The sequence below is a fragment of the Cupressus sempervirens genome, chromosome 8 (genome assembly GCF_028749045.1).
Source record: "Cupressus sempervirens isolate cs-2001-9-10 chromosome 8, ASM2874904v1, whole genome shotgun sequence".
Lineage (NCBI taxonomy): Eukaryota > Viridiplantae > Streptophyta > Pinopsida > Cupressales > Cupressaceae > Cupressus > Cupressus sempervirens.
The window spans coordinates 718,480,400-718,552,488 of record NC_143125.1 but is presented as its reverse complement, the minus strand read 5'-3'; the positions used below and the strand labels follow the sequence as shown (position 1 = coordinate 718,552,488).

General features: G+C 35.7%; 1 pseudogene; it reads right to left on the bottom strand.

Annotated features, from left to right (window-relative positions):
- Positions 1 to 26,627: 26,627 nt before the first annotated feature.
- LOC149544451 (phosphatidylinositol 4-kinase gamma 4 pseudogene) lies at positions 26,628 to 28,006 on the bottom strand (annotated as a pseudogene).
- Between the last annotated feature and the right edge of the window lie 44,083 nt (positions 28,007 to 72,089).

Sequence of the window (72,089 nt, the reverse complement as noted above, 5' to 3'; positions counted from 1 at the left end):
TTCATAAAGGAGCAATCAACTTTTCCTTGCATAGGTGAGGCATCTTTAAATTGGTCCTCCTTGTATGATTGTCCTGCTATAGGCTCTTGGATGGTCAAAGCCAAATAGGATTCAACCTTTTGACACATGCAATAGGCATAGGAGTAGTTACAGGAGGGACAAAAATCTTGATCTTGGGCTATGTTGTTTTGGGGGACTATGGCCCTACTTTGGTTTACATTTTAGGTTGAAGCATGGCTATTCTGCCTATTCTGATCATAAGAATTGTTCCCATAATTATGATTTGGAGGCCTACCAATGTTTAGAGTTTGATGTTGCAATTGATGAACCTTACTACCTTGAGCTTGCTATCTCTCCAAAGTCACCACCTTGTTGCTCACTGTGTGCATTATAGAGAATCTATCCTCTAGCTTCTTCTCTTGGCCTTGCAATCTTTTATCTACATTCTCTATGTTTAGCATCATAGATTGCATCATCTCCTTTATTTTATCTATTCCATTTGAAGATGTAGAATCTTGAGGGACTAGAGCAAGGGATTGTGATGTGGAAGTTGTGGGAAGAGGAGCCATTGTTGGTTGGTGATTTGGAACATTAGGAAAGAAAGTCATAGAAGGCCTTGGAGCTAGCTTACCTCCTTGTATTAGGATATTTTTTGACTTTAATTTCTATGTCATAAGAATTAGGCAAGGTATCACCTCCCATAGTTTGGATTGTAGTGGCAATGTCGCTGTTCAAAGCTTTGAGGTAATGCAAGAAGGCATTACTAGGGGTAGGATTTACTGAAGTAGGTATTCTATCCAATGTCTTTTGAAATCTATAGTTGAAATTATTCATACATTCATGGGGGTCTCTTTTTATAGTAGTCAACTATTCTAAAAGTTACAAATGGTTAGTTTTGTCCTCAAAGTGTTTGCACAATCCTGCTCCTAATCCATCCCAATTTGTTACAGAACCATGAGCCAAACCTCTATACCATTGTAGTTCTTTTCCTTTCAAGGATGGGGCTAGAAGTCTAACTACAACATCATCCTTTGTAATACCATGGATATTACAGACATTTGCAACTTGTTGAATGTGTTTTGAGGGAGAGATAGAAGTTTCACTAGTAAACTCTGGTATACTTTTGAGTGTAGCTATTGGTATGTCATGTCTTTAGGCCAATAGAAGAGGACTTCCACCATTAAAGGTGGCAAAAGCATGAGCCCTAGGCTATGCCACATAGACAAGTGATCTATTGATATGTGCTAATGGTGATCTAGGCTGCAATCTAATAGCAGGAGGAGTAGAGATATATCTTGTAGGTGTATTTATTGCTATTGCACTCCTAACTGGTGATAAAGATACTCTAGTCTTCCTTCTTCTAGGATTTGAAAATGAAAGCTCTTGGTACTAAAATTTACCTCTAGAAGATTCCCTTGTTTCAACTTTGGGCATGAATTATTGCAAATTTGGTCTAGAACCAGATGTATTTGAAGCTCAGAGTCCCCAAGTACTTGAATAATGAGCCTCTTGAAGGCTTGAATACTGAAGCCAATACTATCTCCTTGGTATTAATCTTGAAATCATCCTTTTGACACTAGTAGACTTGAAATTTTTTGAATAGAGTCCCACTGGGCGAGCCAAAAATTGTTCTCACAGAGGTTTGCCCCCTTGTCCAAAGTTTTTACCTAAGGATAGCCTTGTGAAACATGGAAACAACCTCCAAGTTGTGAGATTTGAACTTTGAGGTTGAGTCTCCAGAGAAGGCCGACTTCCTTTACTATCAGGGTGCACCTAACTACTCTTGGAGAGGAAATGGGAGAAGGAATGCATGAAAGCAAATCTAACTACTCTAACGTAAGGGGGTGATGCACCAAAATAGAGTGTTCAAACCATTCTCTGCCCATACATGCACTATTGAACCATCATGACACCAAAATATATACACATCCAGACTTGCTTTAATCTAACAATTACATGCAGATTAGAAAACCCAAATGAATGACACAAGGAAAGAGACGATTCACTTATTTACTATTCATAGGTCAAAAGAGATATAATCATACAAGATTTCCAATCTCTACAATGCACCAATGAGAGGCAAATAGTTCTTGCACTTTACTTCAATGGCTAAAAGAGATAAGGTAGAATGTCATACAATTTAGAGGCAAAGGGAATTTATAGTGAAATTGCAGAGAAATACCAGAGAAGTTAGGGAAGAGTCGATAGAACCAAAATGTACAAAAATTGCCTTTATAGCTTAGGTATAATTGAGATATTCTCTAACTAAAGTTACTCTACAACCACTACCATTAATTATCGATAAGGATCTAGAGAAAATATAATTTGGATATAGATTCAGATACAATGAAACTTGATTTTTTTGAAACAGGGCCCTGACAGAAATGATGCCATTAAATCATTCTAACAAAGTAGATGGATAAACTGAGGTGGTGGAGTGTTCTCCTTTGTTCACTGAGTTTAGCATTCATTAGGGAGTGGTTTGCATTGATCAAAGGTATTAGATTGTGCAACAATACTCAATCTCCTTCATTTTTGGTTCATGAATCGGCAAAGTCAGTGTCAACCAAACTGTGCCACCAAGATGAGCGACGTGGGCCAATAGCCTTTCAATTTTGTGCCACCTAGCAAGGTCTTCCCAAGTTTGACCATATCTAATTGACTAACCTTGCCACATCCTCATAACCCTGACTGTGGCGGTCTCCCAACTACCAGCCTCTAACTTTTAATTCCTTAGTTGGGCCTACTAGGACACGTGTCACTGAATCACTATCTCACTATACATAAAATGTGAGCACCTTTCCATAGCAAGATATAAATGATCATAGATATGAGACCAAATCAAAGGTAGAGAAACTATACAAAGTACCCTAAAGAAGTGGTGGGTGCCATACTCACTATGTCGTATAGACTAAAGAACTTGCAACTTTCCATAGCGAGATAGTGAGGATTGTTGATTCTGCATTGATCATGTGGAAGAAATTTGTTGCATTACTAAAGAGAAATATGCTGGGCCCCTTGTCACTATGTCACTTTTTGTAACCCTCATGCAACTCACCATAGCGAGATAGTGATGATCGTAGATTCAAGATTGATCTGATAATCATAATTTTTAATATGTTTTATAAATGGGCGTGGGTTCGGGACATTGATGACATAGAAATAATATGCACTTTTGGCAACAAACCAAAACCTTACTTTCATCCTAGTCACCTTTCCACATTATTTGAGGTCCCACCATGTGTTTATTTACTGGTTGGGCGCTATGTCACTAATGACGAGAAGCACAATTTTCTCGATAGCAATATAGAAACCTCTGGTGCCATCACTTTCTTGGTGTATACATGTATCCCACTAGATTCCATCATGTGCCAAAACTTTATAATTGATATCTAACAGAGCATTGTCTAGAACCCATCTTCTAAAAAAAGTTGTCGCAGGATTACTTTCCATCAAGGCGCTATGTCACTAATGGAAAGAAACACAAATTTCCTGATAGTGACATGGTTGTTAGGATAAACCATAGACAAAAATAAAAAAAAACTACATGCAAATATAACCAATAATAGAAAATAGTAGAACACACAGAAATGAACACAAGGCACCAAGATTTAACATGGTTCACCCAATTCCTGGGCTACGTCCACCAAACAACAAGTCCGATCTTATTACAATCCAGTGATTACAACCTGATTACAATCCGTAATCCCTTACAGATCAATACCGCCACAAGAACCAATTTCATATCACCACATATGAAAAATACCCAGCCCTAAGCCCTTTTTATACAAGTATTAAACCGCTTTAGGGTTATAACATGTCGGCCATATGTTGGCCATAATATGTCGGCTACCATGTCAGCTACTTCCCAAAATTTTTTTTTTTGGGCCGATGCCCCGAACCCCACTATTTATGAAGTATGTACAGTACTTTCCTGATCAGTCACCACAATCTAACAATGGTGAGCTCTAGTGGGTCATCGAAATTGACACCAAACTTCATTCTTCAGTACTGCAACAAAATTTTTATGGTCACTATCTCGCTATGGAAAACAACCTCACAACTTTTCATAGCGAATACCTCAAATCCTTAGATCTTAACAAGATCCAATGACGGGGAAAGTTGCAAGCTAGTGGAAAGAAATATCATAAGGTTTAATCATTTTATTTTTTATTTCCAAGGTATTTAAATAATACTAAAGACGGGGAGTGACTATTGGGTAAGTTCAAGTATTTAAATTCAAATTTTGACAGGGGGCAAAAATAGGTAACAAAAACATGTAATGTCTTCTATATAAACCTCTACAAATATTAAATGTTATTTTCATGTTAGTTTGAAAATGGTTTACCTCATAGTTTGTATCATTTCTAAGTTGTATGCAAACTCTATGTAAGAATTTTCCTTAGGGAAAAATGACACCAAGTTCAAGAAGCTTAAGAACTTAGCTTAATATGGACCAACAATGTATGATCATAATAATAATTATGAGAATGAATATCATATGAAAACACACTAGAAGTGCCTATATAATAAGGCATCTAGAATGACTAGGAGTCAGCAAAGTGATAAGTCTCACAACTAAGCACATGTCTACCAAGAGTAGATTATCCTCCATTGAGCAAAGGAGTTTGTGTGATGATGAGAGGATAAGCTTACATAGGTGTATCTCACAAAAATATGTTGTAGACACCATGTTCTCAATTAGAGTGCAAACAACTATGTTGTCTACATGACAAATTAGTTGAATATGCAAACTCCTATGTTGTCAACAAGACAACTCATATGACTACGCATGCTCCTAAGTGTTTACATGAAAAACTAACATAATAATTCATTAACCTAAGTAAAATTAAGTAAAGTGTAAATAGTAATTAATTATTTACTCTAACACCCCCCCTTAAGTGCAACTTAGGGGAATGCACTTAAGCTTACAAAAGCTATGATGAAATGCATGATGGGTCTTAGCTACTAGACCATGTTAGGTACCCATGTACAAATGCAAAGCTCTACATCAAATGATATGCAATGAAGTCTCTCTAAAAATGGAGAAAGAGGGAAAACCTCATGGGAAAAACCCTCCCCCAAAAAGAGAGATAAGTACAATAAAGAAGATGCATGTATGGATGTAGTAATCAAGACCCCCCCATTAGATCATGCATATACAATAGAGAATCCCTCCATAAGAAGGAAATATAGAGAAATGAAATTCCCCCCTTAGTGAAAGATCTCCTTATGATGAGTACTTAAAGATAAAAGAAAATCCAATGCCAACAAACAAAATATCTCCCTTTAGAAAGAAGATACACCAAGTATAGGTGCAAGTATACTTCCCCTTGTGAATAGGAAGATGTACAAAGAGAAGCAATTTAGCATCCCTTTAATGATGAATGCACACCCATGAAAGAAGCTCCTTAATGAATGAAGAAGTTGCACCATGAAAGCTAAATGAAGTTCCTCCTTGTAGGAAGATGTAGTGCCATAGGTGTAGTAGAGAATGCTCCCTAACTAGTAGGAAGAGTTCTCAGAAGATATGATGTCTAAGGAAACTAGAATATAATCTCCAAAGACTAATATGTGTCTCCTTTGAATTAAAAGAGTCCTTCTCCATCTGTTGAAAAGAAGTGTCCACAATAATTGGAGTGATTGGAGGTAGAATGTCCTTTGGGAATGGAGGGAGTTGTGGATTTCCATATGCTTCCCAAAGTCACATCCAAAGGTCATAAGGTTCAGTTACCTTTCTAAGGACAACAAAACAATCCAAACTAATATTTATAAAAATAGCTTGAAGAATTATGCTAATAGGTGACTGAGCAGTGTAAGAGGGTAGTTCTTTGGAACATAGATAAGGAAATACTTCCACATGTTCTTGTAGATGATCAATCATCAAAGCACTCCATTTCTGATAATTCCTTTTTGTTAACTCCAATTTTAAATAAAAAAAACACTTGTGACATGAATCTATGAGATCAATAAATATATGCACCCCCAAAATACAAAAACAATCAAAGAAACCCCACCAAAATGTATGGTTTGACACTTTATATGTAGTGTGATTACAATAGCCACTTGCTAATTTAGGCCTACGTGGACATTTGATTTTTCTATTTACAACCTCCTCTTGGAGTTCAAATATGGTACTTAGCAATGAAGCTTAGATATACAATAATTTTGAAGTTTGATCAAAGAAATACAATGCAAAAAAGGACCTATTTCTAAAAGTGGTATTTTTGTCCACACAAGCCTATGATCTAATTGCAAATCTCAAAAGTAGACAAAAAATTATGCACTTTAAAAAAAATGGAACCTTATAATATGTCTAGATGAGTCCATATAGAGCATTTGAAGTTTCAATATATAGGATTGGATAGGTATAGCCACAAAAAAAAAAAATTCTAACAAACCTATGCACCAAAACTAGAAAATAATAGTACCACTGAAAGTTTAGGAAATTCTAGCCAAAAAAAAAAAATTGCACCTGATTTGGAGTTCGGATGATTGAGATATGGCATCCTGAAGTTGGACTATCAAATCAAAATTGCATATGGTGAGGGGTCTATGCTAACATGTTAGAAACTATGAGGTTAAATTTTCTTTCGTAATGGTTGTTGCAATAGTGAAATTTGGCCTCTGGTGATAGTCAAACAACCATGAATTTTAAGCTCATGAAATGATGACGTGAGAAAAAAATAAGCCAGTTCAATGATGTGGTAGTCTGTATGAATGACGTGGTGGATAACTATGTAGGGGTTACTGACGTATCATGATCACTTTAGTGGCTGAGGTGGTAGTGATGTTTTGATAATGTGGATCTATGTTTGATGCTGATGTGGCAAATCTGTGTGTTAGGTTGAGCTAGCATTACTAGAAAATAGAGGTCATTAGTAGAGTTTGGGTAGCACCAGAAGCTTGTCACTGGTGGGAGTGAGGTCACCAAAAAGTAGAGGTCTTCGATGTTTTTTTGGCGAGGGCTAGTAGAGAAAATGGTGGGTAGGAAGTAGAGAATGTCACTGGTACTAGTCGGAAGGTGATTGCTGATGTGAGGTTGGGGGAGTGACCGACTGATGATGTGGGGTTTTAATCCCACATGCATCGAGCTACATAGGTAGAAGGAATTTAAATGCCGAAGTGTACAAAGTATGTAACAACTCAAGGCTACCAGTATATGGTGAAGCTAGTTTCCATGTGATGTGCCCATCATGATTTGCATGAAGCTGGTTGGTTTATTTTGCTAGGTATATGCCAAGGAATATGGAATATTCTAGATGTGGGTTCTAGGAATTGATTTCCTGATTCGCCTACAATAAATGCTCCTCTACAAGCCTGATGGCCAATTTTTTTTGGAAATAATTGCAGATCCAAAAAATTGTAGAGATGAAAATAAAAAATAAAAATCTAAAAATTGAATGCACAAATTTGAAAAGATCATACTAATTCCACAAATTGGGTCTTTGGGTTTTGGTTTGCAAGAAAAATGTGCCTCAAATTTGACTAATGCCTAGGGTAGCCAAATTTACAGTCAAAATTCACTGAATTGACACTTTGAACACAATGGTAAGGTTCGCTTTGGCTCTAGATGCTCCCAATAGCTATAGATACTCTGGATCTGAATCATGGTCCTCTGAGAGGTGAAGCAAAAATGGTCTCCAATGGCTATGAAATGAAGCTCCCTCGGCTCTAATACCATGTAAGAACTTGCCTTAGGGAACAATGACACCAAGATCAAGAAGCTCAAGAACTTAGCACAATATGGACCAACAATGTATGATCATAATAACAACAATGAGAATGAATATCATATGAATACACATTAGAAGTGCTTTTATATAAAGGCATCTAGAATGACTAGGAGTTAGGAAAGTGATAAGCTTCACAACTAAGCACATGTCCACCAAGAGTGGATTATCCTCCATTTAATATAGGAGTTTGTGCAATGATGAGAGGATAAGATTACATAGGTGTATCTCATAAAAATATTTTCTAAACACCATGTTCTCAGTTAGAGTGCAAACAACTGTGTTGTCTACATGACAACTCAGTTGAATATGCAAACTCCTATGCTGTTAGCAAGACAACTCATATGACTACGCATACTCCTAGTTGTCTACATGACAACTAATATAATAATGCATTAACCTAAGTAAACTCAAGTAAAGTGTATATAGTAATTAATTATTTACACTAACACTCTGTAATGCTCGAGACCTACTATCTACAATACTCAACATACTATTGATGCATGGTATGCATTGTGCTCGACACTTACTATATAACTCAACACCTATATGCTTGAACTACTCAGTAGGTGTTGAAATTGAATTGCATTGAAAATAATCGATCACCATATACTTTCTCCACTCATATAGAGCTTGATATATAAAAACTTATATGCAAGACTCAACATATATAGAGTAGCTTAGTCGTAGTTGTATAAGAGCAATGTTAGTATGCTAATAGAAACCAAACTTAAATAAAGCTTCTACAAACTAAAAAAAATTCATAAAATTCAAGATAGACTAAGATGAGCTCTTAATTGAGAATATGAGCCATTAATGGGCTCTCTCAATGAGAATCTCTCTTGGTGAGTAGCTTTGTCTAAATAGATAGGATGTATGCTCAAGCTTTATGCTTCAAAAAGGGCTTCAAACGAAGTTGGAATTTGGGTGTGAGCGTATGGTTTTGATGTAAAATGGCTTCTTAAAATGGCATTATGACTTTACTTCATGGATTCTGTTGTTTTGAAAAAGGGAAGGATCCAATTTATAGGAAAGAGGCTTGAGGGATTGAGGGCTAATATGCAAGGATGGGAAAAAGCTCATGGAGGGCTCAGATTGTGTGAGAGGAGAGCACACGGATTGTGCTTCCTTACAGCCAATCAGGGAGTGACACATGTCACAGGGTGAGAGGATGGAGGAAAGGGGAAGGATGAGTCAACAAAGGAGGCTCAAGGGATAAAATCTTCATAAAGACCCTCATAATGGCTTGTAAGAGCAATAAAAGGGCTTGGAAGAGTCATTTATGGCCTAGTGGGCTTCATAAAGTTTTATGGTTGGGATATTTTGAAGGAGATGAGAGGAATTTCGACTTGGGCTTGATTAGGAAGGTTTTAACCTTGCTTAGGATTGTGCAAATGATGAGAGGATGGATTAGGATGGTTTAGGATTAGCTTAGGGATAGGCAAGTGGATGGCATTTAGTGAGGGTGGGTGAAGGAGGAGATATTTGTTAACTTTGGCTTGGGTTAGTAAGTCTTAACCCATGTTTAGAGAATGTGACAAGATTAGGAGGGGATTACGATTAGGTTTAAAGACATCTTCTAGAAGAGTCTAGACTTTGGATGAGGATAAAGACTTTCTAGAATAGTCTAGAACTTCCTAGGATGAGGATGAAGACTTTCTAGAAGAGTCTAGAACTTCTTAAGATGAGGATAAATTAGATTTCTAGAAAATAAATAAAGTTTTATTTATTTCAAGGGTTTGGGTTGAGGAGATATTTATTAAAACTTTTTTAATAAACATGAGGATTAATATTTAATCTTAATTAAATATTTTGAGTTGGGATTAGGGGTAGGAAATGATGGTATTAGCCTTTAATCAAAATTAAAGAAGGATTAGAAGATTTTGGACGAGGTTAGTGGTCTTAAGGAAATTGGCCAAGTTTTGGGCAAAAAATAATTTTTTTATTTATTTTGGGTTTTTTGGTCAATTTATTAATTAAATAATTAATAAATAAGGAAATAATGTTTAAATAAGATTTAAACATTTTTGGGAGGGATTCCTTAATTAAATATTTTTAATTAAGATAAAGGGATTTAATGGCATAAAAATAAATTAATTGATTAAATAAATAATGAATTAATAAATGATGATGTCATCAAGAATTTTTCAGAAAATAAAAATACTTTATTTTCTAAAGGTTTTTAGGTGTCTACAGTAGTGATGATCGTCTGACTCTGCTTAGTAAATGTCTAAGTGTTTGACACTAATAGACAACAATAAATTAAGTTTTCAAAATTAGTTTTTGTATTAATTTCAATTAATTTAATTTATTATTTTCTTCATATTTATTATTTAATTTAATTTAATTCACTTACTAGATTTGATTTAATTTACATATTTGATTTAATTTAATTGTATTAAAGAATTATTAAATATATTAAAAATATTAAATAGTTAAATTAATTAATATGTTTCATCCTTTCACTTAATCTAGATTTAGCAACATGCTTGAATGCAACTATTTCATCTTAAGATTTTCTAGTTTTATAGAAAGTAGAATATAACAAGTTTCTTAACTTGATAACTTTTTCTTAATTATCTATGATCTATACTATTCTTTATGTAGGTGAATTTGGAAGTATTTTTTATGCAGGTGATTTGACACTCTCTATTTCATGCTTTTGTATAATGGGGAATAAAGCAGAAAGAGAAAATAAGATATGGTCGAATAAAAGATAACCAAAAGAAAGGATAGACAAAACGTAACATACAGCCACCAATTGAAAATCCATTAATTGAATTTTAAAATCATGTTGAAGTACCATAAAGGAGTAGGAAATATAGAAATGTTTCATTAGGGTAAGAAAATTTGATTGATATGGATGAAGAATGTCTTTTTAGAGAAATTAGTTCATCTGAACACATGATGCCATAAAGTACAATCAAGCCACACTTGAAAAATATGTGGGAGCAATTTTTTTTTAAATTAATTGATTGGTAAACCACAATTATTTGTCAAATTATTTAGGAAAAGAGAAATGAGTCATTTTCTAGAGTTATTGGGCATGAATAATAAAGAAAAAGTCTAAAGATTATGTAAAGGACAAAATGTGATAGATACATTAAATGATGTTGATAACAAAAGTTCAGTAGCTAACTTACGTGCTCCACATAGAGAGAATTAATGACTATGATTACTAAAAAGGATTTTTCATAGAAAAGGAAAGTATGAGCGATTTATGAATTATTGAATCTATCTAGAAGAATTATTCAAAGATATATAAAAAGGTAAAATTTCCTAGAGGAGAACATTGAAAGGAATGAAAAATAATAATTAGCAAGTTATATATTACATTTTCTTCAATATTTTACTATACATAGTGCATGGTAAAAAAATGTTCAACATATAAAGTTAACTTCTATTATATTAGTTTATAATACATATTATAATACTAACATATTATATAGTACATAATTAAAATGTAATAATTGTATTATATATCTATCTTTCTAGCTTTAATTTCTTATATATATTCATTATTATAATATTTAATGACTCTTTCTATTACAATACATTCTAATAGCAAGTACATGCCACTATCTGACACTTGTTATTATTAGCCCATATAGGTAACTAATGCATTAATTTGATGGCAGAAACAAAATTTAAAAATCACACACACACACACACACACACACACACACACACACACACACACACACACACACACACACACACACACACACACACACACACACACACACACACACACACACACACACACACGCAGACATGCACGCATGCAATTGAATTATGTCAATGAAATTTCTAATTTTTCATAGGTCAAAAGCTCTATATTTTAATTGAAAAAAATAAAAAACAAGATAAGAACATATTTAATGCTTCCATCGTGAATTCAATGATGTGTTCTTTTGTCAATGCTTGGTTATAGACTATTTAATTACATTTTTAGATTTTAAATATAATTTTTTATTTATTTTTAAAAGTATCAATCAATTAATCTATCTATCTATCTATCTTGTAAAGAGAAAAAGAGAATACAATTATATTTTTAAAATATTCTTTGTAATTATTAGATTTTTTAATAATTGATAAAAAAATTCTATCGTGTGGATATTAATTTATTATGTTAAAATGTTAAGAAAAAATAGTGCAATATTACTATTTTTAGCATCGATGTTTACAAATGAACATATTTTGTGAGTAACATTTTCAAAGTATGAAATGTGAGAAATTTTAAAGATGTTTTATATTACTATCATCAAACATAATTTTCTATCAAAAATAAATAATAGCATGTCAATTTTTTTTTACATCTAGGATTTCTGAGATGTTCCTAAAGTTTTATATTGTTGGATTTTTTAGTGTAGAAAGGAAGAAAATTAATGGACATAATAGATAATAGTTTGTCTAACTAAAAGTTTTCATTTTAGTGCGTAGTTTTGGTTATTTTTCTCATTATTAATATGTTAGAATTTGACATCATTTTTCATTCAAAATTTTAATTGTCAATGTGTTTCAATTTATTATAACTATTTTAATGTTAATTTTATTTTAAAAAACTTTATACATATACATATCTAAAGAAAATGACATAATCTCTCTAATTTATACAAGGCTTACTCCTTAGACACTCTCTCCCCTACAAATTAAACTCTCTAATTAGTGCAATTATGAATGCCATGTTCAATAATGTAGTGGAAAATATTAAATATTTTGATCCATTAATGTGTTGATTATTGACATTTATAAGGGTTCAAGATCACTAAAAGATAGAACATATGTCACCAAAAGACAAAAATGAGATTATGCATGTTGGTTAAACTATCTCTATATGTTGTTAAACTAGTACCATTAGTCAAAAAGTCTTACCACATATAGATCCAACATACTATTTCTCATTGCATGGTTGTCATGTGTAGTTACAAGTTGATATATAACTCTCCACCATGGATGTCATAGTTAACTTATTTTTGGTACATTTATGACATACCCATTATACACATAGGTGTGTTGCTAGTTTGCTTCTTACTTCACAATCTTGGAGTTTGCCAATTTTACTAGGTAGGAAAATTATATGTGAAATTTTCACTATAAAACAAAACAATCACATTCTCTTTTCCATCGCAATTTCACCTTGCTAATATAATTTTATTTTATTTTCCAAGAAATGAATTTATGAATTTTATTATTTCAAAATAGCTTGATGGTAAATTTAGAATTTGATTTTAGATACATTTTTGTTTCTTATGCCTATGTTTGTCCATATGAATTAAAATCTTCCTAAATAAGTTTTCCTAATTAGAATATGAATAATTTGTTCTTAACACCTCAGTAACTATGCTTAAACCACACAAAAATAATCTTTGATTTTGAAAAAAGGTAGGGACTCAAGCTCTATTAGAGCTCTTTTTATTATTTAGTCATTAGAGAGATCCTTGACTTGTTAGAAATAGATAATACTGAGAGGGGGGATTGAATCAATATTTTCAATCTTTTTTCCCACAACTAGATATTATTGATTACTTTACCACATGCATAAGAATTCAAACCAATAATGCTGAATAGTATAAACAACCATACACAAAGAGAGATCATAACACCATATTTTGTTAACTAGGGAAATATTGGCCAAGGGAAAACCCTAGTGGGGATGAAACCCACTAGATGATTCACTATATAAAGAATCCAGTTAAGGATATTGACATTGTTAAGAGTCTATGAAGAATGTATAGTATCTCAAGTCCCTGTGAGGAGACTAGGCCTTATTAGAAGCCTCAGCCCTATTAGGAGTTGCTTCAACCTTGTTAGGAGTTTGTGGATCATATACAAACTTGTGCAAGAAGAGCCCACTGCCCTAACATGCAACTATACAATGAGATCTTCAACAAATAAGTATACATACAATTCTGAGATACTTGTTGTACTTCACAAATATTCTAATTGATAATTCTTCATACAAGAGTTACTACAGACAACTTAATCTACATCATATCTAGCATAAAAATGCTTCACATCATATATAACAATGTCGCATTCACTTGTTACTCACATTTCAAAAAGATCAAATCAACTTCGCAATCACTGATCACACATCATTATCATCATGTACTTATTCACTATTAACTTTGCAAATGAAGTTCTTTACTTATACCAACATATTGATAAAATTTTCCTTAGTTGGTACACATAATCATCATTAGAGTCGGCTCATAAAGAAATAATAATAAAAATAATAAATCAAGTCGTTTAACATAATTTTTTGACATGCTCTATTCTACATTGTATCATCATTGCGTTACTAATTCCTTCATAAATTAAACTCGATTTATTGTAAGGACATGTGCAGTGGTATATGTCACCATCATGATGTCCTGCATCTCTAATTAACTATGCAAGAAAATATTCTATTATCATCAAAAGTAGTATGCTGTTGTAACACTGTCTAATAGTTAGACAATTTTCCTTACAAATGAGCAAGATTGATATACAAAAAAAAAATGTTGCCATAAATGAAAACCATAACTTACCTTATTTGATTGATTGGACATATTGCCAATAATTTTTGATAGGGGGATTTGGGTAACTCACTATAGGTAAGCATGAACTATAGGAATTCATTTCTTGAATTGATTGTGGGATGAGTGGGATGACCTATATATTTTATGGGCAACAACTATAGTTGGAGCTACCCGGTGAGAAGTTAGGAAGTCCCATTATTTAGCATTAATGGCAACATTTTTGGAAAATTGGCTAAGTCCTAAGTATGCTATCATACCAATAAAAAAAAATAACCATAACATAATTAAAAAAAATTGTATTCATGTTAAAATGGTTACATCCCTTATAACTTCCTATTACAACTTATTGCTCCCCCTTAAAATTATAATTAATTACAAATTTCCATATATCTCCCCCTTTGACATCAATGACAAAGGTATCAAAATGAGACTATCAAAATCTGGTAGCTACATCAAAACTTGGAAAAGTAATCACTAAAGTTGGTTTTGAACTATGCAAAATGTTTCTTCCAACTTTCTTTTAGTGCATCAGATACACTAATAAGCACACATAGAGCATATGTTGCCAACTCTGTTTCATCCAAGTCTATAACCACAAACTTTTCATAAGAAGATTTTGTTGACAAACATTCCTCTAAGTGTTCTCTTAGGAGAGTGAATCTTTTAAGAGCTTTATCCTTTTCTACTTGTAAGTCTCTGATACTAACATGAAGTATTTGTATTGAGGGCTCAATGGTATCCATATTCTAATTTTTCTTCAAAAAGTTGTTAGTAACTATTTGAAGCTCAGTTACCTTTCCTTTGATTTGATCATCAAATTCTTGAAGATAATTTTATGCCAAGTTACACTTAGCATAAGCATGTTTTCCTTCCTCTATGCATTGTATCAATGCTTTAATACATATATTCAAAGTTTCTATATCATTTCTCATATTAGTGCACATGGTATTTAGAAGTTTACCATCATGCTTTGTTTGTGCTTGAATTGTAGCCACATTTGTGAGTGTTGTGAACTCATCATCAAAAGCTTAAATCACAAAATTGATGCGCACTATTGAATATCTGCAGGGGTATAAATAGGGCTTACTACTTTATCTATTCTATTCAAAACTATGGTCAAAGTATTCTCAATTGGCTTGACTAATTTATTCTTCTCAAGAAATTTTCTCAAAGAAGACAAGAGACTTTGTGCTTCATCTTCTTCATCTGATTTTGCTACAACTACTGCTTGAGTAGGTGGTGTGGATGGTGTTACTAGTATAGGTGTCAAGGGTACATTTGAAGTAGCTAATTCACTACTAGACTCAATTTTCTTTGCAAAAGGTGCTTCTTCTTCCTTTGGCTCCTAATCCTTTACTTTTGCATCATCTAATGAGCTGCTATAATCTACAATATTACCAACAATGCTAGTACCAAAATCCTTTAATGGATCCTCTATTTTGTCAACTACCACCTTAGTGTTATCTATTTGCATAGATTCATTGCCAATAGTAAGATGTGGTGAAGAACTTGGTGTAGCTACTGGTTCAAAACTGTGAGGAGGACTACATGTTGTAGGACTAGTTTCTTTTGTCTGCACACACTTCTCAAGTGTTTGGCTTGCCTCCGCTGGCTACACACTTTGTTTGGGCATCTAGCTTGCCCCCTCTATCTATGTAATTTCTCTAGGCATATGGCTTGCCTCATTTACCTACACACATATCTTAGGCATAGTAGACATGTATGAAACTATAGCCTCTTGAGTTTCCTTATTAACTTCTTCATAATTTTCTCCCATGAGGAGAATGAATTTCTTCTTATGTCTCAGCAATGGTGTTATACCTTTCAAAATTTCTATTATTTCTTCCTCATTATTTATAGAACATAACTTTCTCACCATATTCATTCTTATTTGTTTGTCTTCTTCTATGACTCTACTCTTTCTATTTCTTAATCTATTATACAAGTCTTCGGGTATTCGACCTCTTATAATATCAAATCTCTTATCTTTAAGAATCATGTTTCTAACTACAACATTTTCTAACTATCTTCTATCCATATTATTATAAAAATCATTGCATTTATTCAACTATACAAAATTATTATCATTAATGATTTGCATTTTTAGATTTTCTACCTTTGGCTTCCATGCTTTTCGCTCTGCTGATGTCTTTGCTTCTTGATTCGTTGGCTCAACTAGTCTGTCACCAATTTTTTCTTCTAACTCAAATGAGATAATATGGAAGGTTCTCTTTTTGCTTGGACCTCTTGTAGTCTATTTCTTTCTTCTTTTAGGAGGATTTTTGGTCCTTTTAGTCCTTGTAGGCTTCCTTGGAGCTAATGTTTCTTTAGACTTCACTGGGCTCCTTGGGGGTTGCTAATACGCAACTACTACATAAGGTACATTAGGTGTCTACACACTTGTTTGAGCAACTGTGACCTCTTCAATAGGTCTTGCTTCTACAATAAGTGTAGGGGTCAAAAGCTCAAATTGACCACTGGCGTTCATGTTAGATTATGGTGACTGATCAGGAAAGTACTGTACATACTTCATAAATAGTGGGGTAAAAAATTTTTTTGGGCCGTGGCCGACATGGTAGCCAACATATTATGGACGACATATGGCTGACATTTTATAACCCTAAAGAAGTTTAATAATTGTATAAAAGGGTTTAGGGTTAGGTATTTTCATTATGTTGTGATGCGAAATTGGTTCTTATGGCGGTATTGAGCTGTAAGGGATTACGGCTTGTAATAACTGGATTGTAATAAGATCAAACTTGCTATTTGGTGGATGTAGCCTAGGGATTGGGTGAACCACGTTAAATCTTGGTGCCTTGTGTTCATTTCTGTGTGATCTATTATTTTCTGTTATTGGTTATATTTGCATGTAGTTTTTTATTTTTTGTCTGTGGTTAATCCTAACAAGTGGTATCAGAGCGAGGTTGTCTTTCAGTTATCCTCTACAGGAAAGTCTCACGGTTAAGTGGGAGTCTCACAGTTGAGTTAGAGCGATGGCAGATGAGGGTAAGCTGAGGTTTGATAGGTTTAATAGGTAGAACTTCCAGTTATGGAAGATGCAAATGGAAGACTATCTATATCAGAAGGATTTATGGAAGCTATTGGAAGGCAAAGCCAAGAATCAGGGAACTATGTCAGAGGCTGAATGGGATCTTTTGGACAAAAAGGCACTTGGAAGCATTAAGTTATGCTTGGCACCATCGGTGGCATTTAATATTACAAAAGAAAAGATGATAGAAGATTTGATGAAAACCCTAGCGACATTGTATGAAAAGCCCTTCGCTTCAAACAAGGTATTTCTCATGAAGCGTTTATTTAATATCAAAATGGCAGAAGGTGGATCTGTTGCAGATCATTTAAATGAGTTTAATACTATTACTAATCAGTTATCTTCTATGGGTATCAATTTTGACGAAGAAATTAGGGCTCTCTTGATTTTGTGTTCTTTGCCTGAAAGTTAGAATGGCTTGATAATGGGGGTGAGTAATTATGTTCCAGGATCTAGTACCCTAAAATATGATGATGTGATCGGTGTTGTTTTGAGTGAGGAAACTCATAGGAAATCCTCAGGTGGATCAGCATCAGGAAGTGCTTTGAATGCACAAAGCAGGGGCAGAACGAGTGAAAGATGAAGTAACTCTGGAAATCATGGGAAATCAAGAGGAAAGGCAAAGGGGAGGAGGTCTCAATCGAGAGGACCAAATGATTGCTGGTACTATGGGAAACCAGGGCACAAAAAGAAAGATTGCTGGAATCGAAAGAAAAATGAAGGAGATAAATCAGATGGAGACAAGGAGGCAAATGTGGTAAGTAAAAAATCCGAAGAGGATGCTTTGCTTCTATCTTTAGAGAGTGTTGATGATTCATGGGTTTTAGATTCTAGTGCTTCATTTCATGCTACACCTCATAGAAGTTATTTCATTGATTATGTCCAAGGGTATTTTGGGCTTGTTTATTTGGAGGACAATGAATCCTGTCAGATTGTTGGAAAGGGAAAAATTAAGATTAAGTTACAGAATGGGAATCATCGGCTACTACATGAGGTAAGACATGTTCCAAAACTAAGTAGAAATTTAATTTCAGCAAGGAAACTCAGTGATGAGGGTTGTGTAGTTACTTTTAATGATAAAAATTGGAAGGTTTCAAAAGGTTCCCTTGGAGTAGAAAAAGGTGTGAAATTAGGCACCTTATATCTTTGTACAGGTCATATTGTTCCTTCTACTTTGATTGTTTCAGAAAAAAATGAATGTTCAGGAACAATTGCTACAGTTGAGTAGGGAGAACAAATAGCTCTTGTAGATTTTGATACATCGTTGTGGCGCAATAGACTTGGGCACATGAGTGAGAAAGGTATGAAAGTACTTCATTCAAAGAAAGTTTTACCAAGTCTAAAATGTGTAAATATGGATTTCTGTGAAAGTTGTGTGTATGGAAAACAAAAGAGAGTGAGTTTTGTAAAGACTGGGAAGGAAAAACAAAAGGAGAAATTAGAGCTTGTGCATACAGATGTATGGGGACCAACTCAGGTATCTTCCCTTGGTGGCTCTCATTATTATGTTCAATTTATTGATGATGCAACTAGAAAAGTATGTGTTTATTTCCTTAGACAAAAATCTAATGTATTTCAAACTTTTAAGAAATGGAAATGCTTGGTTGAAAATGAGACTGGTAAGAAATTAAAATATCTCAGATTTGATAATGGTGGTGAGTATTGCAGTCATGAATTTGAAGATTATCGCTCCACTAATAGGAAAATGGAGTGGCTAAACGCATGAATAGGACTATAATGGAGCATGCAAGGAGCATCAGGTTGCATGCTGGTTTGCCATTACACATGTGGGTGAAGGCTATCAATACTGCAATATATTTGATTAATAGAGGTCCCTCTACTCCTTTGGGCTGTGGTATTTTGGAGGAAGAATGGACTAGTAAGAAGGTGAGTTATTCTTTTCTCAAGACCTTTGGTTGTGAAGCTTTTGCTCATATAGACTCTGAAAATAGAACCAAGCTAGAAGCTAAATCAAAGAAATGTGTCTTTGTTGGATATGGCATTAATGAATTTGGCTATAGGCTTTGGGATTTTGAAAATCTTAAAATTATTAGAAGTTGGGATGTCATATTCAATGAGAAAGTGTTGTACAAAGATCTGTTGCAGCAACACGAGAAGAAAGAAGATGATTATGTAGTGCTAGATGATACTCCAAAAGCTGATGTTCTAGCCATTCCTCATGATGTGCAACAACTGCAACAACAAATACCACACACACTAGTGAATGTTAGATGGTCAACGAGGCAAATTAGACCTCCACAAAGTTTTCTCCCTCTTTGTATTCTATTTTACTTACTGATGCTGGTGAACCTGAAAGTTATGATGAAGCTGTGCAGGTGGATACTAAGATTCAGTGGGAGTCTGCAATGAAAGATGAAATGGACTCTTTGCTGAAAAATAAGACATGGGATTTGTGCAAGTTGCCTACAGGTAAAAAGGCTTTACAGAATAAGTGGGTTTACAGGTTGAAAGAAGAATAAGGAGGTAAGAAAAGATTTAAGGCCAGGTTAGTTGTAAAAGGATTTGCACAGAAAAAGGGAATTGATTTTGATGAGATATTTTCTCTTGTTAAAATGACTTCTATTTGTATTGTTTTAAGTCTTGTGGCTACTAAAGATTTTCATTTAGAGCAGATGGATGTTAAAATAGCCTTTCTTCATGGTGATTTGGATGAAGGAATATATATGGCTCAGCCACAAGGTTTTGAGGTCAAAGGTAAGGAGAACTTAGTGTGCAAATTGAAGAAAAGTTTATATGGCTTGAAGCAAGCACCTCGGCAATGGTATATGAAATTTGACAGTTTTATGCATGAGCATGGATATAACAGGTGTCTTTCAGATTATTGTGTTTATTTTAAGAGGTTGGATGATGATAGCTACATTATTTTATGTTTATATTTGATGATATGCTTGTAGCTGGGTCTAACATGGAGCATATTAAGGGGCTAAAATGCCAGTTAGCACATGCATTTGCTATGAAGGATTTGGGGGCAGCAAAACAAATCCTTGGAATGAAGATTTGTAGAGATAGGAAGAACAGAACATTGATGCTATCTCAAGCTGATTATGTTGAGAAGGTGTTGCAATGTTCCTCTATGGAGAATGCTAAAGCTGTCTGCACACCTTTACCTGGTCATTTGAAATTGACTAAGGAGATGTGTCCCAAGACACAAGAAGAGGAGGTAAGATGTCCAAGGTACCCTATGCTTCAGTTGTAGGAAGCTTGATGCATGCTATGGTATGCACTAGGCCAGATATTGCACATGCAGTGGGAGTCGTTAGTAGGTATATGAGTCATCCAAGATTTGAGCATTGGAATACTGTCAAGTGGATTGTCAAATATTTTAGAGGAACATCCAATAAGTGTTTACACTTTGGGGGCTCTACTACTGATTTACAGGCTATGCTGACTCAGATTTGGCTGGGGATATTGATACTAGGCAGAGTACTATAGGTTATGTCTTTACTGTTGGTGGGGCAACCGTGAGCTGGGTTTCTAGGTTACAGAGGATTAATGCTCTATCCACTACAGAGGCAGAGTATGTTGCTGCTATAGAGGCAGCCAAGGAGATGATATGGCTTCAGTTCTTCTTGGAAGAATTGGGACATCCTTAGAAGGATAATTATTTGTTTACAGATAGTTAGAGTGCTATTCATCTTGCTAAGAATTCACCTCTACATTCTAAGACCAAACACATACAGTTGTGGTACCATTTCATTTGGTCAGTTTTGGAGGATGGATAGTTAAAGCTGGAGAAGAGACATACCAATAACAATCCAACAGATATGTTGACAAAGGTTGTAACAAGGGAGAAGCTAAACTCCTCTTCAACTTCAGTTGGTCTTTTAGACTGAACATGAATAAAAGAACAATAGAGTCCAGGGTGGTTTGATCCAGTGGGAGCCCCATGTGGTAGTGGTATTGGTACAAGATCAGTCTCCAAGTGGGAGATTGTTGTTTAGTGTGGAGCCTGATCAGTCCCCAAGTGGGAGATTGTTAGATTATGGTTTAATACTTGTATAAAAGGGCTTAGGGTTAGGTATTTTCATTATGTTGTGATGCGAAATTAGTTCTTGTAGCGATATTGAGCTGTAAGGGATTACAGATTGTAATCAGGTTGTAATCACTAGATTGTAATAAGATCGAACTTGCTATTTGGTGGACGTAGCCCAGGGATTGGGTGAACCATGTTAAATCTTGGTGCCTTGTGTTCATTTCTGTGTGATCTATTATTTTATGTTATTGGTTATATTTGCATGTAGTTTTTTGTTTCTATCCGTGGTTTATCCTAACATTTCATTTCCATAGCTATCACTTTGACCTCATCAAATTATTTCCTATTCATCCTAGATTCTTTCAAAATAGAATCAATTACTTTCTCCACCTTTTTCTTGGAATCCTTCATTATTTGACTAGTTTTAACTTTTCTCATTTTCTTAGAATATGTCCCCCATCTAGCACATTCAAAATCAACTTCAAAAAGAAGGATTATTTGTGCATACCCTTCAATCAATTCCTCACTCATCTCATATCCCATAGGATCAATTAATTTTACTCAAGGAACTACTACCTCCATACATGTGAAATCTATCTCAACCATAAAACACAATTCACCCTTATACTTCTCTACTAGCACATGAGGTATCCTATACTTTTCTTCATTTCAGCTTGGAAGGATTTCATTATTCTATCAATATCACTGTCCTTGACTGCTTCAGGTCTTGACCTATATGCTCGAGTGATTAGCTACATTGTGCACTCATTTTCATTCCAGTTTGAGATTCCAAGGAACTTCTTAGTAGCATACAAAAATATGTGTTAACTGGGATTCAAACATGAAGACTGCACTCCTTGATTTCTTGATTCTAGATATGTTTTCCAACAATTGTGTTATGATAATATTTCATATGTTAACTTCTTCACCTCTTTCTACCAAGTAAGTTGCATGAAGAAATCATGCAGGTATTAAATCTATTTTAGATCCATGATTGTACTTGTATCCAAAAATATTGCAAATGAGTCTCACTCCATCATCTTGAATGGTGTTGACTTTCATGTTTCTTCCATCAAAATATGTACTAACATTTGTCTCAACTATCTTGCACACACTCTTAATGTTTACTAGATTGCATCCTTCATTGCTCAAATCTATGACTTTTTGAATTAGGTCATTATCAATAAAAATGATTAAATCTCCTAGCCATAGAAAATCATCTTGTGCTCTGCACAAAATTATCCTTGTCCATTCGTTGTTATCAAAATTCATGTAAAACATATGCTTAACTAGGTTAAGTTGTTCTAGGTATCTATGTTCAGGTTTCAATGACAAGTCATTATTGTACATCTTCTCCAATTCCTTATGAATCTCTGAGTCACCTATGCTTTCAATCTTATAGTGAATATATCCTCTTATATCTTTGATGTGTAGAACATTTTCTAGAACTTACGAAAATGCTCCAATGGGGTCATCAAGTAAAGAAACACATGGGTGTTTCTTAAAATTGTACCTAGGTTTGTTGCTTACACTAAAGAGTTCTTGTCTTGCCATTCTTGAAGGATTATGCTCAATAATTCAAAAAATACCTCAATTTCATGTATTAGGGTTTTCAACTACTTCACATAATTGCATGTCTCTTTAATTCTCCAAATCTTGCTTCAATCTCCCACACAAACTTCGCATAAGAAAATGATGTATGCAAGTCAGTTTGCATCCTATAAATCTTTCACAATCTGTATTTCACATTAAATGCATATTTGCCACTAGTTTATTATATTGTCTCATGCAATAGAGAGATTAATCTTCTTATATATACTTATCCTTACCTTATCAGTCAATGCGCACTTCATTGTAGACTTCTCTTAATGTCTACTACATACTACCAATTGTGCAACCTTTGATACTTACTCTACCATCAGTTATTAATAACTGATACTCTATTTTACTGAGAGTGCTTAATTTTGGTAAGAAGAGTCACAAACAATAAGTGACTTCATTGTCTTGTTAGGTACATCTTCTATAACTATATGTAAACATCTTGGTTTTTTTTCCTTAACAAATGATTCCTTTAGTTCATTTTTCTGCTCTTTCATTTCTTTCGTTAGACTATCATCATTTCTTCTATATTTCTAATTCCTATTTAGGTCTCTTCTGTCCATTCTACAAAACTTCATCGTGTGTCCAAAGTTATTGCATAGTAGACATATAGGTACATTTGTTTTCTATTCATCTAGCTAGTCATTAGGTGCTTTGCAATTCCTTGCAATGTGTTTAAGATTGTTGCATATGTAGCAAAAAATTTGTCTTCTTTCTCCACTTTCATTATTGTGAGATCTTCTTCTATTTTTTACATGGTTAGTGTTCCTATATATCCTACTATTTGCATTATTTCTATCAAATTTAGGTTTCTTACAATCTATTGCATAATGACCATATCAATGACAATTATGGAAATAAAACTTTGAAATAGGTTTGAAGGACTTACCTTTGCAATCGACTTCAATGTCTTCAAGTTCATCACACCAGGCAAAAGATTCCTTTCTTTTCTTGTCCATATCTTGATCAGATTCTTTATCTTTCTTGGAATGAGTGATATCCTCTTTGTCCTTGGGTGTATCGTCTGTCTTGCCTAGATCCTTATTGCTTTCAGGAGTATCAGGTTCTTTTCTCTCAATAGATTTCTTGGTGGACTGACCAAGAAAGAATCCAAGTCCAGTCTTATCATAACTGGGTCTTTGTGCACATATTTTTTCTTCAATCTTATCACTACTAGTATATAATTTTTCAAGTTGTTGGTTGGTTTGTACCAACTCACCTTTCACAATGGTGTTATATTTTTCTAATTCTGCATATTCTATCTTAATAGATTCCAATTCAGATGTTACCTTGCTTAATTGGGATCTCAGATTTGCATTCTTAGCTTTAACTTCAGAGTCATTCTTTCCTCCATTTTTTTGAAGACTCAGCTTAAGTTCAACTATCTTTAACTCATGTTTTATGATCTCATTTTCTTTCTTTAGATCTTCAATATCATCATCACTGGTTTGATTATTAGGTCCTTTCTATTTTAGGTCATCTATTTTGTCCTTTAATTCACCAATTTAGGCTTTTGCATCCTTGTATTCGTCTCAAGGTAAACTTTAAGCAACCCCCCTCAAAACAAAATTAAAAAAAATTGGTGAATCTTACATTATTTTGAAAAAAAAAAAAAATTTCTATTATTAATTGGCGAATCTTTAACTATTTAAATATTTTTATAACTAAATTTAATAAAAATATGGCAATTTTAAATATTTTTAAGAACTAAATTATTAGCCAAAATTTCCTAAAATTGGCCAATTAGCGAATATTAGCTACTAAAAAATACCCTGATCTATCTTTAAGGCCATCTCTTTCATCAGTAAGGAGATCAATCTGTTCAAGCACTTCTTTAATTGTTCCATATCCATAGGGATCTTATTCAAGCTATTAAGCCTCTTTTGAATAAATAGGCTCTGATACCAATTGTTAGAAATAGATAATATCGAGGGGTCGAGGGTGTGAATCAATATTTTCAATCTTTTTTCCCTCAATTGGATATTATTAATTACTTTACCACATGCATAAAATAGTAAACCAATAATGTTGAATAGTATAAACAACCATACACAAAGAGAGATCATAACACCATATTTTGTTAACTATGGAAACCCTAGCCAAGGGAAAACCTTGGTGGGGATGAAACCCACTAGATGATTCACTATATAAATAATCTAGTTAAGGATATTGATCCTGTTAGGCCACTAGGCCTTGCTAGAAGCCTCAACCCTGTTAGGAGTTGATTCAACCTTGTTAGGAATTGGTGGATCATATAAAAATGTGTGCAAGAAGAGCCCACTTCCCTAACATGCAACTATACAATGAGATCTTCAAGAAATAAGTATACATACAATTCTTAGATACTTGTTGTACTTTGCAAATTTTCTGATTGACAATTCTTCATACAAGAGTGACTGTGCACAACTTAATCTGCATCATATTTAGCATAACAATGCTTCACATCATATATCACAATGTCACATTCACTTGTTACTCGCATTTCACAAGATCATATCAACTTCACAATCACTGATCACAGATCATTATCATCATATAGTTCTTCACTATGAACTTCACAAATGAAGTTCTTTACTTATACCAACATATTGATAAATTCTTCCTTAGTCGGCTCACATAATCGTCATTAGACTTGGCTCTTAAAGAAATAATAATTAAAATAATAAATCAAGTCATTTAACACAATTTTCTGACATGCTCTGATTAAAATAATAAATCAAGTCATTTACCACAATTTTCTGACATGCTCTGTTCTGTGTTGTATCATCATTGCATTACTAATTCCTTCATAACTTGAACTTAGTTGATCGTAAGGACATGCGCTTTGGTATACGTCATCATTATGATGTCCTGCATCTCTGGTTAACTGCACAAGAGAATATTCCAAGGGAATGTTCTTTTATCATTAAAACTATTATGTTACTGTAACATTGTCTGACACTTAGACAATTTTCTTTACAGATGAACAAGACTGATCTACAAAACAAATATGTTTCCATAAATGACAACCATAACATACCTTATCTGATTGATTGGACATATTGCCAACATGAATAATAAGGAAAAATAACTTATAAATGAAAGGAAATATTGAGTGGATAATGTGTGCTTTTATTAGATAATTGTATATCTTGTTTAAAGATTATTGAACATATGTGAAGAATAACTTACCAAAAACTTGATCCAATAGGTATATATCAAGGATGAAGTTTCATAATAGAATCATAGAAATTTAAATACCAATAATTCTAAGAGGGTGAGTATCAATATTAAAGATGACCAATATGTTGATAAGAGTCTCATATGAGAATGATGAATATGATTTTCATGCATAGATTGTAGATAGAAAAAGCATTGAAGATCCATCTATGCTTTGTCCACTCACATAATACTTTCAAAAAAAGATATATAAAAAAATAATTTATGGAGATTATTTTACAATTAACAAAATCATAAATAAATCTCTAAGATTTGGAAGCAATTAAATAAGAAAAGAAAAGAAAATCATCCCAAGTCTAATAGAAATTAATGGAAAATGAAAGAAAACAATAGGTTCGATCTTCTAAATGTATTTTCTAATTTTACCATCTAAACGTGAGTGAATATATAAAATAGTTTATGTTTGAAAAAAAGTTGATGTGTCAAGCTTTTATGATTTCTACTGATACGAGGATAAATGTGGAAAGAAATAATTTATTTATAACTTAGCTTTGAAACCCTTCATTAAACTATATTGTTGATTTCTTAATGTTCGATATATAAATGTCAATTTCCAAAGAGACAGCTTGAAGGAAACTGTCTTCACTAGAGCCTGGAGGTATTGCCTTTTCTGCCTCTTGCAATATAATTTCGATATCAGATGCCTGCACTTCAGATTTTTTCTTGGACACAATTTCGCTATCAGATGATTCCACATCAGAATCTTCCTTACACATTATACAAGCAATATCATTAGCAGTAAGACCAGCGGCTGCACCTTTCTTCAACAACATGGTGGAAATGCGCAATACAAGGCATGATTCAGGAGATATCTTTAATTTATGAATTTTAAGCATTTCAATATCTTTTTCTGCATCTAAAGATTCTATATACTTAAGCATCTCCGGGCTATAAGGCACAGATGCCTGACCCCAGTACGTCCACTCTAGTTTAATATCTTCAAACTATAACAATGCAATAGACCAACAATGAAAAAGAAAAATTAAATGACACATTCAAACCAAGGAATAATAAATTAAATACCTTATATGGAACATTAACATCATTATTCTATCACTGAAATAGAAAAACCATCTAGAACTAAAATGAAGGGAAAGAAATGAGTTAAGTAGTCACTTACACTCTCTGGAAGGCAATCACCATGATCTATAGGAATAAGTCGACCTGGAGAATCTATATTTTTCAGATACAAAATATTCCCTGGATGCCTATCTGTATTTGCCAGCCTAATATCCAAAACAGAAATCATGTGCACATCATTTACAGGCAAGTATGCTGTCCCAATGTATTCACAGCTGAACCCATCCTCGACAAACTTTTGTAAGGAACCCAATTTGATTTTGTTCATTTCAGAATTGTTATTAAAAACATGATGGGAACACTTAACTAACATAGTAGGAGGAACCCCTGCAAGGCCAACATCATCATCACCATTAATTCTAGGACCACTAAGAGGGTGATCTAAAATGTATGCTGCAACTTCCCTATACCAGCCCTCCCCAGCTTTAACACCCTTTTTCTTTCGACTCTCTGGGTACGTTGAATTGTAGTTTTTAGGGTTGTTCTCAGCATAAGGCTCTTCATCCATTGGCTTGAAGACACCAACTATTTCCCCTTTTCCATTTGGCATGAAGTACACACCACTTGTTCCATCTGAGACCTTTATAGGAGATTGTCCATATTGTAAACCTTGTCTTATTGCTTTTATCATCTCTTCACAAACAGGAGATATTTTGTGTGTAGAGTTAGGAACTAGTGGTTCTATAATTACATCATCTCTACTTCTGCTGTTTCTCCTCCTGCATTGGTCAACACACATATCAATAGATCTTCCATCTTCTTTTGTAGGGATTGCATAGCTTATGATTCTCTGAATTGATGATGTCATATCGGATTTTTTAGATTCCCGTGAAGAAATACTTGTGTAAAATGCGTTCTAATTTCGTGGGCGTGGTTGAAAACATTTGTTGAGGTGGTCTCTTATAGAGAAAATAAAAAAGAAACGAGAGGTGCAACTCTTGATGATGGCCTGCGCTGCATTAGGTTAATAGCCAAAAGCTATTAAAGAAATCATTTATATTATTTGAATACTCCGGAGATTCGTTAAGAAAGTAAGCGGGTAAATGAAGTGGTAAGATTGAATATTATTGAATGCATGTATTGCGCACAGAAAGATATTATAAGAATAACGAATAGTTTATCGATTTAGATATTACAAAGCCGTTTATTAAATATCTTAAGCATCCAATAAGTGTAAGCTTAGTCATAAGATTATACTCTGACTAACATAAAGTTCTTGCTAATATAAACAAGAGTACAAGAGTTGCAATGTAGCTTAGTTCCTGTCAAGTGTAACACTGCTCAAACATCACATGTTATGCTTGATTCATACACTAAAAAGTGTTAAATAGTTAAAGTTGATTTATGTTTTCCAACCTTAGTTTTTTCCTTAGTGTGTGATGTTTAAAGGTGGCCATCAAGTAAGGTTGGTTAGTGGCCGTCAAGTAAGGTTGGCTAAGACAGTAGAGTTGGAAAGATGGAAGGAAGTAGAAGCTAGAGATGATTATGTCAGATAGTAGAAATATGGGGAAATGAATTGTGATTTGATTGATTTCGAATTCATTTAATGCATCTACATTTCTTTTGCATAACAAAGCATCAATAGGTGCTAAATCTCATTAGTTTGACGGCCATAAATTTCGAAAAACGAATGAAGTTTCTTATATGAATGCTCTCCTATTAAAATAAATGTTTTAATTTAAATGAAAGAGAAAGAAACAATTAAGATGTAGACAATTCACATTAAAGGAGACTCGGATGTAATAGTTAATGCTATTATAAGTAGAATGTGTCACAATTGGAGGATAGCTCACTACAACATTTGGGGTCAAATTGCAACGACAGTGTAATTTGTGGTCATTTTCATTTTTATTTTTTTTACAATTTTCCTTGATGTCGTCACAATACAATACTAACGTTGTCATAATTGCGGCACCCTCACGAGCATTAAAAAAAAAAACAATTGTTTTCCATTTGTTTTGATTTTGTAGAGAGTTGTGCACAAAAGAGGTGGAGAGCTATGAACATTGTCGTGGTGGCCTTGTGATCGGTGCATTTGGTTATTGTGCCCTTGTGATTTTTGCATTTCATTGTCATGCCCTTGCTCTATGATTTCATTGTCATTGCATGCCCTTGCTTTGCGATTTCCTTTGCCGTGTCATGGCCTTGTGATCTATATGCCCTAGCTCTATGATTTTCTTCAAGGGTGAGGAGGAGTATGTATGTAAATGTTTTTTTTCTTTTTCTTGCAAACATGTATGTTTTTATTTTTCCTTCTAAACATGCATCTCTTTACATATTTAGCAAGATCTTTTTCAAGGTGCCTATGACATATATAATCTAGCTACATTCATATTCTAGAATCCAAATAATAAAATAATGAGATTCACTCAACCTATGCTAAGTGACTTACATCAAGATCTTGCATAAAAAATACTGGAGACTATGAAAAATGGGCCAATTTCACAAGAAATTTTACAAAAACATATCATAGTAGATATTTTTAAAAAGAAACAAGCCATAACTAGTTAAATGGGTCTAGTTGTTGATTAGCTGGGTTGATGTATACATATATTCAACTGGGTTATGACATCTACAAGGGAATGATCCTTGTGATTATGCATATGTATTTGGTGCATTTCTTTCCTATGATATATCTCTATATTTCATTGTCATGCCCTTGTTGTGGGATTTGGTTGTCATACCCTTCTGATCTCTACATTTCATTATCATGCCATTGCTATGTGATTTCAGTGCCATGCCCATCCTCTATGATTTTGTTGCCATGCCCTATCTCTACGATTTTTCCTCAAGGGTATGCAAATGTTGGTTTCTTTTCCTTTTAAATAGGTATCTCTTTATATCTCCTTTTGAAAATATATATTTAGAGATCTTTTTAAAGGTGCTTATTACATATTAGCTACACAACAAAAAAATTTATCCAGCTACATACATATTCTAGAATTCAAATAAAATAATAATAAAGCTCACTCATCCTATGCTAAGTGACTTAACTTAAGATCCTCCACAAAATTAATGCAGACTAGGAAAAATGGGTAGAGTTTGCAAGAAAGTTTACAAAAACATAAGAAGATATTTTTAGAAAGAAACTAGCCATAACCAATTAAATGGATCTAGCTGCTGATTAGCTAGGTTGATTACAAATTCTTTTAGAATTGTCACTAGATTAGGTACAATAAAATGAATAATCAGTTGCTCCTAGCTAGCAGGATCAAATATAGATTTCCAAGGAGATAAAATTGCATATACGGGTAAGAGCACAAAGTTGGGTCGCAATTTCGCAGAAGTCAATTCCATGGAATGAGACCTTTAAGAAATGGGTACCTGATTTTAAAAATGTGGTTTTGGCACCCAATCCATACTCAAAAAATCGAGTACCTAATTTTTTGAATATGGATTGAGTGCCCGAACCACATTTTAAAAATTGGGTACCCAATTTTGGAAAACTATAAAAGTCAATTTTTTGGGGTTTTTTTGTTCATTTTTATTGCAAAATGTGAGCATGATTTTAGCAAGATACCAGAGCCCATTTTTGGAATTCTATTGACCCCCTATTTCTCTTTTTCGGAATACCAGGTATTTTACTTTGTTTTCTACTATTTTATTTCATTATTTTTAGTTTTACACTTTATAATTTTGTCAATTTTTTTTTTTTTTTCACTTTTAATATGTAAAATTTTAAATTTTCATTGTTAATAGTATTATCGCTAGATTATTATATCTTTTCATTTAAATAATTTCATATATTTTAATTGTTAAAATTTGTAGATGTTCATTTAGAAATTATTATTTTGGATGTTTCAATGTATTTAATAAAAATTACAATGTTGAATAATTAGATATATGTAAATTAAATTGTTTAAACACGTAATTACATTCAATATTTTATATTTATTTCAACTAAATAGTAATTAATTATAAATTATTTTGTAAACCATATATCAAAGAAAGTAAAACTAACTATATTCCTAAGTCTAACCTCAACCTAACCATAACTACACAATAATTTAATCTAAACCCTAAACATAAAACTAAGTATTTAATGTGTAACATGTCGCCAAGGGATCCAAACACAAAAATAAGTACTTAATAATTTTACTTATTGTATTGTACTTTGTTTCATGGATCAGAAAGGGATGATGTAATCTATTTTACAAATGTATATTCTTTTAGCCTTTCATACCCTATGACATGTAGAATGGATGATTATGCATTCCAAATTAATGCAAAGTGGCATTTAGAACAAATGTATATTATTTAAATAGATTGAACTTGTAGTTATTCTTTCATCTAGATGTGTTATTTGTCTTACTTCTAGTATAATTATTTAAAAATTAAATGTGACTAAATGTCTTGGGATCCTTAAGGAATGTAATCTCTTATGTTTTCTTATGTATTATTGTATGTTATTACTTACTTGGTAAAACTTTAGGTTAGTTCTTTGGATCCCTTGGTTGGGTGTTACATAATGTGCTCCCTTACCTTAAAACCATATCTTTTTTAATAAAACTCCACACTAACCATAAGCATAGTATTAATTTTGATGTAAAATCTCACTCTCACCATAATTATAAGCCTAACCCTAGTCATTAATAAACTTAATCCTAAATGTTAAACTCTAATTCTAATTGTAATGTCAAATCTTAAACCTAACATGATCCCTAGCCAAGTAACCATAACAGTAGGTCCATAATGGAAAGTAATTTTAATCCTAGGTTTGAAAACTTTATTTAATGATTTTAAATTGGGTTGAAGAAATATTGAAATCTTAAATGATAAACTATAAAATAGTACTTCAAGAAAAACTTATTTTGTACACTTATAATAAAATTATATTAATTTGTCAATATTTCTCTTGATAATAATATTTACATATGATGTATATTCTTTTAATTTCTCCACACAATATGTAGGACTTAAATTTTTAACATAATTTGTAGATAATACATTTCAATTGATATGGATTTTATCTTTAGATGCGTGTTTGATTCTTTTAGCATGAGGTTTTTCACATTGAAACTAGCTAGTGTCATAAATTTGACAAAGAATCCAATCTTCCATAAGAAAGAAAAACACATGGACATCCAATAATATCTTCCAACTAAGATCTTGTTATCACCCTATCTATTACTATGACATTTACACAAAACATAATTGTGATCTAGTAATCACACATGAAGTTGCCTATAAGTAAGAACCACTTTTTGATGCACATTCTTGGTATCGTCAAAAATTTTCTCCTTAGGAAATGCGATTAGTGAAGCTCGATATAAATTTAAAATTCTCCTTAACTCCTCCTCATTTGATTGAATATTTGAGCTTACAAATTTCCCACCATTATCTTTGAACTATGACAACATATATGATATGGCATCAAGTTAGACACAACTCCATCCTTTATTAATATAAATTGTAATATAGTTAATATTGATATTTGGTACTTTAAGATTTCAACTAAAATAATTAATGAAATTGGAAGGAAAATTATACTTTATTAATAATTATAAAAATCTTTCAATTTGAAAATACAATTTTTTTTTTGCAATTTTAGATTTATAATTTAATTATAAGAGTGCCTACTCTATTTTTAAAGTATATTCTACCAAACATTTAAAACCAAATTTGATCATTTAAAAATAAATTATTCATTTATTTTATGAATTGGTGTGAACATTCTATTAATAGGAAGTATAAGTATACCTATTGGACAAGAAAAATATTGGTAGATACATGATCATAGCCTTTTATAATTAAGTCCAAAATAATTCATAAATTACAAAAGGCCATTAAGTCACAAGATAAAAACCAACATAAACAATTGTTTTATGAGTCAAAAAATTTGTGAATATCACCTGAAGCAACAACATATCTGTGGAGACGAAGAATTCGAAAACCCAAGGCTGTGGTGTTAAGATTTGTGCAAGGACTCTGTCTACCACACCCAATACCATTGATATCATTCCTTGATACCTTCTATTCAAACCACATGTTACAAATATTAGGAAATGAGAAAAAGAAGAAGTCTTAATTTAGCTACCTTTTAGCAACAATTTTCAATGCTCTTGACCTTTTGATAATTATAAATCTATTTTTAATTTTTTAACATACATCTCAAATGGTATTTTAAAAAAAATTGTTAACAATAATTCTTGTAAAAAATTAGAGAAAAAACAAAAGAAAATAGTTTATGGAGCCATGTGTCATTTTTATTATTCATTTCTAGCCTCCACACCTCCCCTTTTCTTAGATGGAGAATTTTATAACACGTAGAATGTACTTGTCAAATATGGGAGAATGAGCCACAAGCAGAACCTCTTCGACTAAGAGCTAATGATAGAGGGGTGTTCCCTTTGTTCACCAAACATCTTTGAACCCATCAACAACCCCTCTTTCCATCATTAGGAAGAAAGAGTGCAAGAATAGAAAAATAAGAAAGAAGTGATGCTAAGAACACAAAATTGAATCCAAAAATATACTCACATTTACTAATAAATTGTGGAAATCTGATAATGTTAATATTTTATATTCAATCCTATTTATATGTTCAATCCTAATTATTTTAATATTTATCTTTAATCATACAAATTTTCTAAGGCATAATCATAAACATATTTATATAAGATATTTTTTGAATTCACATTTAGGTTGATTTATTAATATAGTTTTTTGGAGTATTATTTTATGATTAGGCTTAAATTTGGTATAATGTTCAATTAGCCTTAACATTAAAGTTTACTTAAGTTTTAAACTTTATTTAATTAATTGATATGGTTTTAAAGATCTATGCATTTATATATTTGATATTATAGATTTATTTAATTAAATAGTAATTTTGTGATTTTTTTTTAATGTTGTTTAAACATATATGCAAATTATATTTGATGGACCTAGCCCCATCCCCTCTTCCTCCCCCACCCCCACCTTTTCCCCCCCCATCTCCACCTCCACCTCCACCCCCACCTCCATGACCACCTAGTCCTCCTCCACCACCTACCACAAAGGATCTATGGTTGAGCATGAGGCATAATCTTAGCAACCTCATGCAAGATATTGAGACTATTAGACACAAGGCCCACTCCCCTCCTCACCTAATATGCCTTGTAGATAGCATGCAAGGTGTTGTTTTCTCTATACAACATTTGGCTTCTGATATTGATATCTTTAGATTATGGAGGTAATACATGCATGCCTTTTATTCTGATGGCCTATGCTATAGAGAGGTCCATAATCTCAAAATAATTAAATGAAATTTTTCTAGATATTTTGTAAAGCCTAAGATGGGTGAGGAGATTAGTGAGAAGAAGCTTCACATTTCTATTAGATGGTGCACACATCCCATATATCAACACACTTTTGGGAGTGGTGGTGGATGGTATTTGACCATCCACCACATGCTAATCATGAGGTGCCCATGTACTTCCTTAAGAAACTATAGGCCGAGTTTGAATTGGGTTTAAAACCCAATTATTTTGATATTAGATTATTTCAAGGGGTTGGTGGAGGAATGCCTCAGGATAGGCCTGGGGCAAAGCTGAGTGATAGAATGAGAAATTGAATATGGCCTCAACCTCTTGTACCTCTTCCTACAATAGTTGTCCCAGCACCACACCATCATCAAGTAGTGTCATCTGCTCTTACCTCATTGAGTGCCCTTTTCGACATTTTAGTAGAGCAGTGGATGTAGGCAAGAGATATTTGTCCACTTGGACACATTTGTACTAGCTATGGAGATATATGTAGAGGCCCTCAGAGCAATGTTGATTCAACACATAATGACCATTATGATTTTCATGATGATGTATACACTCCCCATGGTGATGATAGTGATGATATTGGTGTGTCATCATTTGTTGACCTCATACAAGGAGATCTTGGAGATAGTTAGGAGCAGAAAGTAAAATAAAAATAAAATAAATATAAAGTACATAATTATTTACTTTCTACGTACATGTGTAATTGTATTAACCATATTAATGTATGTTGATTTTGAAATAATAGAGGATGAATGACATTGTTCCTCCTAGGAGGTAGCATAGTCTTTTCTTGAGACCTACAAATGTTGGCATCTCTCATATAGTATCCACTTTGAATTACACTATAAAAATGTACATTCAAACTCAAATTTAATAACATGTGCTCATATGTTCTTTTTATTTGATTTTGAAGGATTTTTTACTGCTACACAGTTTGATGTCAGTATAGGTCTTGGTCCATTGACCATTGAGGCATAGCCTCAAATACCTACGGTATGAAATTTTGAGTCAAGGCAAATAATTTGTACTATTTTTATGTGTGTACATTGTTATTAACTTATAATCTAAACAACTTTGATTCATTTGTATAATTTTATGTGTTTCAATTTTACGAACAGGAGATGGATCATACTTATCCATATAGGCCTCAATATAGTTTATTTTTGACTCCATCTTTTGACCATGTGACCAATGATCATTGTGCTGGCATATCTTTAGACACACATGTGATAGTGGCTACTACTTAGGTATGATATATATACATGTTTTTATAGTGTATAAAAAATGTAGTATACAAATTATGTACTTTTTAGTTTATGTACTTTGTAATTCATGTATATATAATTTTGACTCAATGTTTATGTATCCATAATTTTAGGACTCTGTTGCGATGAGTGTTGCTGAGAGTCTGGGACTAAGCTAGATGGAGGTACCTACATCATCCTTGAGGTCAATATTGTGATTTATGTACATACATAATTCATTATGCTCTTTATCAAATTTTTAAAATGTATGTATTGTAAATTATAGGACCTCATGAGTGTCACATTTGGTAGCTTTCACAGTGCACCTCCTCCTGTTATAGAGGGACACCCATCTCTTGTGGTATTATTTTTATTATGTAGCGAATATTTAATTTATTTGCGAGCTAGATTTTGAAACCCATTTCAATTAAGCATGTACATGATGAGACACCTCATGTTGTACAGGATGATCCATCTGCCTCATGGGGTGTTCGACATGATGAGACATCTCATGTTACATAGGATGATCCATCTGAGTCCTCTTTGCGTGGACTAAAGACGACTACAGATCAGATAGATTAGGTCTTTTTGGCACCTTTAGATTGTGGTTTTATGACACATTGTTTATTTTGATACACTTTGTATTAGGATAGTTAACTGTATTATATGTATTTTTTGACTTCATAGATCATGTTATGACATGTTAGACCATGTACTATTTTTTTTATGACTTCTTATCATGCTAGTGTATGTAGTATATATTATTATGTTAGATCATGTTGTAAGTATTCAAACTATTTTCTTTACTGCAACATATTTTATTCATGTTATGACACATTTTGTAAGTATATGGTATATGAACAATAATTTTAACTATTTATAGATACAAACATTAATTTAAACATGTTTGAATGTAAAAGTGGGGTAAGTGCACCAAGTTGTGGTGCCAAAAGAGGGGTATAAGTGGACACTTTTTTTCTAAAATCAGTAATTTTTGAATTTCAACAAGAATTTGAAGATAGTTACGCTCAAAAATTTAAGATATGACAAAAAAAATTAGTAGTTCTTTGAATCTAGTTTGTAAACTACTAATTTTAAAAAAAAATCATTTAGTTTTAGGTCCTAAAAAAAGGGGGCCATAGAAACTAGTACTGCTTATTCCAAAAAACCATAACACAGTACAAAGTGTGCCCCCCTTAAAATTTTAACTTATTTTTTGAAATTCTTTAATCACTCTAGTCAAAAGTTACTTAACACAATGTAGCTTATCCAAAATTTTTCAGGTAATTTTATAATGTGTATTTTTCTTTTATTATGAATTTTTTAACTAGACACAGCCCAAAAATGTGAAATATCCATGCGTTCCCCCTAGAAATGATTGAAAACTAATCTAAAATCAAAACTTATTTTTTTCAAAGTGTGTAGAATGGAGTCTAGTTTCTAAAAAACTAAGTTGGTGCAAAATTCAATGAACGAGCTAAAATCTATAGCCCAATTAGTACATGTTAGTTTTTGACAAAAAATGGACATACATTCAAAATAAATTATAGATGAAAGACTTGAAATAGTTCAAATAAAAATTAAACTATACGGTTATATAGCTAACACAAAGACCTACAATGTCATGTAACTTGATCTTATTGATGCTCAACCATAAGAAATCTTGAAGGAGAGCACATAAGAAAAATCAATCATTTTTTGTATGTTTTTAGCAAAACATGTCTCAGACTAGTTTACAAACTCCAAACCTTTGGGTTGGATCCCCAAGGCAAAACCAAGCCTTAGGCTTGGTAGAATGTAAAGTTTTGAATAGTGCGTGTGCCTTATAGCATGCATGTGTTATTTAGAGCTTTTTAAATTTGAGTCTTAATAGTGCACGCACTATTAAGATCTAAATAGTGCATAAAGTGGGAAGAAGAGAGGCAGAGCAAGAGCAAGAGAGAGGAAGAGAGGGGGTGGATGGATGTGTGTGTGTGTGTGTGTGTGTGTGTGAGAGAGAGAGAGAGAGAGAGAGAGAGAGAGAGAGAGTAGGGGATGAGAAAGGGGAGAGACAATGTAGGGGATGGGAGAGAGAGGAAGTGAGAGAGAGTAGAAGTGGCAGAGAGAGGAAGTGTGAGAGAGAGTAAGGGTGGAAAAGAGACAGTACATGATGGGAGAGAGATTGAGAGTAGGGGATTGGATAGAGAGGGAGTGTGAGAAAGAGTATGGGATGGGAGAGAGAGATTGAGAGTAGGGGATGGTAGAGAGAGAGTAGGTAGTGGGAGAGAGAGTGAGAGAGGGAGAGAGAGAGAGGAGGATGAGAGTGTGTGTGCGAGAGAGTAGGGCATGGGAGAGAGTGTGAGAGTGTGAGAGAGAGTAGGGATGGCAGAGAGAGAAAGTAGGGGATGGGAGAGGGGAGAGATTCGAGATGGCATAGAGAGGAAGTGTGAGAGAGAGTAGGGGTGGCAAAGAGAGTACAAGATGGGAGAGAGATTGAGAGTATGGGATGGGGGAGAGAGAGAGAGAGTAGATAGTGGGAGATGGGGTGGGAGAGGGAGAGCAAGAGAGAGGAGGATTGGAGTGCATGTGTGTGAGAGAGTAGGGTATGGGAGAGGGGAGAGAGAGGGGGGATAGGAGTGTGTGTGTGTGTGTGAAAGAGAGAGAGTAGGGGATGGAAGAAGGGGGAGAGAGAGAGTAGGTGGTGGGAGAGGGAGTGGGAGAGGGAGAGAGAGAGGGAGGATGGGAATGTGTGTAAGAGAGAGAGTAGGGCATGAGAGAGAGTGTGAGAGAGAATAGGGGTGGCATAGAGAGAGAGTAGGGGATGGGAAAGAGAGAGTAGAGAGAGAGAGAGAGAGAGAGAGAGAGAGAGAGAGAGAGAGAGACTAAGTGGTGGGAGAGGGAGTGGGAGAGGGAGAGAGAGTGGGTGGTGGGAGTGTGTGTGAGAGATCTAGAGAGAGAGTGTGTGTGGGGGATGAGAGTGTGTGTCTATGAAAGAGAGAGAGTAGGGGATGGGAGAGAGATGGTGAGAGAGAGAGAGTAGGTTGTGGGAAAGGGAGTGGGAGAGGGGGATAGAGAGAGGGGGGATGGGAGTGTGTGTAAGAGAGAGAGTAGGGGATGGGAGAGAGAGTAGGGGTGGTAGAGAGAGTACATGATGGGAGAGAGAGAGTGAGAGTAGGGGATGGAAGAGAGTGTGAGAGTGAGAGAGATTAGGGGGTGGTAGAGAGAGAGTAGGGGATGGGAGAGAGAGTGATAGTAGGGAATGGGAGAGAGAGTAGGCAGTGGGAGAGGGAGTGGGAGAGGGAAAGCAAGAGAGAGAGGAGGATGAGAGTGTGTGAGTGAGAGAGAGAAAGAGTAAGGGATGGGAGAGGGGAGAGAGAGTAGGAGATGGGAGAGGAGAGAGAGGGGGGATGGGAGTGTGTGTGAAAGAGAGAGTAGGGGATGGGAGAGAGAGTAGGTAGTGGGAGAGGGAGATAGGGGGATGGAAATGTGAGTAAGAGAGAGTAGGGGAAGGGAGAGAGTGTGAAAATGTGTGTGTGAGAGAGAGTAGGGGGTAGCATAGAGAGAGTAGAGAGGGAGAGAGTGAGAATGAGAGAAAGAGAGTGAGAGAGAGTAGGCGATAGGAGAGGGAGTGGGAGAGAGAGAGGGAGTGAGAGATAGAGTAAGGGATGGGAGAGGAGAGAGAGAGGGGGGATGGGTGTGTGCGAAAGAGAGAGAGTAGGGGATGGGAGAGGGGAGAGAGAGAGAGAGAGTAGGGGATGGGAGAGAGATAGTAGGTGGTGGGAGAGGGAGTGGGAGGGGGAGAGAGAGGGGGGGGATGGGAGAGAGTGTGAGAGAGTAGGGTGGCAGAGAGAGTAGGGGATGGGAGAGAGAGTTAGAGTAGGGGATGGGAGAGAGAGAGTAGAGAGGGAGAGAGTGAGAGAGAGATAGTAGGTGGTGGGAGAGGGAGTGGGAGAGGGAGAGAGAGGGGGGATGGGAGTGTGTGTGAGAGAGGAGAGAGAGAGAGAGGGGAGATGGGAGTGTGAAAGAGAGAGTAGGTGATGGGAGAGGGGGGAAAGAGAGTAGTCCAAGAGAGAGTAGGGGATGAGAGAGAGAGTAAGCATTGAGAGAGGGAGTGGGAGAGGGAGAGAGAAAGGGTGGATGGGAGTGTGTGTAAGAGAGAGAGCAGGGGATGGGAGAGAGTGTGAGAGTGTAAGAGAGTAGAGGTGGTAGAGAGAGAGTAGGGGATGGGAAAGAGAGAGTAAAGAGGGAGACAGTGAGAGAGAGACATTAGGTGGTGGGAGAGGGAGTGGGAGATGGAGAGAGAGAGAGAGAGGGATGAGAGTGTGTGTGAGAGATCTAGAGAGTAGGAGATGGGAGAGGAGAGAGAGAGAGATGAGTGATGGGAGTGTGTGGGTGTGTAAAAGAGAGAGTAGGGGATGGGAGAGGGGGGAGAGAGAGTAGTCCAAGAGAGAGAGTAGAGGATGGGAGAGAGAGTAGGCAGTGGGAGAGGAAGAGAAAGAGAGAGGAGATGGGAGTGTGTCTAAGAGAGAGTAGGGGATGGGATAGAGTGTGAGAATGTGAGAGAGTAGGGGCAGTAGAGAGAGAGTAGGGAATGAGAGAGAGAGTGAGAGTAGGGGATGGGAGAGAGAAATTAGAGAGGGAGAGAGAGTAGGGGATGAGAGAGGGGAGAGAGAGAGAGAGTAGGGGATGGGAGAGAGTGTGAGAGTGTGAGAAAGAGTAGGGGTGAAAGAGAGAGAGTAGGGGATGGGAGAGAGAGTGAGAGTAGGGGATGGGGGAGAGAGAGTAGAGAGGGAGAGAGAGAGAGAGAGTGAGAGAGAGATAGTAGGAAGTGGGAAAGTTAGTGGGAGAGGGAGAAAGGGGGGATAGGAGTGTGTGTGAGAGATCTAGAGAGTAGGGGATGGGAGAGGAGAGAGAGAGGGGGGATGGAAATGTGTGTCTGTGAAAGAAAGAGAGTAGGGGATGGGAGAGGGGAGAGAGTAGCCTGAGAGAGAGAGACAGAGAGAGGAGGATGGGAGAGTGAGAGAGAGAGAGAGAGAGTAGGGGATGGGAGAGGGGAGAGAGAGTAGGGAGAGAGAGTATGAGATGGGAGAGAGGAGAGAGAGTAGCCATGGTAGAGAGAGAGGGGGGATGGGAGTGTGTGAGACATAGAGAGTAGGGGATGGGAGAGGAGAGAGGGTGAGAGAGAATAGGTGGTGGGAGAGAGAGAGAGTAGAGGATGAGAGAGGAGAGAGAGTGAGATAGAGAGTAGGGGATGGGAGAGGAGAGAGAGAGGGAGAGAGAGTAGGGGATGAGAGAGGGTAGAGAGTGAGAGATTAGGGGATGGGAGAGAGAGAGTGAGAGAGAGTAGGTGATGGGAGAGGGAGTGGGAGAGGGAGAGTGAGAGAGAGTAGGGGATGGGAGAGGAGAGAGAGAGTGAGAGAGAGTAGGGGATGGGAGATGAGAAAGGGAGTATGGAGAGAGAGAGTAGGTGATGAGGGATGGTGGGATAGGGAGAGATTTATTTTCACATAGTGCATATGCACTTTATAGTGTGCGCATGCTATAGTGCGTACGCACTATGTGAAATCACCAAAAAAGGTCATAAAGCAAGTTTAGGTCCCTTTTGATCCATATTTTGCTTTTTGTCTATTGTGCATTCTATTGCTCCAATAGAAAACATAGGTTTCAAGATGTTGGAAATTTGAAGACTTTTTGAAGCTAGCAAACACCAAATTCAATCATTGGATAAACAATTTGAAGGCTTCTTGAATATTCTTTCTATAGAAAAGGTTAACTTGTAGTCCTTTTTAAATATTGTTTGTTGATATATAGAGACAAATTTGATTATAATTTGACATGTTGTTTAATGTATAATGAATTCATTGAAATTTGTATGTTTGAATGAATTTTTATTTGGAAATGGTTAGAAATTTGGCAAGTTGTTTGATATATATTGTGTATTCATTGAAATAATTATAATTTTGATATGTATTTGAATGATTTGTAATTTAAAAATTGTAAGTAATTCAGATGTTTGAATAATTTGACATATAGAAATCATCATCATGCCAAGGAACAAACCATAAACTCAAACAAAGGAAGAAAGGGAGGCAAATTTGGCAATTAAAAGAGATAAAATTAAAATACTACATGAACAAAGAAAATTGTAAAGCAATAATGAAGAATTGACTTTTGAAGAGGAATAAGAACCACCGATACAAAGAAACAAAGAGTAAGAATTGGAAAGACAAAGAGAATAAATGAGACTTTTACACTCAAGAAGATAATTGAATTGTGAAGCTACACCATCTTCCAATGCTTGAGTCTGTAGACACCTAAAAACCTTTAGAAAATAAAGTATTTTTATTTTCTGAAAAATTTTTGATGACATCATCATTTATTAATTAATTAATTTATTTTTATGCCATTAAATCCCTTTATCTTAATTAAAAATATTTAATTAAGGAATCCCTCCCAAAAATGTTTAAATCTTACTTAAACATTATTTCCTTATTTATTAACTATTTAATTAATAAATTGACCAAAAAATTTAAAATAAATAAAAAATTTATTCTTTGCCCAAAACTTGGCCAATTTCCTTAAGACCACTAACCTCTTCCAAAATCTTCTAATCCTTCTTTAATTTTTATTAAAGGCTAATCCCATCATTTCCTACCCCTAATCCCAACTCAAAATATTTAATTAAGATTAAATATTAATCCTCATGTTTATTAAAAAAGTTTTAATAAATATCTCCTCAACCCAAACCCTTGAAATAAATAAAACTTTATTTATTTCCTAAAAATCTAATTTATCCTCATCCTAAGAAGTTCTAGACTCTTCTAGAAAGTCTTCATCCTCATCCTAGGAAGTTCTAGACTATTCTAGAAAGTCTTTATCCTCATCCAAAGTCTAGACTCTTCTAGAAGATGTCTTTAAACCTAATCCTAATCCCCTCCTAACCTTGTCAAATTCTCTAAACATGGGTTAAGACTTACTAACCCAAGCCAAAGTTAACAAATATCTCCTCCTTCACCCACCTTCATTAAATGCCATCCACTTGCCTATCCCTAAGCTAATCCTAAACCATCCTAATACATCCTCTAATCATTTGCACAATCCTAAGCAAACTTAAAACCTTCCTAATCAAGCTCAAGTCAAAATTCCTCTCATCTCCTTCAAAATATCCCAACCATAAAACTTTATGAAGCCCACTAGGCCATAAATGACTCTTCCAAGCCCTTTTATTTCTCTTACAAGCCATTATGAGGGTTTTTATGAAGATTTTATCCCTTGAGCCTCCTTTGTTGACTCATCCTTCCCCTTTCCTCCATCCTCTCACCCTGTGACATGTGTCACTCCCTGATTGGCTATAAGGAAGCACAATCCATGTGCTCTCCTCTCATGCAATCTGAGCCCTCCATGAGCTTTTTCCCCTCCTTGCATCTTAGCCCTCAATCCCTCAAGCCTCTTGCCTATAAATTGGGTCCTACCCCTTTGCAAAACAACACAATCCATGAAGTAAAGTCATAATGCCATTTTAAAAAGCCATTTTACATCAAAACCATACACTCACACCCAAATTCCAACTCCATTTGAAGCCCATTTTGAAGCATAAGCTTGCACATACATCCTATCTATTTAGACAAAGCCACTCAACAAGAGAGCTTCTCATTGAGAGAGCCCATTAATGGCTCATATTCTCAATTGAGAGTTCATCTTAGTCTATCTTGAAGTTTATGAATTTTTTTTAGTTTGTAGAAGCTTTATTTAAATTTGATTTCTATTAGCATACTAACATTTCTCATATACATTTTGGCATGCCCAATGGGACCCCACATGGGTCATCTTCATTAGCTTTTTTAGTCAAGTTTTGTATGTCATTTGCTGATTTTGGCTAATTTTTTTTGTTTTTGTGATTGGTAGGATTGTATAAATTGGTTTTGTAGGTCCACATGAGCATGAAGAAGAGAAAAGAACTCATAGTCTATCTCATAGTGTTTGCAGATTTTTCAAGCTTATAGGTGGACAAAGCACTTGGATTTCTTCTTCCCCTTCTTGTCTACATTCTTCTTATTCCATCTACTTCTTCTTCTTCTTCTTGTGGGAGATCTTGGCCATTTTTTTTTTAAGGAAGCAAAATCATAGACACTTCTTTTTAGTGCTTAAAATGAACCCCCAAATCATACTTAAATCCATTAAAAACTAAAAATTTGTCAAAAAAAATAAGAATCCTTTAACAAGTGAAACTAAACCAATCCAATCATTTGCATCCTTGCAACATCAAGGTTTTAGATGCATTCATGCAAAGTTAGGAACACTTCATTTTTGGAAATTTAAAAAGAACTTCAAGTTTCCATTTCTTAAGGTTCAAAATCAACATTAAGTGCACACTAAAATCTAAATCAAACTCAAAGCATCAATCAAGGATAAAATGAACCTCATTTGCAAATATTTTAAAGTTCTTTTAAAAATCTCATGAAAACTAAGAGTCCTAAATGGTTGCCAAAATTGTCCTAAAAAGCTTTTTTATTTGTTCCAAACAAATGTCTTGTTGCAAAATCTTGAATGTTTCTTAGGTTTTTCATGCATCAAAACAATCTAGGAATATCATTTTTGGGCTTAAAACATGAAAACTAGAACACAAAATCTTGAATGAAAACCAAAGTCCAAAGAGTCATTTTCACTTTTGAGTCCAAAAAAATCTTGAATGATCTAAGGTTAAAACAAAGCACTTCAAAGTTCTTAAAACAACACACAAAATCTCAATCTTGAATGCTCAACGGAAAAAATTTGAATGTTTAATCACTTGTCTTTGAATGCATATTGCTAAAAATCACTCTTGAGTGCCATGGATTAAAATAATTTTTTTCTTGGAATGCATGATTAGAACAACAAATCCAATCTTGAATGTCATAGATCAAATAATCATCTTTTGGGGCATAAAAAGAATCTACATTCTAGAAACTTCTTAAATTATAAAAACTAAATAAAGACACTTTAAGTGAGTTTGTAGTTGGACTCACCCTCTTTAATCACCCATCAATTTAACCATTGGTTTCAATCTCAGCACCATCTATGGGGATGGGTCCACCTAAGAGGGTGTTAAGTGCTCCACAAAGATCAAACTTCACTTGTGTTTTTATTAGTTTTTCTAACTTAGAAAATTACTTGAATGCACATTAGGCTCGCTAACACTTCATTTGGGCATTAAAATTTGAACAAATCTTGACATGGAGGGCCTCCGGGCATGCACTTGAAATTGAATCTCACACACCTTTGTTTTGGGCTTAAAACAAAATCACACTAACTCTTGAATGCCTTAAAGAAAATTAATCGATACTTGACGTGGAGGGCCTCTGAATGCATGGGTTTACTTTTTTGTTGACCCTAACTCTTCTTCTTGTATTCATTCTTCGCTCAATTTTACTTTTGTTAAACACTTCAAGTTGGAATTGAACATTGTCTCTTAAACATGAGTGCTTGCAAAGTCTACATCAACACACATAAGAGTCAGTTGGTAAAGGAATAAGCATGTTTTTTAGCCCAAGGTCATCCAAGTCTTCTCTCCCCTTGTCGTCTTTCAAGGCTATCTTGGGTGCATAAGACTAGGATCCAAAACCTTGTTTCTCTTTTTAGGAGGCCTACTTGAGGATTTCATCACCCCTTGGGATGACCTCAACTCCAGCATTCCGGCGGAGTATAAAGATTGGGAGGTGAATCCAAAGACACCTCTCTTGGAATCAAGATTTTGTCACTCGGGCTAAGCCTCAAGGAACTTTATACCCTTGAGAAGTGAAAGAGGAGAAGTGGGTTACCGCTCCTCTTGGCTGTGTGACATCTTTTTGCTTTCATCTACGGATTTGAGCCTCACGTACCTTGGGTATATAGAGGACTCCCTAGCTAAACCAACTGTTAACCTTGTAGACAACCATCTAGAGTGCTAATGTGTTTGAAGTGACTAATCGAAACATTTGTAAAACATACACACTCCTTAGTGCAAGTATCACATTCTGAGAATCAAAAACTTCTATCTGGTTGTTCCTATCTATTGCTTGATTTTTTATTTTTTGAATGAATGTTTGCCAAACTTGGTCAATCCTAGCTTAGGGCATACTTAGCGTAGTCACTGCCTATTCCAGAAGTTGAACAAGTTGAAGCAAAATAATTGAGATATCTCAAAGCCAAGAAGATTCAAGAATTGATGTCAGAGCAACCCAAACCCAAACAGAAGTTCCACACAGTTAAAATCAAGCCATCTTAGGCATACCAAGAACTTTTAGCCAAGAGAAAGGAAGTAATACCAAGTCCTCTAATTGCCAAACTCCATAAAGAAGAGGATAAAATTGCCGACGAAGCCCTTCAAAATGCCTGGTTAGATCGCACCATCCAATTTAACCAACATCCAGGAGTTAATAATGCTTATGCCTTACCAACTAGGCATGATCTCTATGATTAGACCCCCTTTTTTCTCCACATCTTCTTGCATAAGCTTCAATTTTGCATTAGAGTCATCTTTTTAGGTAAGCTAGGCATCTTTAGTCATCCCCTTAAGCATTTTAGCTCATCAATCTCATTTAGAACCAAACCATTTAGCTAGCAATCCAAAAACTTCACATCCAAGCCTTCAAAATTGTTGTTACCTTGCCAAAAGTTTGCCATTCCTAACATCTTCCAAATCCACGAATCTCACCCAGGTTATCCCTTTGACAGAGCTTTGTCACTTGTTATCCCTCATCACCTTGAGCTAAAGGTTGGGATCCACAAGTGGTCAATCTCGTGTTCTTCCTAAAGGATCATCAGTCTATCCTTAAGTTGACACAATCACCACCAAGCTTGCACATAGGAAAGCAGACCTTTCATAATTTGGTAACATATCTTTGAAGTTAGAATCCTCAACCCAATCCTCCTTAGGTTTTGTCATACAACTTTGCCTCAACCTAGGAAATCATTTGCATAGAAAAGCCTTCCTCTTTTTCCTCCATCAACATTGTTGCATCTCATCCCTAGGAAACATTCTGCATTTTCATGCCACCCGTCACTCGCTTAGGGAAGAAGAAGAAGGAAACAATGGAGCCCTATCATTTGGATCCAACAGCATCGCTCCCCTTGAGCACTCAACCATCCTTCAGCCCAAAGAATGCTATACCATCACCTACTGACATTGAAGCTTTCATGAACCAACTAGGAAATGCAGTATTGGTGAATGCCATTATAGACAAAAACAAGGAAACAATCATGGCTAACTTTCGAAGGGACAACATTGGAGCCTTCGACTTTGGAAGACCTCCCCCCTTATCAGATCCATCTCACCCCTTGTTTGAGAAACTCCCACCACCCATAGGCTCTTATGATTCGAATTATCCTCAATATGTGCCAAAAGAAGAGCCTCAACCCACCCCATATGATCCAACAGACCCAAACATACCAGCCTCCACTCAAGTTGAAATCTCCCTTCCACAAGCCAATCCAGCCACCCCCACTCCACCATTGGTCCATACCACTTCATCCCAAACCCCCTTCGCCCAAAACACCTCATCATTCACTCCCTTCACTATTGTTGCTGCTGCCCCCAACCCAGCCTTCCAAATCCACCCATCTCCCAAATCAGTGCTAGCATCTTTGGCCAACCACAACAATATACAATTGGGATGCCACCCATGGGGCCAAGTAATCAACCTTTTATCACCCCCAGCCTGTTTACCTCTGCTCAGAACACAATTCCATCATTTTCACTAGGTCCTTGGAGCTCAGTGCCATCAGCCACAAATCCACAAGCTACTATCTTCACTCCACAAAGCTATCACACCCCACAAGCTACTACCAATATTCTGCCAAGCTCTCAAGTGACCCAAGCTCCTGCCACCACTTTACCAAGCTTTCAAATCTAGCCACCAAGCTATCAAACCCCATTAGTTCCATTACCAAGCTTTCAATTCCCACCACCTCCACCACTAACCAATCCATTACCTCCTATTACAACTATTTTTCTATGCCACTTCTAGGAGGAAATCCACCACCACCAACCACCAATTACTTGGCCTCTTTTGCCATGCAGACACCTTCCCAAATAGGGGCACAACCCACATATATTGGTCAAACTCCTCAAATCCAAAGTCAAGTTCCACAAGCTCCCCGATCCTTTCCCTAAGCTTCACACCCATCTTATACCTTACCTCCACAAAGTAATTTATTTATCTCACAGCCAGCTTATTTTCCTCAATCCCAACCTCAAATCCAATATCAGCAGCAAGCCTTGCAACATATGCAGCAATATGTGCCACGTCCACCTTAGCAACCCATAATCCACCATTTAGTTTCCCAAGCCATGTACAATCCCTACCAGCCCATACCTCAAAGCCATCCATATTCCATTGCCCCATCTAGAACATAGCTACCTCAAGGCACTCCTACATTGGGGGCACCCTAGATGTCACCCATTAATTTAGAATGAGAAGCCATGAAAATAGCTTTGAAGAACATCCAAGAGGGAAATGATCCAAAAACCTTCAAGTTTGAGAATGTGTGTCCTTACCCATTTGACAGAGCCATTACCATGACACCATTTCCCAAGCATTTTGAGACACCCAAGTTTCACAAATTCAGAGGAAAAGGAGACCCTGTCACACATATCAAAGAATTTTACATGCACTACCAAGAAGTGGCATACGATGAAATCTTCCTCTTGCATCTATTTCCCAAAAGCTTGGTCGAACTAGCTCTTGAATGGTTTTATAGAATCCCCTATGGAACAATTAAAATTTTTGCCAAATTGTTTGAGGCATTTGTAGCCCAATATGCCCATCTTGTTGAAACAGAGCTATCAATAGTTGATCTTGTCCACACTAAGGAAAAAGGTGGAGAAAGCCTTCCTAAATATCTGCAAAGATGGAAAACCCTTACCACCCGCATATCTTGCACCTTGCCAGAGCGCCATTTGGTGAAAATGTTTATTGATAATGCCCATCCTAGCTTGGCTCACCACATGGCCATGAACTATTTGCAGATCTACAAAGACATCAAAGAGAAAGGAATGATCCTTGAACAAGGACTCATTAAAGATGGTGTGGGCAAGATTTACAAGGAAGCCATCCAAAATCAATCACATTCCAATGACAAGTCTAGGTATTGGAACAAAAATAAGCACATTGCAACAGACGATGTCACTGACACCAGACATGTGAATATTGTTGGTTCTTCCCAAAATTAGTCTAACCCACCATATCAATCAAAAAATCAACAAGCTATCAACTACCAACAATAGAATAACCAAAGCTATCAAAACCACAATCCAAGACCCAACTTTCAAGGGTCTAGCAATCAAGCCAATGCCATCGATGTAGCTATAGGGCAAAAGCCCAGATTCCAACCTACACCTAGAAATTATACACCCCTTGGTGAACCTTTGGATGCCATTTTTGAGAAATTAGTCAAGGAAAACCTTATCAAATTTCCTCCTACCTAGAAAATTGACCCAAGCCAATCCAAAGCTGCATGGTACAAAGAAAATGAGTACTACAAATTTCATAGGGTAAAAGGTCACACTACTCTCAGATACATGAAACTGAAAGATTATGTGCAGGACCGCATTGATCGCAAAGAAATCACTGTTGGTGCCCAAACCTCTCCCAATGCAGGCTTACAGATCTATCAAAATGCTTTTCCTCCACACAACAACCAAAATCCTAGAAAAGCACCTATCCAAGCCAAAAAAAACAACACCAACAACCACCAGCCAAACCAACAACATGGGAAGAAAAATGACCACACTTCATCCTATATAGACTATGGTAGCCTCATAGGTTGTATATCCGAGAAAGAGCCGTCTGTCAATGTTATCAATATCCAAGGACCAAATAATGAGTGTGCAGTCACCACTCGAAGAGTACAATTTAACATCGCAGGCCCACTAGTTTCACCAGCACCATTAGCTCCATCAAAAAGCCAGTACAATATCTTGGAACACCTTGGGAACATGCTAGCCCAAATCTCCATTTTAGACCTTCTTCACACCAGTCTTGTATATAAGAACATCCTTGACAGTGCTCTTATAGAATCTCATGTCCCTTCAGATATCTACGCTACTAATTTTCGTAATCTTGTTGGACACCTATCCTCCTCATGTGTCCTATCATTCAAACCCACCGACATACCTGTGGTCGAGCCAGATCACACCCTTCCACTTCACATAGCCATCATGGTATCCAATTTTGCCGTGAAAAGAGTAATGATAGATAATGGATCAGCCTTGAATATTTGCACCCTAAAATTCATAAAACAAGTTGGGTATACTAAGGCATATCATCAGTGAGGTTATTACCATCAAAGCTTATGACAACTTGGAAAGAACCACAGAAGGAACTATTTTGCTGCCAATCAAGGTTGGGCTAGTCATCCAAGAAACACTCTTCCATGTTATTGATCTAAACCTACCATTTAACATCCTCCTCGGTCACCCATGGATTCATGCCATGAAATTTGTTCCATCCACTTACCATCAGTGCGTCAAATTTCCACATCAAGGCACTAAGATAACCATCGATGCCAATCCAGAACCATTTGCTTACTGCAATGTGGTTGAAGCTTCATATACAAACCATTGCCCTGGAATTGATATCGACACATCCATCACCAGCTCATCCCACACTTGTAATGACCCAAAAACCATCCTCGCCTCCACCCTGTCGACCGTGAAGATCAATAACAAAGGCTGTGGAGAGTATAGTCTGTCAGATGCATTTTCTGTTGGGGCACTCCCACTTGATCCACATGCCCATGGACGATTGACATATCACAAAGATAAGGAGATTCCACCTCCTCGATACAAGCATCTTGGCTCAACAACCTTTATATCCAAAAAAATCCCTCTTCATGAGGAGCTCACTCCAGATATCAACAATTGGTTACATAAGGATGCACCTCCAAGAAATCAAGCACATCTTGATCACTTCAGCTAGAAGTATCCCCAAGAACATAAGCTCATCACTGACAAATGGAACTATCAAGGTAGTGGTCTAGGACCAGAAGAAAGAGGCATGCAGTGCCCCATTGATGCACACAAGTGGGAATCAAAGTCAGGTCTTGGCTTTGGCATACCCACAACTGGGGGCACCAATACGGATGGTCACGCTTTTTTGAACATTCACCGCAACCTTGTCAAAATTGAAGACATTCCTGAAGAAGTTGAAAAGAGAGCCCACAATGATATCCCAGACCAAATCTCCCTCGAAGACTCTATTCTCCAAGAACTATCCATCCACCTCATTGACTTACCACTCACCCATCCACAACTCATAGATTGGGACCAATCAAGCGTCATACACATTGATGAGTTCACATCAGAGGAAGCACTTCTAAGATTTAGGGGAGCCAAAACTCCTCATAAGAAAAAAAGCTAGATTCTGCCTATATCTACAAGCTAGATCCCAAGGGGTATTTTGGAGAAAATCCCCAACCTAGTTCCGATACATCCAAAACTGGAACTAAGGTGAATTCGAGACTAGCTATGGCAGCAAAGAGAACCCCTCAGCAAGAAAATCCAGAGCCAAAAGCAGAACATGAAGATTTAGCATTGCCTCCTCAAGATAATTGAGGATACTTGAGAGGTCAACATTGGTTCTTTAGAGATCCCCAGACTTGTTCACATTGTTGCATCCTTATCACAAGACCAAGTTGATCTCCTCTTTGAGGTCTTAAGAGAGAACATTGGCTGATTTGCATGGTCATATCAGGACATGCCAGGACTTGATCCAAAGCCTGTAGTTCATCATCTTGTAGTCGATCCAAAGATCAAGCCCGTCAGACAAAAGCTTAGAAAAATGCACCCCAAGGTGGCATTACTGGTCAAAGCTGAATTAGAAAGAATGTTAGCTGCTAAGGTTATTCGACCTATCGACTACTTAGAGTGGATCTCCAACATGGTCCCCATCACTAAACCTTTCGGTGACATTAGAATCTACACTGATTTCAGAGATCTTAACAAAGCTTTTCCAAAAGATGATTTTCCCTTGCCCAACATAGATATGATTGTAGATCTTACAGCTAGACATGAAATTTTGTCCCTCATGGATGGATTTTCTGGGTATAATCAAATCAAGATTGCAGAAGAGGATCATCATAAGACAACATTTACTACCCCTTGGGGAACCTTTTGTTACAACATGATGCCTTTTGGCCTAAAGAATGCTGGGGCTACCTATCAAAGAGCTATGACAACCATTTTTCATGATCTCATACATAGCATTTTGGAGGATTACATGGATGATATCTTGGTCAAATCTCATACCTTCATGGATCATCTTGCTGAGTTGGAGAAAGTCTTTGATAGGTTAGCCAAACATCATCTCATGCTGAATCCCAAGAAGTGTTTCTTTGGGGTCACATCTGGCAAGCTTCTAGGCTTTATAGTGTCTAAACAAGGTATAGAGATTGACCCCAAGAAGGTCAAGGCTATCTTAGACATGCCTCCTCCTCAAACACTGCAATAGCTTCACTCTCTTCCGAGAAAGCTTCAATCCATCCAACGCTTCATCTCCCAGCTTGCAGATAAGTGTACACCATTTTCAAATTTACTAAAGAAAGATGAGAACTTCAAGTGGGATCTTTTATGTCAGTGCAACTTTGATCAGCTCAAGCAGTATCTCACCAATCCTCCTATCTTAGTTCCACCAGTTCTTGGTCGTCCCCTGATTTTGTACATATCAGCAATGCCTACTGCTTTAAGGGCACTTCTAGCACAGCTCGATGACTACGACAGAGAAAGAGCCATATACTACATCAATAGAACCATAGTTGCTTATGAACTCAATTACACTCCTATGGAAAAAGCTTGTTTGGCAGTTATCTTCTCAACTCAAAAGCTTCACCACTACATGCTAAGTCATACCATCTAACTAGTCTCCAAGATCGACCTTCTCAAGTATATGCTCTCCAGAACAACACTTACAAGCCGTTTGGCCAAATGGGTTATTCTCCTTAGTGAATTTGACATCCAGTATGTGGACAGAAAGGAAATCAAAGGGAAAGCTATAGTAGATCACCTAGCTGACACACCTCTAATAGATGCTTATCCATTGATCACAAAATTTCCAAATGAGCATATCTATCTAATTGAAGAACAACCCCCATGGAAACTTTATTTTGATGGCTCATACACATCTCATGGATTAGGGGCAGGAATATCGTTGGTCACACCTCAAGGAGATTACATTCCAAAAGCCTTCAAGCTACAATTCCCTAGCACCAACAATATAGCTGAATATGAGGCCCTCATAGCAAGATTAAAGATAGCTGCAGAATGGAACATTGCTGAGTTACAAATTTTTGGCAATTCTTAGCTCATCATCAAGCAAGCCCTAAATGAATATCAAACCAAAGATGAAAAGCTATTACCCTATAAAGAGCTAGTTGATTAGCTAACCTAGAATTTTACAAGGCTTTAGTTTATACAAGTGCCTCAAATACAAAACAAAGTAGCAGATGCTATGGCTACTATAGGCTCGCTCTTGGAAATTCCCCAAGCAGCTACACAGTATAAATTTTTAGTCAAGCAGCTCCTCACACCCGCCTATGTGAATGAGGATTCAAATCGTGTTTGTATCTTGGTTGGTCCCCAATCCCCTTGGTACCATGAGATTCATGCTTACCTTAACGATGGTATCATATCCCCTCACCTCACACGTACCCAATGCCAAAACCTCATCTGAAAATCATCTCGCTATGTTATCATAGCCAATACCCTATATCATCGAGGTTATCACGATACTCTCTCTCGATGTTTAGAGGAAAATGAGGTCGTGATGGTATTAAAAGAATTACACTCTAGACTTTGCGGTGCCCACACAAGTGGTATTGTCCTAGCGTGAAAAATCCTTAGAGCAGGCTACTATTGGCCTATGATTGAAGAAGACTCCTATGACTTTGTTAGAAAGTGTCTCCCATGTCAGCATCGTGCAAATCTTGTGCATGCTCCAGCACAGGATCTACAACCTATTGCACCACCTTGGCCTTTCACTTGTTGGGGCCTTGATCTAGTTGGAACTATCACACCCCTCTCATCTGATGGACATAAATGGATAATAATAGCTACAGACTATTTCACTAAGTGGGTGGAAGAAGTCCCCCTCATCTCAGCTACAGGAGTTCAATTCTCCAAGTTCATCTTATACCGCATTGTTTTCCGCTTCAGCATCCCATCCACCATCTTCATCGACCACAGAGGTAACTTTGAAAATCTCAACATGGGAGAATTATGCACTTCCCTCCACATCCATCTTCGCTTTTCTAGCCCATATTCCCCACAAGGTAACGGGCAAGCAGAGGCAACTAACAAAACCCCCCTCAACATCCTAAAGAAAGTTGTCAATAATTCCACCCATGATTGGCACCTACAAATAAATCCAGCCCTATGGGCCTATTGAAATTCCTTCCGTACATCCACAGGCACAACTCCATACTCCCTAGTCTATGGTGCCGAAGTGGTACTACCTATACACATATCTTTGCAAAGGAAAATATTAGATGAAGAATACAAAGTAGCTTGGCTCACCTAGCTAGATCTCTTAGACGAGAAGCGACAACAAGCCTATGATCATCTCACAGTCTATCAAACTCGTCTCAAAAGGAATTTCAACAAGAAGGTGCTCCCACGACACTTTCAACTGGGTGACATGGTCCTTAAAGAAAACATGAAAGTCCAAGTAGATCAAGAAAAGAAAGGCAAGTTTGAACCTACATGGCTTGGTCCTTATGTTGTCACTGTCTCCTTCGGCTCCGGAGCCTATTAGCTATCTACACCAGAAGGAGAACTCTTGAATGATCCTACTAACATCATTCATCTCAAGAAGTTCTATGATTGAAGATCCTTGGTATACCAAGCTTTTGAAAAATACAAAAACAAAAAAAAAAAAAAAGTAAAGAGAAATAAGCGTCCAATGGTGAAAACTTGGCAATTCAAGCACTTTGGATAGGTACCTTGGTGAAAACCTGGTAAGTTAGGCACCTTGTGTACTAAGACTAATCCATTATCTATCACTATCCTATGCCTCATCCATTCACCCACCATCCCATAAAACACCTGCTTGTTCCCTTGGTGTTCCAACCAAATATCCAAAATATAATGGAGCTTGTAAATACCTCCTGTATAGCTTGTAAATCTTGTACCTTAGCTTGTAAATCTTGTATCAGAGCTTTTATTATACCTTTTAAATCTTGTATCATCTCTTGTATATTCGAATCTTGTCCAAAGCTTGTACCATATTCTAGCTTGTAAATAATATTGTATCCTAGTTTGTATCCTATGACATGCACACAAAGAACCCCATTTTCCTTAAGCTTTTCGCAAAACATCTACCTATTCGCCTATCAACTATTACAGACATCCCACCCTTCACGAACATTTCTATCTCACAAAAAACCAAAACATGAACAACCTTGTAAATTTGTAACATATCTTGGTCTGTCAGCTTGTACATCCTCTTTAGCTTAGTACCATTGTATCTATCCAGCTTCTGTGTTAGTTCCTCCTTGATCAACATTTTGCACACATCGCACAACCCTTGGTTAGCTATTCCAATATATCCTTTAGCTAGATCTCCTATCACCAAAGTGTTATCCTTCTTAGTTCAGCTTGCCAGATGCATCACTCATCTAGATCCATCAGCTTAGGTACTCTCTGATAGATCCTTGTAGGATATAGCTTTCCTCCTATCTGATCTTGGTCTGTTAGTACCTCGTCCTACCCATCTCGTTGGCAAACAGTTCTCTTTTGGATTTTTGTTTTCTTTTGATTTAGAATCTTCCCTTTTGGGTCTTGAAATATCTTTTCCAAGTAATCCTTTTGTTCCCTCCTCAAGGTTGCCATGATCTTCCATATCATGGTATACTGCGAATGGGGCAATCTGAGCATAAGGTCTTGATCAGGTCTTTGGTTTGTTTTTCTTTTCTGCTTGTGGGTTACCCAGTGTTAGTTCCACATTGCTTCCTTTAGGAATCATGTGTGATGCTGGGGCAATCCTTGCATTTTTTTTTGAGTCATTTCGTCAGTCCTCTGGATAGTTGGTGAAAATGCCTTGATGTTCTTGGTAACCTTGACAATTAACCAACAGTCCTATAGAAAATCTAGTGCTCAACTACATGGTGGTACTACTCTTTGAAGTATCCCCCCCGCTCAAAAAGCTTCAATGGTTTTCCTTTATCTCCATTATCCCCCATCCATATCCAGCATCTGTCTCTCCTACCCCAGCTTATGCATCAGTATCTCTTTGAATCACTCCTCACCTTTAGCTTTAGGGATCCACAATCCTAGTCTTAGGGATCCACCAATCCAAATCAATCCACCAAGCCTCATCTTTTGAGATCCACAATCCTAGTCTTAGGGATCTCCGAAACCCATCTTCCACCAATCTGACTCTTTGAAATCCTGTTGCATCAGCTTTTTAGTCCCCTCATCCATCTCCCCATCCTAGATTCCTTTTATAGCGCTTCATTCCTTCATCCTTTGCAATCCCTGAGATCTTAAGCTTGCTTCCTCTTGTGCCTTTGATTCTCCCTTTATCATTCTCCCGTAGTGAGAGTTTGAGCTAACCAAACCTCTTCTCTTAAGAAAATTTGAGTCTTCTTGCTCATCTCGGATTCTTGTACTTTTCAAGAAGTAGTTGAGCCTCGCTTTCTCTCCCCACCGCCTTCTTGAGGGGGCATCTTGCAGTCCATTCTCTCCTCTTCTGCTCTAGCCTTGGGCATCTTATTTTCTTATCTTTGATGCCATGCCACTTGTGGCATCGCATCAAAGAGGGGCAAAATGTAGACACCTAAAAACCTTTAGAAAATAAAGTATTTTTATTTTTTGAAAAATTCTTGATGACATCATCATTAATTAATTAATTAATTTATTTATTTTTATGCCATTAAATCCCTTTATCTTAATTAAAAATATTTAATTAAGGAATCCCTCCCAAAAATGTTTAAATCTTATTTAAACATTATTTCCTTATTTATTAATTATTTAATTAACAAATTGACCAAAAAATCCAAAATAAATTTAAAAAAAAAATTTTGCCCAAAACTTGGCCAATTTCCTTAAGACCACTAACCTCTTCCAAAATCTTCTAATCCTTCTTTAATTTTGATTAAAGGCTAATCCTATCATTTCCTACCCGTAATCCCAACTCAAAATATTTAATTAAGATTAAATATTAATCCTCATGTTTATTAAAAAAGCTTTAATAAATATCTCCTCAACCCAAACCCTTGAAATAAATAAAACTTTATTTATTTCCTAAAAATCTAATTTATCCTCATCCTAAGAAGTTCTAGACTCTTCTAGAAAGTCTTCATCCTCATCCTAGGAAGTTCTAGATTATTCTAGAAAGTCTTTATCCTTATCCAAAGTCTAGACTCTTCTAGAAGATGTCTTTAAACCTAATCCTAATCCCCTCCTAACCTTGTCACATTCTCTAAACATGGGTTAAGACTTACTAACCCAAGCCAAATTTAGCAAATATCTCCTCCTTCACCCACCTTCATTAAATGTCATCCACTTGCCTATCCCTAAGCTAATCCTAAACCATCCTAATCCATCCTCTAATCATTTGCACAATCCTAAGCAAGCTTAAAGCCTTCCTAATCAAGCCCAAGTCAAAATTTTTCTCATCTCCTTCAAAATATCCCAACCATAAAACTTTGTTGACTCATCCTTCTCCTTTCCTCCATCCTCTCACCCTGTGATATGTGTCACTCCCTGATTGGCTGTAAGGAAGCACAATCCATGTGCTCTCCTCTCATGCAATCTGAGCCCTCCATTAGCTTTTTCCCATCCTTGCATCTTAGCCCTCAATCCCTCAAGCCTCTTGCCTATAAAATGGGTCCTTCCCCTTTGCAAAACAACATAATCCATGAAGAAAAGTCATAATGCCATTTTAAGAAGCCATTTTACATCAAAACCATACACTCACACCCAAATTCCAACTCCATTTGAAGCCCTTTTTGAAGCATAAGCTTGAGCATACATCCTATCTATTTAGACAAAGCCACTCAACAAGAGAGCTTCTCATTGAGAGAGCCCATTAATGACTCATATTCTCAATTGAGAGTTCATCTTAGTCTATCTTGAAGTTTATGAATTTTGTTTAGTTTGTAGAAGCTTTATTTAAATTTGGTTTCTATTAGCATACAAATATTGCTCATACACAGAGTCATATTATCCTCTCATGTTGAAGAGACTCTAATTTGTAGATCCAATGATGTACACACTCCATCATGTCATGTTGAAGGCACAACATTAACATATCAAGTAGGTGATATTCCATCTTTTGCATCTTATTGCCAAGGCACAACATCTTCAGTTCAAGGTATGCAAAACACTTATTCTTATGTTGATGTTCAAAATGTTGAGGGAATGGAAGAGATTATAACACCTTCTAGAATTTGTTTTAGAAGACCAAAATATTTGATTCATATTGATACTAACATTTTGATATCAATGCCGGACAATATTAGCAAGCGTACTTGTCAAAAAAAAGTTAATCATATGTGGAGATTATTCTTTGAATAATTAAATATTATAAGTCAATGCCAATTATTTGTTGAAATGATGAAGAATTTGAAAATTAGGCCTATCATGAAGATTCTTTGGCTAAGAACGTTGGATGATTCAAATGAAAAAAGTATTGTAAAGAATCTAACGAGTACTTATGACAAAGTGGGTATTAAATCATGCCCCAACGATAGTATTATCACAAGATGAGTACTTACATCAAAAATAGTAAGTACCCAAATGAAGAAAGCTCAACTCATGAGAAAGACAAGAGAAACATTGAAAATTGGTAGAGTTACTCTAAGGAGAGCCATGCTAAGGCATGGGACATTGAAAGACCCAACAAAAAATGAGTTATGGACATTTAATGGTAGACTACCATGAAATAAATTAGTGAAGTTTTGAAATCATTGATCAAAGATATTTTGAAAAATAACATACTTGTTTCCCCTAATCAAAGAGATGTTGTAAGGAGGATTGGTAGCCAAAATCGTGTCCCACATGTGAAACATTTTTTGACTCAACACAGACACAATTTTTGCAAAATTTATTAGTATGTATCTTCAAATTTAAATAAGTCAAAGATTTTTTGAGATGGATAAAACTTTTTATGTGAAGATAAATCACACATGCACAACTTGTTGTTGTGGATACATATTGAATTTTCTAACCATTTTGATGTTTTTACACATATATGTGTGTTTTTGCATTCTAAGTTTTTTTTGCAAGATTGTGACATGAATGAGCCACCAAGATCTTCAAGAGAATTCATATCCAACATTTTATGTGAAATAGGGGATGGCCAACAATTTTACAAGACATCATGCTTGGATGGTACATGTTTATTTTGTGGTTCTTTGCAACTTTTATTAACTTGTGAACATATGGATAACACCCATGCAATTGGAAATGAAATAGTAGATTACTAAAAATTTAAGATAGTGACATATGCTCTAAAAAATGGGAAACAAGGTAAAATATGTGATTTAGTCATTGAAAAGATTCTAGTGTATGAGTTCATGAAGATTTTTTGTGAAAATGTTATTTACGCGTATGCAAGGCATATACATAGAGCTCGATGGCTAGATTTTCAATTCAAGTTGTGCAAGGATACGTTTCCACTAGATCCATTGTTTTGGTTGTAGGCTTCGCAGAGAACTACACACTACAACCAAAAAATGAGTGCAAGAAAAGTATTATACTTCTCAACAAGTTTCCATATTTTTTCACATATCATTCATGCATTCACCTACAAGTATGGAGGATGATAGGAAGATTTTGAGGGAGTACCATTTTACATCAGCGATGATTGATCACATTCTATAGAGTTTCTACATGGTTGTTTTCAACTATTTTATGGAGATTTGGCTAACATGGGCATAATCTATCGTTAGCACATTATTTGGTGAGACAATTGCACATCTCAATTCAAGAATTCATGGATGTTCAATTGGTTGAGTAGGATACACAAGTTGTGTAGAATTCAGTATATGTGGAATTTCATAGAGGCTGGTCATGGCAAGGGAGAGCATGATGGTGCAAGTGCATGCATCAAAAAAGCCTTAGCTCATGAAGAACTAAAGTAAAAAGATGGAGCAATATTGATAGGTGAAAAATCCATCATCTAGTGGTGTAACACTACAATGGGTCTAGGTAAGGAAGGTGAGTCTATGGTTCATAGATTTTTTTGGTTGATAGATAATATTAACATTGCACCATATGAGGATTGTTGCACACTAATAGGATCAAGTGAGTTGCACTCTTTTAGAAGCTCTGATGTAGGTTCATGGAGTATCCACACATGAAAAATTACATGCTATTCCATCATGTGCAGAGAAAAATTGGGATGACTATGAGTCAACTGAATGGGTGGACAAATGGGATATATGGGTTTTGGACCCAACTAATAGCTATCATCCCGCATAAGCATTGGAAATGGTAGAGATGGATTTGTCTATTGGCTTGTCTAATCGAGTGCAACCTGGTAATATATATTTATATATCTTTGTAATTTCAATGTCTAGCTTTATAACTTTTACCTAAGTATTTTCTGAATTAATGACCGCATTTTGTACATTTGTCATTGCAGGGCATGTGTTTGTTGTTATTGCACCTGAAGACAAAGAAGAAAGGATAGATTATTATTTGTGTCATTGTGTACAAGCCAAACAAAAATTAGATCACTCATTTATAGATGGTGAAGTTTTAGAGTACCATATCAGTGCAATGGTTGTAACCAACACATGGCTTAGATGATATTCTATGAAGAACCCTAACTTGTGGATATTCAAGGATTGGCAAATAGAGAGGAAGATTCTTTATTATTCAAATCGTGTTGTCACATCAAATGTCCACTTGATAAAATATGGTGGAAAATGACATAATAAAATTCTTTGGAAAGTTTGCAAGTCAAACCACAAGGCAACACTTGAGACATTAAAATGTAGAGTAGATCTAGTTGGTTTATTATATTGAATAGGGAGAAAAGGAGAGAGAGAAAGAGTGATCAAATGGATCCAAATACAATGTTGCAACCTCTCCCCCAAGACTATCCACATGACAAGGTGGGTATTGTTAATATGTGTAAGTGATGAGATAAATTTAAATCATAGATTTTATGTTTCGATTTGTTTAGAATCTAGATAAATTATTTGAATTTATATTAGATTCTTCAATAGGATCCACTTTCAGATTAGTCATTTGAATAAGTGAAAGTTTAGAATTTGTTGTTTCGATCATAATGTAATGAAAGAATATAATTTTTTTAAGAATGTGAATGCTTTGTGATGTAAAGTCATGATTGTGTGCATGTAACCAAAAATTTGAAACTGGTGAAAGCAAGGGTATAATGGGAGAATTTTCCAAAACTCATCAAGCCATTTAGTAAGCCACTTAATCATTGCTAGAAGCTCAAACAAATAAGTCTTTGCATTTGGAACATTGTTACCAATAATGATATTATGACTAACATGATTTTGTCTTTTATTTGTTTTCTCATCTGTAATTATTTTAGATAAACTCCAAAACAAATTTATTTTCAAATCAAAAACTTATAAAACCCATCTTATAATGCTAGATTCATTTTTGATGTGTTATCATCTAAGATATATATAAATGTATGATAAGTTTAAATTAGTTGAATTTATTGGGATAAATGGTATTGGAATGGATAGTTTTAAGATTCATTTGAAGAATATAAAGGGGCATGAGTGATGCAGGTCATTAGACAAAAAAAATCTTCATTGGAAATAGAATTAGGAGCAGCAAGAGTTGTGAGTGGAATGAAGATGAATGGAGTGGTGGGAATCAACACTGCTTTTAGTAGTAGAAAACAACATGATTTTGTTTGACACACTTTGATACCACAATGTCAACAACTATACTCAATTAAAATACTTGTAACAATTATAAGATTTTTAATTTAAATATTACTATGTCTTGTTTGAAGCCCATGAATAAAATGGAAAATGGGAAATGACAATGGGAGGGGCAAAATTGAAGAAGTTGGAGGAGGAGAAGCGGATAGTGATAACATTTGTGATTGGTCACAGTACTACACCAACTGGCATTTTGGATCATGCAATTGAAGAAGATGCAGAGTATAATGACTTCTTCAGACTCAAACATGTTGAAGGCTACAATCACCACTGAGCAAAGACCAAGATCTACTTCTCTACAACACTCACTAAATGGGATGTTGATTTTTATGTTAAAGTTGATGATGATGTGCATGTCAATCTAGGTATATTATCATCATTCATGGTTTCATATAAATAATATATTTTATGTTATAATTTGTTTAGATAGTTCATGTGTTTGTTTTTTGGGTAGAACTTATTTGTTGTTTTCATTTGAGATGGGTAATTCTACATAAAAAGCTAGTGCCATTTTATATGTTGTTTAAAGTTGATATCTTTTTTAAAAATCTAACATTTTTTACATTTGTGTAATATTTTAATCCAAATATAAATGAGAATTCATTGAGTCTTCAAGAACTAGGTAAAAGTTATTTGAAAAGGTGATAAGTTGGCCTTGTCCTTTGGGAAGTTTGGAAGTTTGCCAAGGAAAATTAAATTTTGACCTACTAGGATTTCTAGGCCTAAGTTAGGGATATATATCCTTTGAAGGTGTTGGGGCCTTGAAAGTGCATGAATCATATTGGTTTAGTCCTAGAAATGCTGAATCAAGTCTAAGTTTGAAGTCTTCAAACCTTTTTACTTGTTTTTCCTTAATTGGCAGGTAGTTGAGGGCATGTGTCCCTAAGGCCATATTTTGATCCAAGTTTGCCAAGAGCCCCTAGAAAAGGGAAGGACCTTAGGAGAGTAGAGTCCACTTGGATAAGTAAAGGTCATCATTTGGAAAAGGTTGGTAACCAAGACATCATCATGAAGTGGGTTTTGGTACCCTTAGAGGTTTAAGAACCAAGTGGCAAAAGTAGGCTGTGTGCCCTACATCAATAAGGGTCATTAGACCTAGGTGTGATAGCTAGGGTGTAGGAAGTCACAATGTATTTGGAAGAGTCACGAGTTAGCCTAAAAGTCAAGGCATACCTTAACATAGGGCAATAAGAAACTTAAGGGATAAGTCTCTAGCTTAGGGAAGGGTCCCTAGCATGGAATTGCTAAGGGATAGCCCATTTAACAACTTGGAAGTGTTAGAAAGTATTTTGCATGTAGTAGAAGTTTGAATTATATAGGTGGGGATAGAAAATAGTAAAGAACATATGAAGCAACTGAATTGAATAATGCACATATTGTTTCATAAATACACAAACCTGTTGTCCTAGCATTTTAAGGCCTCAAAACTCCATATTATGGTCTATAACTTGGTAATCAACATATTTGGATCATTCGTCAACATCTCCAATTGGTCTCATGTTTTTAGCACATGTTTAAATGGTACCTCCATTGTAAATGTGGCCTAATTAGCTCTTGTGTCTAAATGTTGTCCCCACAGGTTTTGACAATTTGCTTGCTAATGGGATTTCTCCACTTTGGAATCTCATAGTACATCAAAAATAGGAAGTAATATTGGTGTTAGTCTTTTCTTTTCATGGTAATTATACAATTTGTAGACCTAAGTCTCATTCCTTGGGCTACTAAGAATCCAAGAGGTTAATGAAGGAACTATGTCCTTTTCTCAATTTGGGGTCTTTAATTCTAGTTGATATGCCTATTTTGATGTAAGAATATCATTTCTTGAGTCTGAGTTCTTGGTTCCATGTTTGGTGTAGGTTCTTGTATCAAGCAATATTTGTTGTCAAGGTACAAGTGTGGGGTCTTGAGCCTTGTTTGGGCTGTCAAACCTTGTTAGGTTGTTCTTGTAGGTTGTACTCTCCCAATCTACCTTGTTAGTACCCTGCCACTTGCATCACTTAGGCCCTTTTTTATGTCTTTGAATGCCCTTTCATTATCCTCATAGTTACCATTGTATAGGTTGATATTTGAATCTCAACATGTGAATAGTTTGTCTTAGTTCTCATATGTAGTCAAGGTCCTTGACGTCAATTACAAGTCATAAGTTACATGCATTGATTGCAAGCTGTTTAAGCATCTTCATATGTCATTGGGTTAAGTCTTGAATCCATACAATATAGTCTTGAAGACCTAATTTCATATCACCCTCTTAACACAATCATAGTTAAGTATTTGAGAGTTGACTACATATCAACATGTATTGATCTTACAACTTGTAATGTAGCTCTAGGACCCAATTACATATTGTATCTCTTCTACACTTGAAATCAAGTCTTTAGGGTATCATTACATATATTCTTTATAGAAACTTGTAGGAAAAGTGATGTAGAGAAAGATGGGCCCTTCCAAGTTCTATGAGAAAATACTCCAAACAATGTGTTTTCCCAAAGGTTTTCGAATGCAACCTTAAGGCTTAAGTTTCCCAAATCAGGTAAATGACTTATCCAAAGACTTATTAGTAATATAATGGTTTTGAATACCCTAATACACCCCAAATAACTATTTTACCAAATACCAAGAGCCTATCTCTAAGGTAAACCAATCATCCAAGCCTACTTGACCTACAAGCCCCAATTAAACCTCAAATGTTGTACTCTTGCATTTTTCTCCACATTTTTCCATAACATGAGGAAAATAAATTGAATATTAGGATACCCATTTTTCTTCTCTATAAGATATCAAAATATGAGGTATGGTTGTTTTTTACCAAGTCTCTGTTGTTACACTATGGGCCAATTTTTAGGCATAAAAACCCCTCCATTTTCAAAGGAACTATATAGAATAATAATCCCCCAACCATAGAAATTGGTAAAGTATCTTAATATGATCCTAATGTGAGGATTATTCAATTTGATTGAACCCATCAACTCTCTGTATGTTTTTTTTATGAAACCCTCACCAAATAAGGCCAAAAACTAGGGCCTCTTCAAATCTGACCAAGAAATCACTTCCAGGACGTATTAGTTGATCCTACACCATGTTTACTATGATTAGTTTGAATTTTTTTACATAAAACCATGGCCTCCTTTAGGCAGATCTCCCATTACTATATCTATGGAATCAAATTTAATGCATTTTCATGCACCCAAGCACTGCAAACTTGTCCAGTTGGATGATTGTTGGTGCAAGGAATCAAGAAAAATATATAGGTTTCATAATAGTTGTGAATTAGGAACAAGGTTGTAAAATGATGTAATAAGACCCAAGATGTAAGGTTAATTGGACTCTCGATGCCATTATAAGCCAGAGTGCCAAATTGAACCAAGGGGTCAAAAATGAGCAATATAGGTGATTTTTCAAGGAAAAAAGGATTTTAATGTTTCTTAAAAGGTTATAAAGGTACTTAGGTTTATTGGGTTAAGTTTTAGGTGTTTAGGAGTTAAGATGTCAAAAATTGTAGAAAATTGCAAAAGTTGTCAAGCAAAATTGCAAAAATTATGACAACTTTGCAATTTTGTTGAAAAACCAAGTGTACGTTACAACCACCATTTGAAATGTGGTTATAAAAATTGGAATGGAAGCTTATATATATATATATATATATATATATATATATATATATATATATATATATATATATATATATATATATATATATATATATATATATATATATATATATATATATATATATATATATATATATATATATATATATATATATATATATATATGAGATGACTGTACAGGCCTCAGTGGGTGATGGTTGTACAGATTTGATGTCTTTTGAAGCAATAAAAACTTGATTTTTTGTATTTTTCTTGTGTTTTGCTATTGTACATATGTTTATAGATTGGCACATGTCAAAATTTGATATGGTTGGATAGGTATTTGAAGTATGTTTCATTTTCATTTGGTTTGAAGTTTGGATCTATTCATTTGTGTAAGATATTGCCATTTTACTAAGGGCTTCTTGGGTAAGCCTGTAAATTGATTCCAAGGGTGGGATGTTGATTCCATTTTGTGGGAAGAAATTTAGGGGTTTATTATTATATATGGTAGAGTTTTAGGGGTAGAAAAGTTGGTTTACTATTTTTGCTTGCAGACCCTAGGCTGAACACCATCATTTGTTCAGCCCAATTTTGAAGAGAAATTGGTGTAAAAATCTCAAAATTTCTATAATGACCCAAGTGAAGGGTGGAATGGATTGCTAGCATGGTGAGGAAGAGTCCCAAGTGGTTGTGCTAATTCTATGACCCCATCTCTTAACACTTGCCTTGAAAAGCCAACCTAATTAGGCCTATTAGATCTATGAACCTAGTTGGTGTTTGGGTATGCTAGAGTAGGATCACCCCATGAGTCTTTAGAATCTTCAAGAGTCTAGAAAAGGTATCCAAAAATTAATTTTTTTGCCACATTGTTTGGGGAGTTTGGGAGTTAACCTTAGAAAACTAAAAATAGACCTACTAGGATTTCTAGGCCTAGATTTAGGAAATAGGTCTATTGGTGGTGTGGGAACCCTAAAAGTGGATGAATTCAAGTGGGATAGGACTAATTATGACAAAAAAAGTCTTTGTTTGAACCCCTAAAAGAATTTTTCCTAATTTTCCCTATTTGGCCCAGTTGAGGGCTAGTGTCCCTAAAGCCTTATTTTGGACCAAGTTTACTAAGAACCCTAGGGAGAGGGTAAGACTTTGGAGAAGTGGAGTCCACTTGAAGAGATAGAGGTTAGAATTGGGTAAAGGCTAGAAACCTTGTTTGGCATCTTGCAGTGGGTTGGGTGCTACTAGGCACTAAAGAAGGTTTTGTTGGATTTGTTGGTGCTAAAAATTGTAGCTCAAATTTTGAGCAGTGTTGAGAAAATTAAGCCCCATAAATGAATATATACCCAGTTGTACCTTTGAGGCTTAAGAGGTGTTCAATGCTTCTAACACCTTCCTTTTAGCCTGTCTAGGTATTCCATGAAGATAAATTAAGATCCTAAGTCATTTCATGAAGTCCCATTTTGAGCATTTGTCAAATTTGCATTTTTACCCAAGTGTTAAACATTGATAGGAGGTTTTGTTTGTCATTGAATATCTTGCACCCATAAGTGTTTTATGATTTTTTACTTTGGGAGTTTTTAGTGTCTATACCTAAGAACCTATGTTTTATATTTTGAGTCGTTTTGAGTTCATTTGATTAGGTTTCGAACCCCTCAAAGTTGGTCAGTTACTATTTTCATACTTTTGCAATTAATTCTGAATTCTGGGAAGCCCTATTTGACGAGTTGTAATTTTGACCTAGTTGATTGAAATGTGAAAATTCCTATTGTGTTGCATTACAAATATTAAAAACTTGTTATGTTTCAAGTTTCAGCTTATGATGAATCCGTTTGACCAATTTTCAAACACGATTCCAAATGCAATTTCTATCTTTTTTACTGGTGTCAACATTTGCAGATTTGTTGGAACCCTTGTTCGAGATGTTATAACTCCTAATCCATGACTGGTAAGATCAAATGGATTGTACCCCTATGTTGTCCTCTTAAAATACTTCAAGTGTTTCAATTTTTAAGTCATGATGAATCCATATGCACATTTTCCCAGGTTAATTCCATTTGCAAAAAGTGTTTTCTGTCAGTGTTTTCAATTTGCAAAATCCAAGTAGCTCACTTTGACTGATTTCCATTTGTGCCCTATTATTCATCATGAGCCCAAATCCCAGATTTATACTCTCCTCATGAAAATAAACCAGTGTTCCAATTTTCATTTCCCCATGTGCTCATTTGCCCAATTTTGAAGGCCAAATCCGAACCCAGTTTGTTGTTTTCTGACATGTTTATTTGTAGGTAATTCTGAAAAGGCAACTTTGACAAAAAATATCTCTTGACCCAAAATTCATCATGAGACGAGATTTGACAGGGTGAAAGTATGCAGAACAAAGAATCATTGTGCCAGTTTTTTGAGTCCAATTATTTGTTTGGGTTAATTTTTTAAGGCTAGTCAAAGGGCCTCCTAGCATGAAATTGATAAGTTGCAGAAAGATGTGAAATGAGTTTTAAATTGGGGGCTCAATGATCAAACTTGATTCTAATTAGTTCAAGATGATTGATAGATCAATTTAATGGATCAGTTGTTTGAAAATGATTTTTTTTTTTAGCTAGACCCATTTTGGGGTTTGACTAAATTACATCAGATTGACAGAAACACTGTCAGGTTTTATGATGTCCTAAAGGGAAAATTATAATGATGATGATATTTAAAGATAGAGTGATTGTGCACCAATCATCATTTAAGAATCAGAAATCCAGCCTTCATTTGGATTATTAACCTCAAGATTAAAGGAAAAGAGCACACTAGATGTTGTAAAAGAATTTGGTGGGGGAAATAAGGTGAATAGAAGAAAATATATTCATTTGAAAAAACTACTTGAGTTGGTCTTGAAAACATCAAACATGACAGTTAGTAGGATTAGAACTCAAATTTTAAGGTCATTGCATCGAAGCCATCTAATTGGGCCAAATAGAAGCTGCAATCTTTAGTTGTCACAAATTTTCTTACTAAAACTAGATCATGATTAGTAAAGGAAATGATTTTATCAACATCGGCACAATACCAGGGTGAAAAAGTAAGTAACAAGTAGGCAAAAGAGACATTATGTGAACTACCTATTAATGGTTGCAAAACTAGAAAAGATTGCAAGAAATTGTGCAGGAGATGATTCAACTTGTAGATAATTTTGCACTTCATTCATAGGATTCATCTGAAAAGGGTGATCTATTTTCTTAAGAAGAGATGGATTTAATAGATTTTTCTATTTTAGTGGCCATTCTAGCCAGCGTAGGTCAACTCAAGTCTCTTTATTATTTGTAGTTGGGGGGATGTTCTCAGTTGCTTCTGTTGCCTGAAAGCTTTGGGGATTTGTCTTGCTTGGAGACGTTGAACTTGAAGTCTTGCAAAAAGCTCGACAGGCTTCCAAATAGCTTCTACAAACTTATTTCTTTGTCTCACTTGTAGTTGCAAGATTGTTTGGAGCTAAAGGCCCTTGCCAGTAGAGGAGGTAGGTTTCCAAAGTTTGCAAGTTTACTATTTACTACGGGAAAGGAAAATATCATCAATTGTGTGCAGTAAGGGGCAAGAAAAGCCAAAGCTTCAGTCAAGATATGCACATAGATATAGAAAGAATGCCCATGTCAAGGTAGGTAGCATCATAAAAGAAAAAGCCCTGTAGCCCATGCAATTGAGAGAAGACCCACGTATTAAGAGAGAAAGCTGTCCAATATAAGAAAGAATCATGCCAGTTAAGGAAAGGAGCACCCACGTAGTCAAAGATAATAGAGGAAGCCAGTTTTTTTTTGTTTTTTTTAATTTTTAAATTTTTAAATGAAGCATACATGCAAGGGAGGTATCAAATAGTGAAGGCAGTGCAAAACAATAGGGAGCACATGCATTAAAAAGGAGACCTTGGCATAATTCCCTAGACCCACATCCACATGCATGGGAAGCTTAGTTCAAATCAAGAATTCAGACCATCGTTGTAGTTACTGTATGGGAAGGACTAGTTCAACTCGGTGCAACTAAAAAGGTTACTAAAGATCTAAATTTTGTGGTAGTCTTGCAAAGGAAGATTATCTACTTGTAGACAATTTTGGGGGTCCTTCTTCCTTACCCCACCAACCCTTCATTAGGTATAGAGATGGGTTGTAGTGGGTTGCAAAAGCGTCTTTCTTGGAAAAAAAACATGTGAGCATGCATATGTCAGAACAAAGGAAAGAGCCACTGCAATGAAGAAAGCATCCATGAAATGGCAGAGCCCACATCAAAACAAAGAATTCCCATATCTAAAAGAAAAAAAAAAGACCCAAGCATGCAACCAGCAACCAAACAGAGTAGAGCACCAGTTTAAAAAACATAAAACAAGGCCACGTTGCATGAAATGTCCAACAAGTAGACATAGAGGGAATCCACATGGCCAATGTAGGGGAAGCTAAGTTTGAAGAGGATACACACCATGCAAAGGTAGATGAAATCACCTAATGTAAAAGGTAGAGCATTCACACAGGTCAAATGCGGGGGCAAACAAAAATAGGCAGCTTCAAGGGAAAAACACATAGCATCTTCAAACTAACCACGTCAATCAAGGAAAACAACTGACAGCTAGTTTGGACAAGAGAAATTCATGCAGAGAGACAACCCCACCTGTACAAGGAGAAGACACAGTGACATGAGAAAATACATTTATCCCACATCGATAACATAAGGAGATGTGCAGCTTTTGAAAGCCATGATGCGCGCGCGAGGCCCATTGATGGCCAGTCATAGGTGGATTCCAATTGGAGATGAGCGAAGAAATATTTTAGAGAAAGATGAATGCGTGTTGATGTGGTGACTATGAACTAAGATTGTGCCAGGTGTCCGATTGCGTGGTTGGCGCAAGCCCACAAAATGGAGTCGCATGGAGGTTAACAATTGCAAGAATGCGAGTAACTACCATTTCGTAGAGTGGGACCCATACATGATGAGATGGTACCAAATGAGCAGATCAACACAACACACAAGATCATGACACATGTCACGATCCAATGGTCAATGTAAACCTACATTTCCAAAGTGCTCACGGGATAAATAATGCGAGATTGCGAGAATGCGCCACATGGCAACGGGCCCCAGTGGTGTTGATGTGGCAGATGATGCATGTTCAAGCAGCCAATCAAAGGCTACCATGTGGTGATTGGTCAACAAAGGGTTGTTGTTTTAGTGTGGAGCCTGATCAGTCCCCAAGTGGGAGATTGTTAGATTGTGGTGACTGATTAGGAAAGTACTTATGGTAGCCGACATATTATGGCCGACATATGGCCGACATGTTATAACCCTAAAGTAGTTTAATACTTGTATAAAAGGGCTTAGGGTTGGGTATTTTTCATAATGTTGTGATACGAAATTGGTTCTTGCAGCGGTATTGAGCTATAAGGGATTATGGATTGTAATCAGGTTGTAATCACTAGATTGTAATAAGATCGGACTTGTTGTTTGGTGGACATAGCCCAGGGATTGGGTGAGCCACGTTAAATCTTGGTGCCTTGTGTTCATTTTTGTGTGTTCTATTGTTTTAATTTTTTATTTATGTCTGTGTTTTATCCTAACAAGTGGTATCAGAGCTTGGTTTTGGCCTGGTCTTTCAGTTATCCTCTGCAGGAAAGTCTCACGGTTAAGTGGGAGTCTCATAGTTGAGTGGGAGCGATGGTAGATGAGGGTGAGTTGAGGGTTGATAGGTTTAATGGGCAGAACTTCCAGTTATGGAAGATGTAAATGGAAGACTATTTATATCAGAAGGATTTATGGAAGCTGTTGGAAGGAAAAGCCAAGAATTAGGGAACTATGTTAGAGGCTTAATGGGATCTTTTGGACAGAAAGGCACTCAGAAGCATTCGGTTATGATTGGCACCATCGGTGGCATTTAATATTACAAAAGCAAAGACGATAGAAGATTTGATGAAAACCCTAGCGACACTGTATGAAAAGCCCTCCGCTTCAAATAAGGTATTTCTCATGAAGCGTTTATTTAATATGAAAATGGCAGAAGGTGGATCTGTTGCAGATCATTTAAATGAGTTTAATACTATTACTAGTCAATTATCTTCTGTGGGTATCAATTTTGATGAAGAAATTAGGGATCTCTTGATTTTGTGTTCTTTGCCTGAAAGCTGGAATGGCTTGGTAATGGTGGTGAGTAATTCTGTTGCAGGTTCTAGTACCCTAAAATATGATGATGTGATCGGTGTTATTTTAAGTGAGGAAACTCATAGAAAATGCTCAGGTGGATCTACATCAGGAAGTGCTTTAAATGCACAAAGCAGGGGAAAAATGACTAAAAGAGGAAGTAACTTTGGAAATCGTGGGAAATCAAGAGAAAAGTCAAAGGGGAGGAGGTCTCAATCGAGAGGACCAAATGATTGTTGGTACTGTGGGAAACCAGGGCACAAAAAGAAAGATTGTTGGAATTGAAAGAAAAATGAAGGAGATAAATCAGATGGAGACAAGGAGGAAAATGTGGTAAGTAACAAATCCAAAGAGGATGCTTTGCTTCTTTCTTTATAGAGTGTTGATGATTCATGGGTTTTAGATTCTGGTGCTTCATTTCATGCTACACCTCATAGAGGTTATTTCATTGATTATGTCCAAGGGGATTTTGGGCTTGTTTATTTGGGGGATGATGAACCCTGTCAGATTGTTGGAAAGGGAAAAATTAAGATTAAGTTGCAGAATGGGAATCATTGGCTACTACATGAGGTAAGACATGTTCCAAAACTAAGTAGAAATTTAATTTCAGCAGGGCAACTCGGTGATGAGGGTTGTGTAGTTACTTTTAATGATAAAAATTGGAAAGTTTCAAAAGGTTCCCTTGTAGTAGCAAAAGGTGTGAAAGTAGGCACCTTATATCTTTGTACAGGTCATATTGTTCCTTCTACTTTGATTGTTTTAGAGAAAAATGAATATTCAGGAACAAT